The 72,089-nt window shown below is 36.2% G+C and overlaps 1 protein-coding gene and 1 pseudogene across 1 annotated transcript; both read right to left on the bottom strand.

Annotated features, from left to right (window-relative positions):
- Positions 1–44,097: 44,097 nt before the first annotated feature.
- LOC124983617 (DNA polymerase iota-like) lies at positions 44,098–46,106 on the bottom strand (annotated as a pseudogene).
- Positions 46,107–66,337: 20,231 nt separating this feature from the next.
- Positions 66,338–71,787, bottom strand: Zfp42 (ZFP42 zinc finger protein). The gene is given in 5 exon segments (XM_047550976.1): positions 66,338–66,972; positions 66,975–67,741; positions 68,659–68,758; positions 69,612–69,673; positions 71,658–71,787. Coding segments are annotated over 2 exon segments (894 nt in total). The 5' UTR covers positions 67,645–67,741; positions 68,659–68,758; positions 69,612–69,673; positions 71,658–71,787; the 3' UTR covers positions 66,338–66,748.
- Positions 71,788–72,089: the final 302 nt, after the last annotated feature.

The raw sequence follows: 72,089 nt of genomic DNA, 5'->3' as shown, positions 1-72,089 counted from the left end.
CAATGTGAAAACCAGAAGCCACAGGTGCCATGAAAACTTCTCTGTCAGCAGGCCCCTTTGTGTCTTTTCACTTCCAGGAGTATATGGCTCATTAAGTGCTTCCCAAAGGGAAGGGCACAATCCACTGCTGGGAAATGTAAGGAGCTCGCAGTTCCCGCAGGCTAATGGAAGGTGTCATTTACAAGAATATACAAGCAGCAAAGAGCATTCTCCTGAAATTAAGCAGCTGTCAGTATACGTCTGATCTTAAATTAGGAAGTCACCAAAATAGAAAAAGCTTACAGGGAAAAAAAAAAAAAAAGTGTATGCATCAGAAGTTCTTTCCAGATAATGTTTTTTGAGAAGCAATAATCTTTAGTCAGTGGTGTGCTACTAATATAATAATTAGTTTTGGGTTAACGATGGTGATTATTCAACAAAAACCATTTCTCCAAGAAAGTACAGATCTTTCATTGTTATTGTCCTCCTTTTGTTTTTCTATTTATTTCTGTACTTATTGCGATAATTTTTGTCTCTGTGATATTCAAGTTTTCTTATCTATGAGGTTTTCTGATTTCTGTACTTCAATATTTCTATAACAACAAGATTAGTTATCTTTGGTCAATTTTCAGTTTTGCAGTCATATTTATGATCAGAGAGATTGGCCAGAGAATTCTTTAAAGTTGGCCTGTTCAGATGTATACCTAGGAAACCTTGTTTGCTTTTATAAGTAAATAAATAATACTGAACTCTGCAAAAATCGGTCACTTACTCTAAAAAATTTGAAGAGTGCCAGTCATGGAAACATCATTTGATACCAGTATGTACTTGAAAAGGAGTTTAACCAAATGCAAATTAAGAAGTAGGCCTTAACCTAAATAATCTTTATTCAGAATGGATGCTTTAAAAAAAAAAAAAAAAAACCTGTATAATTTTGTTAAAGTGATTCTCTAACATTTCTTTTTTTTTTTTTGTCTTTGTCACACTTTATTTTTTTTTTTATTGTAAACAAATGGGATACATGTTGTTTCTCTGTTTGTACATGGCGTAAAGGCATACCATTTGTGTAATCATAAATTTACATAGGGTAATGTTGTTTGATTCATTCTGCTATTTTTTCCCTTCCTCCCACCCCTCCCACCCCTCTTTTCCCTCTATACAGTCCTTCCTTCCTCCATTCTTGCCCCCCTCCCTAACCCTAACTCTAACCCTAACACTAACCCCTCCCACTCCCCATTATGTGTCATCATCCACTTATTAGCGATATCATTCGTCTACATTTTCTTACAAAAGTTTCTTGTAAAACTTGTGGAATGGAGCACACCTATAATCCCATTAATCTGGGAGGCTGAGGCAGGAGGATTGTCAGTTCAAGGCTGGCTTCAGCAACTTAGTGAGGCCCTAAGCAACTTAGTGAGATCCTGTCTCAAAATTAAAAACTAAAAAGGATGTGACTCAGTGGTTAAGCACCCCTAGGTTCAATCTTCAGTGCCAAAAAAAAAGTTTTTTGTATAGGTTTTTAAATATTCTCTAATCATTCAGTTAGTTTATTTTAAAACATAAATAGAATAGCATTATATACTGGATTCTGAAATTTGCTTTCCTCCCTATATAAATGTTGCCCAGTATTCTGTAACCTTACACTCGTATCCACTTATTTTTAATGACTACAATATAGTTACATGATAAACATTTTACCTTAGGTTTATCAAGTCCCCTCCTGACGAACTCTTAGTTGCTCTTATGTTATGACAACAGTCTCAGTATCTATCTGTATGTCTCAAGGGGTAGGATGGAATTGTTCCCGTTCCCTCTGCAGGTATGAAAATCCAAAGATGATCATGTCCCGTATAATAAATGGAGAAGTATTTTCATATAATCTGCATGCATCCTTCCAAGGACTTTAAATCATCTCTAGATTACTGATAATACCTAATATAATGTAAAAGTTACATGAATAGTTAGGAAATAATGACAAGAAAAAAGTCTATACACGTTCAGTACAGAGGTAGTCATCATGGGATTAACGACATGGTCCATGTCAATGCAACATTTAAAAAAGAATATTTTCCATCCCCAGCTGAATCCACGGATGAGGAAACTGGCCTATAGAGGGCCAAGTGTATAACTATTGCTGTCTTGAATATTCATCTTATAATTATCATATAATTATCAACTTGACAAGTGTCTGTAGAGTATATCCAGATGTGGAATTAGTGGAGCAAAAGACAAATGCCAATATTTTAGAATCTAATTTCAAAAATGTGTTGACACTTCATTTTTTCTTGCATGTTTAGATACTTCAGATTGTGTTTTCAAGAAGTCATTGAACATGTTTACTGAAATCAGTAAAATCTCATTTAAAGTCATCAGGTGACAATGAAGAATTTGAATAAAAAATAAACAGGAGTTTTGTGAATAGAGTAAAATCATTTTATTGATTATACACATATAATGAAATTACATCTCATATTAATAGTTAGGGGAACTATTAAATTTAGTAGTAGGACAACTAAATATTTAAATCCCAATGAGATATAATATAAAGTATACTACAACTTATGCACTGTTCTAGCCCCAAATACTCTCTAATAAAACATTTGGATCAACTTTTATATTATAGGAAATATAAATGTTAAGAAAGTTCATTGGTATCATTAGGACACAAATGGAAAATTCTAGAAGGTGGAGTATTATAGAAACTGAACCAGTTTCTTCAATGTGACAAGGTGATTTTAAAAGAAGGAAAAACTGCTCTCTGGATTAAAATATACCTAAGAGACACAGAACAATGAAAAGCTTGCTGTTTATTTTATACTGATTTGAACAAACACCTTCTCCAGAAAACAAGAACATGCTTAAAAACCTATAGGTACATGTCACAAGGACATGAGAGTCCACTTAAAAGCATGCCTGGTTGAGAAATTTGGGACAATTTGAACATCTACATGACAGGACATATTAGAAAAGTTTAATAAAATAAATTCATGAGTCCACACTACCAGAGAAAAAAATTAAAAGGAGAGGGAGGGTAGGGAAAGATTTTTTTTTTTTTTTTAATAAAAATTTGGTCAGGTGTGGTGGCACATGCCTGTAATCCCAACAGCTCGGGAGTCTGAGGCAGAAGGATTGTGAGTTCAAAGTCAGCCTCAACAAAAGTGAGGCACTAAGCAACTCAGTGAGACCCTGTCTCTAAATAAAATACAAAGTAGGACTGGGGATGTGGCTCGGTTAATAAGTGCCTGAGTTCAATTCCTGGTGCCCCACTCACCCACCACGTCCCCATCAAAAAAAAAAAAAAAAAAAAATTCCAATTAGTAATTTTTAAACAAAATTACCATATTGTACCTATCATCACAATAGTTGATTCTGGGAAGAGTATCATTGAACTAAAACCACAGAGCGATGTTCCTGGAGAACACAATATTCTCACAGCATCAAGCTCTCAATCAAATTTATTAAATGCAGATAGCTTTTGAATTGCAAAGATAAAAGAGCACATTTTAATGGTGGACTCTGGAGGACACCATTTTAACAAAACACAATATGCTCCAAAGTGAAACAAACAGACATTGTAAGTTTCCTGAGGTGACTCAATGAGAAGGACACATGTCACCCATGTGGCATTGCTACCAAAAATGTACCTGAATCTAATTATGAAGCAACTATCAGACAAATTCAGATTGAAGGACATTCAGCATAATAAATAAATGCAATGTATGTGCCTTGATTAAATTTGAGATTGGAGAAAAATAACAAGAACCTAGCTGCATTAGGACAAAAAAGAATGTAAATTTAATTGTATATTCAATAATCAAACTCTATCATTGTTTTGTAGTTCCTGAACATGAAACTTGTAATGTGATTGAATTAAAAAAGATGTACTGGTTATTGGGAGGTACCCACTGTAGTATTTGGGGGGAAATGCCATGATACTTAAAAATAACATTCAGATGATTCACCCACTTCCCTTGCCCTTCCCTAAAGTGTGGTATACACAAGCATAGACCTGTCTGCACATATGTATATGAAGTTTGGGGTATGGGAGTCTGTGTGCATATAATTTGTGTATTAGTATATGTGTGTATGCATGCAAGTGTGGATAAAGAGGGAGAGAAAGACCGTGCCAATGTGGCAAAATGCTAACAATTGGTGGATCTAAATTAAAGGTCTATGGGTGTATTAGTTTACTCAGGTTATCAAAATAAAATACCACAATCTGAGTGGATTAACCAAGAGAGGTATTTTCTCACAATTCTGGAGTTGGAAGTCTAATATCAAAGCATAGACCGAGTTGGTTTCCTTTGAAGTCTCCTTTTGATTCTTGCTGTCTCTTCACATGGCCATTTCTCTGCACTTGAAGACTCCATGCGTACAAATCTCCTTATGAGGACAATGTTCAATTGGGATAGGGTCAATTGGTTTCATTTTTAAACCCCAATCACCTCTTTAAAGACCCTGTCTCCAAATGCAGTTCATTCTGAGGTACTATTGTTCAGGATTGCAACAAAAGAATTTTGGAGGGACAAGATTTGGCCCATAAAAGTGAGTATTCATTGGACTATTTGCAATGTTTCTTTCTTTCTTTCTTTCTTTTTGGTACTGGGGATTGAACTCAGAGGCACTCACTGAGTCACATCCCCAGCCTTATTTTGTGTTTTATTTAGAAACAGGATCTCACTGAATTGCTTAGCATCTGACTTTTGCTGAGGCTGATTTTGAACTCATGATCCTCTTGCCTCAGCCTCCCGAGCCTCTAGGATTACAGGCATGTGACACCGTGCCCGGCTTATTTGCAACATTTCTGTAGGTTGAACACTCTCAAAATAAAAATTTCAGAGGAAAAAATTAAGGGTATGCTTGGTCTCCATATACTTCTCTAAAACCAAATTATTTTGAGAATCGGAACTATTTCAATGTGTGCTTGTGGATAAATGACTTGAGCAAGTTTTGTGTAGGAAGAATTTTCTTTTTCTTTTCTCTCTTTTTTCCTTTTATGTGAACGAAAAAGAATCGCCAGAAGCTGGACTGTTTTGGTCAATTGGTCAATTTCCATCTGTCAACCCTGTCTGGGAAGTGAAAGGAAAATAACTCAATACTAACAATCACCTTACACACACACACACACACACACACACACACACACACACACACACACCATACACAAATAAAACATCCTGGTAACTGAAGCAGTTTTGAAATTCAAAATGAAAAACTCTCCCATTATTTTCCCGAAAGTCATAACTTCACTGACTTATTAAATTTAATGTCTCATTGGCCAAAAATATTACTAATACTTTGCAGTAATATATTGCTATGACACTACTAATTGTTATAAGGACAGTCTTCAGATGTTTAAAGTGTTTCTATATGGAGTTTCTTCCCATTACAATTTAGCAATAAATTAAATGAAATAATTGCATTCGCCATTCATTTCCAATTCCTCTTGATAGTTCTCAGTCCTAAAGCCTTTTCACCTCCAGCTGTGGTTTGTCAGGTTTTATAACCTCTGAGTATTGTTGGTGTCGTCTGTGTGAGGATGGAAAACCTCCAGAGAAAACGCAGGCTCTGTAGGAAGCAGTGTTGGTGATTCAGGAAGGGACGTTCAGTCCTCAGAGTATCGAACCAATGCCCCAGTACAAGAGGTGCCTCCTTTTGGAAAATGACATTAAACAGAGGTCTTAACTTCAGTGAGACACTCTTTGGTTAAAAACCCCCAGGATCCACCCTGGATTCCTATTTCCTGAGCTGTTTCAAAAGCATTTTTTTATCATGTGTCCAAAAGTTTTAACACTTAAGAAGGTCAGAGGAATTTGACTGAGTTGCAAATACGTCGTTGTCACCTGATCGCTTTTTCGAAAGATTTTTTTTCTGGTTACAAAATTAGAATACGTTTGTTAAAAAAGTTTCAGAAATAAAAGCATAAAGGAAGTGAAAACTAACACATAACATTTTATCTGGAGACAGAATCGTTAGATTTAACCAAGGTGTCATTCAAAAGTCTACTAAATAAAGGAAAAGAAAAAAGGAAAAACCATGTGTCCTGTCTTTGTTGTATGAATTATAAATCCAGGATACCTAAATTCATTAATTAGATTAACTAAAATTAATTCTGAATCGAATTCTTCTTTGTTTTCAATCTTATTTTTAAATATAATTAAAATCATTCCCCTCAAGATAGTGCTTTGATTATTTTCCATAAATGTTGACAGGGAATTTTTATTGTTTAATTCTATATTCTTTAAAATAGCAACTCTTTTGCTCAGAAGTTTCTTCATAGCATGTTGTTAATTTTTCAAATATATCATGTTAATCAATCATCTGTTAATGATTTTAAATTTTTATATTATAACAGGCCATAATCTATACAATATTGATCTTCAGAATATATTTAGTGCTTTTTTTGTGTTCTAGTACACAGGTATATTTTATTTTGTTTTATTTTATTCATTTATTTCTGAGAGAGGATGTCTCCCCATGTCAACCAGGCTGACCTTGAATTCCTAGGCCCAAGAGATCCTCCTGCCTAAGCCACCTGAGAGATGGCAATACTGGAACAGCACCACACCTGGCTCCATATTTTATTTTAATATTCCATTTGTGTTTTAAAAATTAATGTGTTTTCTCTAATTGGTGAGCATGAAATTCTTTCTATAGTGAATATCCCAAATGTTATTTCTGAGGTTTCATTTTTAAATATTAGGCTCTTTGTAAAAATCATAATCTAAGAAGTATTTTGAACTTATATTTAAATTAAAATAGATTCACATAAGCTCAGATAAATTAAAACATAATATTAGCCTGGAGTATATCATTTATTGATATAGTTAAAGGGAGGGTAGAATAGGCTTCCTATCTATTCTTAGTCTGTACCTCTTGTATTTCTTCCTTTTCTAGCTTATTAGTTTTCAGAACTGGTTAGATCCCTAGTTCATCACTTTTCTCAATTTCTAAAAGGCACATAATGAATTTTAACCAGTTTAAACTAACTATTGTTGGAGGAAGGAAGACCCCTCTTCCTTTTATTTCAAAAAAAAATTTGTTTCTAGCTAATAAACTCAGGTAAAAATGTAGACACACAACAGAATGGAAATAATAGAGCATCTAGGTTTCTGAAGCAAAGTGGTATTTAAATTTTATGACCCTGTTGACTCATTTGGTCTAACTTATTGTCTAAAAACTTTAAAATGGCTTCTTGTAATTAGTTGTTGAGTGTTTATATATCTCTGATAGCGGGGACAGAGGCGAGGGAGAATATACATAAACCATGCTTTGTAGAGATGTCAATGTCTGCTTTAAGTTTTGTTTAGTCAACATAAAATGGGACACACTTCAACTGTATACCACTGGATAGTGTCGTTTCCAGAAAGCCTAGAGTCACTGGAGTGGAAATAATAATGTCCTCCTCTTTTAGGAAAAATGAAAAATGGAATGCCTCCTTCTTTCCTCTGCCATTGGTTTTTATAGGGCTGACCTTCTCTTTGCATCTTGGGGTACATCCCACAAGGAGGTCTGCCTGTGGTGAGAAGCTGTCTTCTCACGGAAAGTCCCATAAAGAGATCTAACAATATTCTGAGCACAGGCAGCCACGCTAGAACAAGCAGGTAGCAGATTGGGGAGCAATAGAAACCTCATTTGATATATGGATTCTCAACTATCCTATTCATAGATTGATCATACACCATGCCACAACTGCCAATTTTACATGGGGTTTGGACCCTAAGCTTTCAATTTAATTCCAGAGGATTCAGAATATGGCTGTTTGTAGGTGGTGTAACCCCAATGGAGACCCAGTGATGTTTGCAGATACAATGAATGATGTACTTACATGGGTCCTGGATCCATGTTATTCTTAGGGCCAGGAATTACGTACCATGCTCTTTCTTTTTATTGACAAGACCTTGATATTAGTCATCCCTATTGTGGCAGAGGAAAATCACAGAATTTTTTTCTTCTAATTACTGTGACTGCCTACGATATTTTCAAGGTCAGAATTGTTTGTCCTCGAGATGAGGATCAGTAAAAACATATCTCATCTATAGAGGAAAACAACCAGATAAATTTCATCACAGAAAATGGGTTTTAAAAATACGAAAAATCCCTATCCAGAACATGCACATATACAATTGTTTGATGATAGAAAAATAGGTAACATGAGTAATTGTCAGACTTTGAAAATCAGTAGCATTCTGCAAGAGAACCGATGGCCAAGAAGGAGACTTTGGAGGCAGGCTAGTGGCTATTGGGAGTACCCTTCTCATTTTAAACAAGTAATGGTGAATACAGCATTCTGACCTCTCAAAGGGAAAGAAAAGCATTATCTCTGAAACATGGAAAATTTACATCATCATTCTAGATGTTTATATGACTAAATTGGTTATCTATTGGTGCATAATAAACCATTTGAAAATTTCAGGCCCTAACACAGCAATCATTACTGAGCTTAGGATTCTTTAGATTATCTGTGTGGGCTGATCAGGACAGTTTTTCTCCTGTTTTTGGTGAGGCCGGCTCATCAGTCACTGTCTGTTGCCAATTCTGTGGTCAACTATAGAGCAGTGGCTGCAGATTTGCCAGGGTGGCTCTGTTCTCTTCCCCTGTCTCATTCTCAAGCAAGATAACCCAAACTGGTTCACATGCCAGCAGGGTTCCAGAGCAATAAGAATTAAAAAACCCAACACAATATTTTTTTTGCATGTTTTAAAGTCTCTGCATTATGTTTGCTAATATTCCATTAGCAAAAGGCAGGTCACAAGTTGACAAGTCCAGATTCCAGTTAGAAAAACAAATTCTTACCTTTTGATGGGGCAGGATTCAAAAATTGCATTGAACAGGAGCATGCATGAGGAACAGGAAACTTATAAAGCCATTACTGAGTACTCCCCCAAATCCTTAGAAAATAAAAAAAAGACAAAGTCTGAGGAATTAAAGTTATTCACCTAAAACCAGACAGCACCAATGTTCACTTGAGACTTTGTTGGTCTCCAAAGACTATCCTTTTTTTATTTTAAATAATGTCACCAAACCACCAAGTTATAATGCTAGGAAGGATCTATTTTCTTCCCATTCACTACGATTTTCAAAATGTATACTTACATAAACAGGTAACCTTTATAAACTATCAGGTAAAGAGTTATACAAACATAATTTAAATTGTGTGTTATTGCCTTCCTTCTGAGAGGTTTGCTGATCTTAAGTTTCTCCTATGTAGAGGTCCTGCAGGTTCTCTTAATAAGCACACATTGATTCTGTCACACACTGATACCATCACACTGTATTGTGATTGTGATTGTGAGTTAGACTATAAACTTCATTGACAACAATTTTTAGATTGTGTTTATCAACAGGAACTTATATAAGAATAAAAATATTAGTGAAGGTCTAGTGATATTTGTAGCTCAGTGATTAAGTATCTACCTCTAATGTGCAAAGCCCTGGGTTCAACCCCCAGGGCTACAAACAAACAAACAAACAACAGATCTGACACATATTGGTCAAATGAATGTTCTCATTTCATTTCTTCATTTAAAAGTATTGAAATTCTCAGATAAGTGTTTAGATGGAGCCAGGTGTGGTAGCATACACTATAATCCTAGTAACTAGACTAAGTCAAAGGGGATCACAAGTTCAAGGCCAGCCTCAGCAACTTAGGTCCTATACAACTTAGCAAAACCCTGCCTCAAAATAAAATAAAAAACAAAAAGGGATGGAGGTGTGACTCAGTGTTAAAACACCTCTGGGTTCCATCCCCAGTAAACCGCTCCCCAAAATGTTTAGAAGAAGGTAATTTTTTTTCTACTAAACATAAAAGGAGCAAATTAGAGTGTATTTGTGGAAGAGAAAAAGTAATCTCCCATGGAGAATTTCAAATAATTTATGTAAATAATCCCTTTCCTCAAGAGGTTAGAGTTTAATTTCTCTTTTCCTTGAGTGTGGGCTCTGCTCAGCAGCCTGTTCTCAAAGAATAGAGTATGGAAAGGTGTGTGGTGGGTAATTGGCAAATACCTCCTTGGACAAGTGAGCGTCAAGGTTAATGTCACCAGTACTGAGTTGTGTCCATAGCACCTTCTCTTGTTGGAATGTAAGAATGGTATTGCATGTTTATGATATTTCTCCCTCAAAACAAAGAACCCTAGCCTCCTCATGTGAAAAATATCAAATAAAAATTGAAGTAATTTCTACAAAGTCCCTAGCTAGTACTCCTAAAAACTGTCAAGGTCATCAAAATGAAAGGAGTGTCTTGTGACAAGTTATCACAAACAAGAATAAAACAGGAGACATGATAACTAAACAAAATGTAGTATCTTGATAGGAACCAAGACAGAAAAGAAACTAGTGAAATACAATAAAGTGGGAAGTTTGGTTAAAAGGAAGATGTCAATCTTAGCCTTTAGCTTTAACAAGTGTTCCATCATAACATAAGATGTTAACAATAGGACAAATTGGGTGGCATGCATGGGGTCTTTGTACTATCTTTCCAATTTTTCTGTAAATCTAAAACTAATTAAAATAAAAAGTTTACATGTCTAACTTAACAGTAGATTTCAGGATGAGAAATGTGTCCTTAGGCAATTTTCACTTGTGAACATTAAATTAAGACTGCTTCAATGTCATTTGGCAGCAGAATTTTATAGGATCATGATTCTATATGAGGTCAGTTGTTGACCAAAACATCATTATATACGTGACTGTATTTAAGTATTAAAAACTAACTCAGTTTCCAAACAAAGGAAAAATAACATATTCAACTTCAGTTCTGAAACAGTTCATTTCATGAACAAGTGGACAGGAAATAATAAAAGATAAACAGCACCTTGACCTTTGCTTATAAAGTGAAATATAAGTCCCTCTTAAATCAAGAGAAGTCACAGAAACTTAGGAGAATGTGACTTATTTGGAAAAACAGATCAGGCTTGAAAATGAAGACACAGTTTCCAACAATGATAACTTCAAGGTGATAGAAAACAATAGAGAATTATAAACTGGTCTCAGTTTACCAAAGGTATATAAATTGGTGGGGGATTGGGTAGCTGGGGGAATGGTATGAAAAGGAGATTCGTTTTTCATTATAAATCATTATGTGTCTTTCAGATTTTGTATTGTGTGAATGCATGTGTTACCTGCTCTTTAAAAATTAATTAGCAGTTGGCCAAGTTTGGAAGCAGCAAATATTGCTAAAACCATGTATGTGGATGAAAAATCTGCCTCTTTCAGCCAAAAACGACAAGATTGAGCCTGGTAAGCTGTACGATCAGTGACCAGGTAAATCAAGCCAGCAAGTGGAATGCCTTTTTATGCCTGGCAGATTTTCAAAATTGACACTGCCTCAACGTCTGACTCATGCCAAATAATACATCCAGGATTAAAAAACTAATAATAACAACTGTTACAGTCTAGAAACTTTCCATCATGAAAATTAAATATTAGCAGAATAAAAAGGCAATTTGATGGTATTCATTAGCATGGTCCTTTCACAATTAAGTAAAACCTTAAGAATGTATTTTTATATTCTTAGGACAGAACCTGTCCAAAAATATCACTGAAATGATGGTGGTCTCTGAATAGCAGATTACCATACTCTCAGCCTTCTTGGGTTTTATAATCACAGGCTTTGGCAATTTTCATTAGCTTTGAGACGAATAAGGAATATTATGAACTGGAAGATTTTCCAAATTGCTCAGTGATTTTTACCAAAATTTTCCCAAGATTTTTCAGAAAATGTACTAATGTGTAAGACTTCAGTTCTGTTTCTGAGCAGTTGCTAACCTTGTGAAAGAGAGAGCACTAGAGTTGATCAAATTCTTATGAGGATGCTATAATGGAAACCTCTGATCTCTCAAGAGGAAAATGAGGAAACCTTGAAGAAATCTGATTCCCCCAAAAGTTAAAAATTCTAAGGATTGGTGGAATTTTAAGAAAAGAAAAGGATTTTATGGTTAGTTTAATCAAATTCCTTTATTTCATAGATGAAAAAAGATCTCAGAATCATAGAAATTAGATAACTTGTACACGATCATTCAGCAAATACTTGGCAAACAGAATTGGATTCCAAATTTTTTCCAAGTTGTCTTGCACTAAATGTAGATATAACTTTAATTAAGTACATATTTATCTTTCACTGGTAGTCCTGGAATAAACCTTGACGTAAAAATACCAGGGTAGAGAAACATGAAGGAAGTATACCAATTCAATATAAATGAAGTCATGGGAAAAATCTGGAATCCCAAAAGGGGTGGAAAAAGAATTTTAAAAAGTAGAATGTATCTACCATCTCACTAAAAAGTCTCTACTCTTTGATTTTATGAGAAATTTTTCTTTCAGCAGTACTTTCTAAATATGAGTTTTCATGTTTGATCAGGTGTATTGTATTAGCTTTTTGTTGCTGTGATCAAAATCCCTGATGAGAGCAACTTTAGAGGGAGAAAAGTTCATTTTGGGCTCAAGGTTTCAGAGGTCTCAGTTCACAACTGGATGACACCATTTCCTTGCTTAAGGTGAGGAAAATGTCATGGTGAGGAAATGTCAAGGGCAGGGTGGAGGAAAGCTGCTCAGATCCTGGCCAATGGGAAGCTGAGAGAGACAGAGTGAGGAAGGGGCTAGGGACAGATGTAGTCTAAGGCCACATCCCCCAGTGACCTACTCCTTCAGTCATGCCCCATCTGACTACATAGTCCTTTCAAATTATTGTTCCATCAAAAGGACTGACCCACTGATGAAGTTTCAGACCTAATCTCTGCCTGAAAGCCCCACCTTGGAACCTTGTTACAGTAGGGATCACACTTTCAAAACATGAGCTTTTCATGGAATATTTGTAGATCCAAACCACAAAATATGCCTATCCAGACATTGGCCAAAGACAATTATTGTTTTTGGGATATTTTCTGACTCAAGGCATTATGTGTGGTGGCGCATGCCTATAATCCCAGAGACTTGGGAGGCTGAGGCAGGAGGATCACAAGTTCAAAGCCAGCCTCAGCCACTTAGTAAGGCCCTGAACAATGCAGTGAGACCCTGTCTCAAAATAAAGGAATAAATACAGCTATGAATGGGACTCGGTGGCTAAGCACCCCTGGGTTCAATCCCTGGTACCAAAGGAAGAAAAAAGAAAAAAATGAAATAAAGAAAAAGGGAATGAAGTTAGAGCTAAGAGCATCAATAGCCAGTTCTAGGGATGATGGCGATAAGGAAAGCTCTAATAAGAAGCTGTGGGGAGTCATCCATGTTTAGCAGAATCAGGCTTGGCTAAGCCATGGGATACAGACTCCCAGAAACTGGCAGTCATGGGAGACTGTTTCATATAGCCGGGGAGTAAGTGACCCTGTACAGAGTTGGCTACCTGCCTGAGGATGTGCTAATTCTCTAAGCAAGTGACTTGGCTTCCCTAACTCCACCCAATCCTGTTCCTCACAGAAGAAACCCCGCCCAGTCTTGGTCCCTTTACCTATGTGACTATCAATAAAGGTCTCACATCTTGTTGGAAGCCATATCTGGCATGACCAGCCTGATTTCTCACACCCCCTTACATTTGAAAAGATTATTGGCTCTTGTGTTTATTGACTAAATAAGTTTATTAGTAATTAGTTTATAGCCAGTACCATCCTGCGACAGAAATCCCTTCCCTCATCCATGCTGGAAGTGGCTGAAACTTTCCACAAGAAGCCACCCAATACCAAATAGTGCACCCTGTATTTAAATACATAGCTCTTAAGAGGTGGTGTCTTAGTCCACTCTGAGTGCCATAGCAAAATACCTTAGATTGAGTGATTTATAAGCAATAGAAATGTGCTTCTGACTGTTCTATAGGCTGGGAAGTCCAAGATCAAGCAAGGCTCTGTATCTGTGAGAGCTTTCTCTCTGATGCAAGAATAGCTCTTCTTGCTGTATCTTCATATAGCAAAGGAGCAAGGTATTTCCCTTCAACCTCAGTTATAAGGGCATTGGTCCCATTCAGGGGGCAGAGTCCTCATGACAACCACTTTGCCCCAGGCCTCATCTCTTAATACTTCTTAAATAGGTTCCAACATATGAATTTGGTATAGGGGGTGCATTAATGTTCAAACAGAGAAGATGGTTTAGCAACTCTAATACATCATATTCTAATTTCCCTGGCCCATTACTATACCTGGAATCATATTTTTATTTCTTAACTTTGGCTTAAACAATTGTTTCCTACCTGAAGTTATTAAAAATATTTGTAAACCTTTTCTCTCCAGTGTAGTCTTGCCATAATCACCCTTCACTAGATGGTCTCTAATATGATCTATTATGAAAAATTATCCTTTGGACTTTGAATTAAAATTTGTATTATAAATTCAAATCATGCATTCTGCTATTAATTATATATATAATATATTTATGAATAGTGATTTCTGAATGGAAGGTGTTTACTAAGGATCACTGTCATATTTATTTGGGATATTTTTCTTTTAAAATAAAAGATCTTTCCTGATTTTCTTTTTGCCCTTGCTGTTTACTTGAACAAGAATAAGAGAAATGCAACCAACACTCTCTCAGTAATTTCCTACTCTAGTATCCTGCAGTGGGTACTTGACATTTTGATGTAGGTGTTTTGATGTTGTCATTTTTATATGTCCATTTTCACTCCAGCTAAAAAGCAAACATTAAACTTTCCCTTCAAAAGAAAAAAGGCTTTATGCTTTTTCTCTGTTGATAAAAATAAACAGAAATCTCCCAGTTAAAAATGGATACTTGATTTCACTCTTCCATCGTATACATATCCTAAACAATTAGGAATGAAAGAGATAAGATATTTGAGCAATTTTTAGAAAGAGGATAAAAATTATTGAGAGCTTGAGTCTAGCTCTGTATAATGCAAAACTTTATATATAGTCATTATCTTCAAGGAGTCTGCTGTAGTTTGGGAAACAAATCTAACATAAATTATATATAAAAGTTAACTTACAATTTGTATCCCTGGGACTGAGAAAGCCGAGAGATCACAGCATTGAAGATTGGAGTAGGAAACAAGGCTCTACAGTGTCTTTCAAGCCTCCCTTAGCCATCTTGCCTGTTTCCTAGGTATATATCTCCAGGAAAAGTAGTAAAAACTTGTTTTCTTGACACTAGCACATGAAGATAATGCAAATATTTTAATGATAAAAGTGTTTATATAAAATATCATTTGGAGTAAATTACTATACTGTTTTCAGATGGGATGATGGTATTGTGACTGTTTTTTAAATCTTCTGTGTCTGCTAAAGATACATATTAAATACATTGACAGATGATAAAAGTCTGAAATCTTAAAAATACTCCAAGAAAAAACAAAAAGGGTTTTGGTGTAAGTGGTGAAATAAAAAGAGCAGAATATTGACCATCAATGAAGCTGGATGATAGGAAGAGAGAGATTCATGTTCTCTTTCTCTGCTCTTCGTTTTGTTAAAGGAACTTGTTATGAGGAATTGACTCATGGGATTGTGGAGGCTGAGAACTCCCACAATATGAAGTCTGCAAATTGGAGACCCACAAAAGACAGTAGTGTCATTGGAGTCTGAGTCCAGCTGCCTGAGAACCTGGGATCCATGTGAATCCCAGTTCAAGGGCCGGAGAGGATGAGATGAGAGGGCGCAGCTCCATCAGGCAGTCAGAGCACAGTTCTTATCTCCTTTGTTTTTTTCCTGTGCTGGGGAATTGAACTCAGGGCCTTACACATACTCAACTCACACTTTACCGCCAAGCTACAATCCCCCAGCCCTTCCCTGTTTTTCTTTGTTTTCATTTCTCCATAGCAAAACACACAAGAGCATACACTCCTATACACACATAAAACTCCCAGAGCAAGTGTTGCATTTGTATGCAAGATTAAATTCAGGGGAAAAAAGAGAGGCCATTCTATCACTGTTAGTCCTTTGGCATCTGTAGCACCTAGCTGTGGCAGGAAACCAGGGATTGGTGCCAATTCTTTTGTTACATAATTGTTCATGTATATATGTTTATAGAGTAATAAAGAGCAGAAGACAAAAGAAATCTGCAAGGAGATGACCAAATCCATTTTCTCTTTCTTCTACATGGAAGCTCGGTCTTGCTATTAGATATGGCCAGGCTACTAAGTACTTCTCCAGGTAACAGGAGAGAAAGTAACTACTGACACTCATTTTACTTTCCCACTTACTGAAGCAAGTGCAACCTGGGATGTGATAGTCACTGTTATGTGTCAACTTGACTGGGTTAAGGAATGCCCGGGTAGCTGGTGAAACATTATTTCTGAATGTGTCTGTGAAGGTATCTCCAGAAGAGACTAGCATTAGAATCAGCAGTCTGCATAAAGAAGATCTGCCTTCAAATGTGGGTGGGCATCATTCAATCTGTTGAGGATCAAGATAGAACAAAAAAGCAGTGGAAGGTCAAATTTTCTCTTGAATCAAGCAGGGTGTTTTAGTCAGCTTTAAGGAAAAGTTTATTTTGACTCATGGGTTCAGAGGTTTGGTCCATGGTTGATCAACTTTATGTCTCTGGGCCTGAGTTGAGGCAGAACGTCATGGTAGAAGGGTGTGGCAGAAGAAAGCTGCTCACGACCTGGCAAGCAGGAAGAACAGAGAGAGCTCTGTTCACTAGCGACAAAATAAAACCCCAAAGTCAAGCTCACAACAACAGTGGATTAAACTGCTGATTAGGCCACACCTTCCATAACTAATCATTTCACTCTGAAAATTCTTGAATTGCCTCACTCACGAGCTTCTGGGGAACACCTCATATCTCAACCATAACACTGGGCATCCATCTTCTGCACTGTGATAAAGGTACCCCTCATTCTCTGGCCTTTGGTACCCCGGGACTTACATCCCCTCACCCTTCCTCAGTTCTCAGGCCTTCAGCCTTAGAGTGAGAATTAAACCTACCTCGGGCCTTTGAACTTAGACAGAATAATGCCACAGACCTCCCTGTCTCTGCAGTTGGCCAAAAGCACCACATGGGGTTTCTCAGCCTCCTATATTTCAGGAGCCAATTTCTAAAAATCTCCTTTTACATTTGTCTTTATATATCCTAAATGGAACTGTTCCTCTGGAGACCCTGACTAATAAACCAGCCTTAATCATGTAGATGCTGAGAATGAAAGAATGGAAGAATTTTGCATTCCTGAAGACCACATGAAGCAGATCTACCAGAGTAATCTGGAGAGCTTACACTGAATTGCAGGAAAGGGAAATGAAGGTTTATGTTTTACTTAAGTCAGTGGGGGAGGGATGTTTTTAATAACATCTCATATACCATCTCTATATAAGAACATTCATATACATAAACATATTTCTACAAAAAACACTATTATCTTTAATATAAAGGCAATTGATACTGTTTTATGTATATATGTACATATTTGAATGCTCACATTGAGAAATGAATATTCATATTTACAGTCCACAATTACATGGTATATGTATGTATTCATATTCACATCTGCTTTCAAAATATGTTAAATACACAGAAGTTTTTTAAAAAGTGTCATTGTAATACTATTTTGGTGGCATTATTCTGATGCTCATTTGAATACAGTACATTCTCAATCTTTGAACCCTGTAACTGGGCTTTAAAAATTCAGTTGCATGTAATTTATATTTTAATAATTTAATTTGAAATTATGAAAAAGATTATTTTTAGTAAATCCTTTTAACTTTGCAAAAGTAGAGAAATACATACAAGTTTATTCTAATCATATAATCAAACTTAATTGACAAATATTTGATTATGTTTTCTGCTATGATGTATGGTCAAAGAAAAAGAATGGTTTAGAAAAAGAAAAAAAAAACTTCAATTAAAAAATGATTTCAATTGGTAATTCTAATTAGCCTCACCAAAAATATTTTGAAAATCCTCTTAAATTTGTGCTTGTAGGAAAGCATTATTGGTTTGATTCTACCTTGATCCTATTATGAAAAAGTTAAATTTATAGTATACTGGATTTTATTGATAAGTTTATCTTGAATAAATGATAAAGTTTCAATAGGACTGTTTTACTGAACAAAAATATTCAGTATATTTATCTGAGAATATTTTACTTCTAAGAAGGTCTTAAGCTTGAATTTAGTTTCTTTGTGATTGTTGAAAAATGTAATTTGAGAAGTCAGAAGTAAATATTTTGTTATCATAGGGAGAAATAATATCTAAGTGCCAATGTCCATTGATAGGGGTCTGTTGAGCAATTATGGTATGTCCACAAAAGATGCAGGAAGCAACTGCATAAAGATGAGGATGTTCCCAAGGGTCTAATAGTGAAGAACTCCAGAACATTTATTAGGTGAAAATGCAAAATGTAGAACAGAGAATATGTAAAATATTGAATTTGCATAAATAAAAGAATCAGAAGGATAATTATTATGATTTTGAAATAAATTAATGAATTACTATATAGCTTTATTAGCTAACTTTTTAACATAAAAAAATATTGGCGGGGGAAGGGAAAAAATGAATCAAACATCATTACCCTATGTAAATTTATGATTACACAAATGATATGCCTTTACACCATGTACAAACAGAGAAACAACATGTATCCCATTTGTTTACAATAAAAAAAAAAAAGAAAGAAAGAAAATATTGGCTAAGGCCTATCTTCTAGGCAAACTTTAAAAACAGGACTCATTTCAGCAATAATTATTCAATTCGGTTTATCTACAGATAATCATTTGAATAAAATGAAAGTAATTGGCAGACAAAGGGGCCCATGTCCGTAATCCCACTGCCTCTGGAGGCTAAGGCAGGAGGATTGCAAGTTTGAAGCCAGTCTCAGCAATTCAGCAAGACCCTGTCTCAAAGTAAAGATTAAAAAGGGCTGGAGATGTAGCTGTAACTCAATGATTGAGTACTCAAAAAAAAAAAAAAAAAAAAAAGGAAAGGAAATAATTAGAGTATTACAGGAATGAGCCCGGTAACATGGTATACATCTGTAATCCAGCGACTTGGGAGCCTGAGGCAGGAAGATCCCAAATTCATAAGCCAGCCTCCACAACTCAGCTCAACCCTGGTTCAAAATAAAAAAATAAAAAGGGCTGGGATGGACCACTACATTCAATCCCTGGTACCAATTAAAAAAAAAAAAAAAGAGAGAGAGAGAGATAAAGGGAGACCAAAAGTAACCAAAATTATAGTATGCTCATAACATTTTCTTAAAGGAATTCTTTAGAAACTCCTGTTCTTTATAACACTGACTTCACTATTATCATCAATGCCACCTCTGCCCACTCACAGGTTTGTGTATTATCATTTATCACAGAGGAATATGGCTTTCTGTACTTATTAGCCTCCTTAAAGTGTTTGTTCTTACCATTTCTCTTATCTGCTTATTTTCCAATAGGACTTGGAAAGGAAAGTACTTCAGATTCACCTACGAGAATAATTTTTAAGTCAAAGTAATTTTTCTTTATTGGAGAAGATTAAGGAGGAAGCTGGGTCAAGTGAATCCCACAATCTTTGAACTATTTTGTCACATCTTCTTAGAATTTCCCCTTTTCTTTAGCGTATCCTCCTGAGAGCTCAGATTATTCGACATCGTATTCATTTTAAAATTTTTAAAAAGTCACTTTGCCTCTTTATCAATATATCCCACACACTTTCATTCAGCAGGAGAAATATAGCAAGGTTGTTAGAGCATGTATTTTGAGACTGTTTTAACACTTTCTGTAGTTATAGATTTCCTGGGGAGTGTTCGTTTTAAATTATTTTTACAAAGGAATTTAATTACTCAGTGTCTCACTTAGTATTTATTAAATATTTTTACTGAGGCTTTGCTTCTAGATATTAACACTTTTTTCTAAAAATACTTAAATGAAGATTACAATTTCTAAACAGTCACAGTAAATAAATTGAATTTTTCTTTGGTAATCTGCCCTTGATACAGTTAAAAATGATGATTTGTACTGAAATTTTCAGCAAACATAAAGAATGAAAACTCTACTAACCGTTCAACATTCAGATTTAAAAATCAAATTTTAGTGCCTGGTATGGTGGGCACAAGCCTGTCATCCCAGCTCCTGGGGATGCTGAGGCAGGAAGACCACAAACAGGAGGTCAGTCTCAGTAATTCAGCAAGACCGTGTCACAAAATTAAAAATAAAAAGAACTGGGGATGTCTCTCCGTGATACAGTGCCCCCAGAGGTTCAATCCCTAATACCAAATTAAGAAAAGAAATACAATTCAATTTAAAAATTGTGGTTTTTAATAATCACTGTCTTTACTGGGGATTGAACCCAGTGGTCTTCTACCACTGACCCACATCTGTGACCCTTTCTAATTTCCATTTTGAGACAGGGTCTCAATAAATTGTCCAGACTGTCCTCCAACTTGCGATCCTCCTGCCTCAGCCTCAGGAGTGGCTGAGAGAACAGGCATCTATCACCACTCTTAGTCATGTTAATTTTGAATCTCTGAACTATTCTAAGAGCCTTGAAACAGACTACTTCACCTCCAGTCTCTCCCCAGTCCAATGCATTCTTACCAAATCCATCCTTTTAAAATTCTACCTTTGGTGCTGAGGGTGTGAGTCAGTGATAGCTCTCACACAGCATGCAGGAGGCCCTGGGTTCAATCCTCAACACTGCAGTAAATAAGTAAATAAATAAATGTCATTGTTTGACTTTAAATCTTTCATTCAATCTTCAGGGGCCTGGGGTGTGACTCAGTGATGTGCCTAGCATATGCAGGGCCCTGTGTTGTAGCCCTAGCACCACAAAATAAATAAATAAATAAACAAATAAATAAATACATAAACTTTCAAGTAATTTTAGTGGCAGTTAGCTTAAAAGATTTAAAACATCAATTTTTTAAAAATTTATTTTATTGTAAACAAACAGGATACGTGTTGTTTCTGTTTGTACATGAAGTAAAGGCATACCATTTGTGTAATCATACATTTAAATAGGGTAATGGTGTTTGATTCATTCTGTTTTTTTCCCTCCCCCCCACACCTCCCACCCCTCCTTTCCCTCTATACAGTCCCTCCTTCCTCCATTCTTGCTCCCCTCCTGCCCCGCTTTACGTGTCATCATCCACTTACCAGCGAGATCATTCGTCCTTTGGTTTTTTTGTGATTGGTTTATCTCACTTAGCATGATATTCTCCAATTTCATCCATTTGCCTGCAAATGCCAAAATTTTATTCTTCTTTATGGCTGAGTAATATTCCATTGTGTGTATGTGTATGTATATATATATATACACACCACAGTTTCTTTATCCATTCATCAATTGAAGGGCATCTAGGTTGGATCCACAATCTGGCTATTGTGAATTGAGCAGCTATGAACATTGATGTGGCTGTATCTCTGTAGTATGGTGATTTTAAGTCCTTTGGGTATAGGCCAAGGAGTGGGTCAAATGGTGGTTCCATTCCAAGCTTTCTGAGGAATCTCCACACTGCTTTCCAGAGTGGCCGCACTCTCCACATCCTTACCAACACCTATTGTTGCTTGTATTCTTGATAATCGCCATTCTAATTGGGGTGAGATGGAATCTTAGGGTAGTTTTGATTTGCATTTCTCTTATCACTAGAGATGTTGAACATTTTTTCATATATCTGTTGATTGCTTGTAGATCTTCTGTGAAGTGTCTGTTTATTTCCTTAGCTCATTTGTTGATTGGATTATTTGTATTCTTGGTGTAGAGTTTTTTGAGTTCTTCATATATTCTGGAAATTAGTGCTCTATCTGAAGTATGAATGGCAAAGATTTTCTCCCGCACTGTAGGTTCTCTCTTCACATTGCTGATAGTTTCCTTTGCTGAGAGAAAGCTTTTTAGTTTGAACTATCCCAGTTATTGATTCTTGCTTTTATTTTTTGTGCTACGGGAGTCCTGTAAAGGAAGTGTGATCCTAAGCTGACATGTTGAAGACTTGGACCTATTTTTTCTTCTATAAGATGAAGGGTCTCTGGTCTGATTCTGAGGTCCTTGATCCATTTTGAGATGATAAAACATCAATATGTTGACAAGCAGTAGTTGGTTAAATAAATTGCACAGTTAATGACTTTTATGGAACTGAAATCTAGCATCTTTTCCTTTCCCACCCTACCATCTGAGTTTAGTTTGCTGGTAGATTTAACTATTTGCTCAGTTTTCCTATAATGGTTTTAAAACAGGTCTTCGATTTCTTTGATCCCGCTACCTTCAAAAAGGGAGTTCAATTCTCCTCTGCTGGATGTAGCTGGACTGAGTGATTCTAATGAGCAGAAAATAGTGGAAGTGAGGGTAGGTCATAGAAAAGATAGCTTCCTCTTGATTCTCTTTCTCTCTTGGATGACTCTGGGGGAGGTCAGCCACCTTGTCGTGAGCACAATCTACCAGTCTTACAAGAAAGGTCCCTATATAACCAGGAAACGGCTCAATACCAGTGTAGGAACCATGTGAGTGAGCCAACTTGGAAGCAGATCCTCAGCCTAACATTTTGACAATTTCATTATCCCAGTCCTCTGGTCTTTCACTGAGACCCCAGATGTGCTAAAAAGACAAGCCACCTCCACCGTGCTGTCTGAGTTCCTGACCAACAGAAACTGTGGGATAATAAATGTTGATTGTTCCTGTGTTTTAAGCCAATAATTTTAGTGTAATTCATTATGCAGCACTAGAAAACTAATACTACTTATAACATAAGTCACTGTTCTAGGTAGTAAGGACTCCAAAGTAATTTAGGCAGTTTTTACCTTCAGTGGTGTTTGCTCCTTTGTATGATCTACTTTTCAATGTTTTCTGCTTAAGGACTCTGGCTTTGGGCTTTGTGATAGCAGTTCTACTTAGGTAATTTAAAGTTCCTGGTTTTATTATAATATTTTATGTATATTTTATCTTATATATTTTCTAGCTTTGTTTAATATCTTAACCATATATGTTTGTATATTTGTTTACATATTTGGGAGTGAAAACTTATTTTAGCACAAAAGAAGGAAAACAGCATATTTCAAATATTTCAAATTTTTGTGCAATAGTCTATTCTGTTTCAAAATAATATTATTAAAACATAAGTTATTAGTCATAAAACTGTACATGCTCATATTTTTAAAATGTGTCAAAAGATTAGTCTTGAAAGAGATTGCATGCAATAGCACACACCTGTAATTCTGGGGACTCTGGAGGCTGAAACAGGAGTTCTGCAAGTTCAAAGCTAGCCTTAGCAATTTAGTGAGACCCTGTCTCACACTCTAAAATAAAAAGGACTAGGAATGTGGTTCAGGGGTTAAGCATCCCTGAGTTTAATCCCTGGTGCCAAAATAAATAATTAAATAATGTTTACAATAAAAAAAAATTAAATAAAATACAGTCTTGATTCTAATGCAAATACAAAATTAGCATGGGAGATTTTATTTAACAACTTACGAAAGGAGCATAAATTATGTTATGAGCAATTCAAAGGAGTATTCAAAGCACCACATCTACACCAAATAAAGAATGTTGTAATGAATTTACAAATAGATGTAAAAATAGGCAGAATTGGTTGATATCTATACACTAATAATCAATTGCATTCTGAGGGATAAATTTGCATTTCTATGGACAGAATAATTTACATTACCATCAGTCTTTTCTATTTTGTGACATTGCTATATTTAAAGAAATGAGGCCGTTGCCTCATAGAATAACTATAAAACTATATTTGGCTATTTCCTCATGATTACATTTATGGTAAACATGTTAATAAGAATATTTTCTAATCAGATGCAGTGGTGTAACCTGTAATCCCAGTGACTCAGAAAGCTGAGGCAGGAGAATTACAAATTCCAGACTAGCCTGAGCAATTTAGCAAGAACCTATTCAAAATAAGTAAATAAATAACTGACCTGGGGTGTAGGTCAATGGCAGAACCCACCTCTGAGTTCCATTTCCACCTCTGAGTTCCATTTACAGTAACACACACACACAGAATATTTTCTAGATGGTGTTAAAACTAATGTGATTTTATTAGGCAGGTAGATGGTTATCAAAATTCGTGTTATAAACAATACTCCAGTGACTTTTCACACTTGTGTGATCATCTTTTTAGAACAGTAGTTCTGATCTTGAAGGTCTCTAATTATTAAGCAGGGAACTTTTTGAAATTGCAAGTTACCATTAGTTACGGAAAACCCTAGATATTCTAATGTAATATATTCTGGTAAAGCCTAGGACTCCACATTTTTTATTACTACTCAAGATTTTTTCTTAATACTAGACATAGAAACACACAGGGGAAAACACCAGAGAAAACTCCTGAAACTAGACTTGAAAAGTCTATTGGTTCTTTTGTTTTAGCATATTTTTCCAACCTCCTGTTCACAAGTCTCCCACTTCACAAAACCAAGATTTACATAGGGTTTTGCCAATCTTTACGTTTATTTTTAATTGACTACCTATTTTACTTTTGGATTAATAATAAAATATTGATTTTTAAATGAAAAACTAAGGAATGCACATTGAAGACCTATAATACATTTCTACTTTTATTTTAACTTTGTAAAAAAAAAAAAAAAGAGGATAAATTGGAATGGACCCACTGGAAGATTAAAATCTAATTCTACTTTTTCATATCCTACCTCTCAAATATTTTTCAAACAGTGGAATGAATTATTTACAGAGCACTTAGCACTTAATCTTTCTAAAAACCCTAAAAGGTGCATACTTTTATCATCCTTAATTTCTAGATAAGAAAACCATGGTATAGAATAACTAAATAATTCTCAAAGACTTGAAAGTAGTAGGAAGTAGAATCAATATTTAAGTTTATTGGGGGACAAGAAGGCAGAGAGCCTTGGCTATTTAAAAAAGGTTTTTAATGTGTCCGTGCTTGTCTTATAAAAATAAGTTGGTGTCACTCTTTTCTGCACAATAGTGGTTGTTTATTAACATGACTTTTCCTTATCCTTTTATGATGGTAGGGGGTGTTATAAGCACCTGGAGAGGAACAGAAATGGCTTTGATCAGAGATTTCCAGAGGAGGAGTACATTCTCCCTATTCTATAAGACACCCAGTGTGGTTCCTATACTTTGAGGACCATGGGGAGCCAAGAATAGTTTGGATATCATAAGGGTTTTACAGGGTAGGGAGCTGAGGTCTGGGTGGGAAAATATTCTCTTAGAGAAGCAGCAACTTAAGTGGTAGAAGCCAGAAAAACAGAGAAGCCTGTCAATGTCAGGAGCGGATGCATTTGTAGGCTACTCTTAAACACAAAGGTAATATTCCACAGGGATTTTTGTATAGTTATAAAAAATAAGCATATACACTTTTTCTCATTAAATTAAGTAGTCCTCAATCATGTCATGATGGTGTATTAAAAACACTGTTCAATTTACTATGTGATACAGCAATTTTCAATAAGTATTTCATAGCATGTCTAATTTTGTTTGTTGCTATTCAATTATGTCAGAAAATTTTTTAGACCATCTGATTATTTGACTGGTAACTTTCAAGAACACTTGGAAATGAATCTGTCTTAAGTCCCAGTGGGCAGATTGAAGAAACCGGGCAAAATGTGCTGATATATTGTAACTATAAATGCTAATGATACCCAGTGGAGTGCAGGATGGCCACCCCAAAATAGGACCCTTGCATCTGAGTAAAGCACATTAATGGGAAGGTCTCTCTAACCTTACCCCACACCCTTCTTCCCTGAAGTGGGTCATGTGAGAGGTGCCTTCCCCATGCCTGGAGGAAGGTAATGTCCTTATCTCTGAAGCCACTGGGACAGAGAGAAGAATCTGAACCAACAGCCTCGGTAAGTCTCCCCGAGTTTATTGCCATTCGGGGTCATACTCCTTTGTCCAACGATATTTCTCCCTCACTACCCACTTCTTCAACAAACCTAGCATTAAAAAATTCACAGGTTTCCCAGTTTGAGTCTTTATATCTGAAGTCTTCTGTATCACATAAAACTTACATTAAATAAATGTGCATAATTCCCTCTTGTTAACCTGCTTTTGTTACACAGGTCTTAGCCATGAGCCTAAAATGGGAGAAAAATATTCCTTTTCTACTACACACCTCATTTACCCACAGGCTGATAGGTTCTAGGGACAGTGCTACTGTCTACCTTCCACCATAAAATGAGTCCTGGAGATGAGTGGTGCTGTCCAACAGTACATCCATCACAAAGATTAGGACAGTGGTGACTGGTGAAAATTCTAAAGACTGTGTAGGACTAGGTAGTAAAGTCACTTTCAAGCAGATGACATCATGATGATCCATTCTCAAATTCAGTATGGCAGTACCAGGATTTTTCTTGATCAACTGGGGAATTGGTATTTTATTACTACCATTGAAGTGACCAACATTGAAATCATATTTTGTATAAATGAGAGTGGTTACCCTTGCAATACTTTTTTTTTCTCTTGAATTTCTAGAGTGGGAAATTAAATGAATGTGAATAATCTTCTGGTTCATGTGATATGACTTAAAGGACTTAGGGAATCCCTTTCAGACCTCAGTTTTATACTCCCTCAACCCAGCCCAACTTCTCTAAATATCTTCTTGATATTTTTTTCTTGGGTTTAAAATTAGAGGCTTCGAAGTGTTGATATACCAGGTCAGGTAAGAACTACAGCATTTCCACAAGGTGAATTGAAGGTGAATGCTTTATGAACTAAACTAAAATCTAAGTGAAAAGCAAAATACTACTAGGAGAGGGTAAGCCCTGACAGGCATGACATTAGGTAATCAGAGAGCAGCAGAATTATTTTGGGGACTGTGGGGGTGACAGGAGTTGGAGGACTGCTGATAAGTGAGAGATATTGAAGATCATCATCCCATTTGGCATCCAGAGTCACGGCATGGAACACAGCACTGGCATGAATTCCAGTCTTGGCTTTGAAAAGCATTTGTGTGTGTGTGTGGTGTGTGTGTGTATGTGTGTGTGTAAGTGTGTGTGTTACTGGAGATTGAACCCAAGGGGCTCAGACATTCTAGGCAGGCATCCTACCACTGAGCCAAGTCCCCAGAACAACTTAAATTTTCTACTTTTTCAAATAACTTAAGTTCATCCTTGGGGCTTGTTGGCAATGAAAAAGAAAATACTAAAGACTCATTTTGAAACTTTAGTAAGGTTTTAACTGTGGGAAGTTCTAGGTGACAGGCGCAGGACATGCAACCCAACACATGACTGCTTGGCGTACTATGTATTTTAAGCTGAAAGAAATGAAGCCAGCAGCAGCCGCAGGAAGATCATTCTCTGACCTTCTGCTTTTGACCCCTGAAATAGGCCATAAAAAAATTCCCTGGGTTGGGAGCAGAGCTCAGTAGGAGTGCTTTCCTAGCATGCTTGAGGCCCTGGGTTTGATTCCCAGCTCCACACAAAAAATGATAATAAGGATGATAATGATAATTACCTGACCTACCTCTTGTGATAATAGGTCACGAGACCCTCATTCCGGAGGGATTCTGGCCTAAACCCAGAGGACAAGAGGAATCTGAACAAGGAGGCTTACTTACTAAGTTTCCCTCAGTTTCTTTTATTAGTTCACACCCTTTTGTTCGCCAGGTATTCTCTGCATGACTGTCCATAAAAAAATAGTTTTCCTGGGTCTTTGAGTCTTCAGAAGCAAAGACTCCTGTGTTATGTAAATAGTTACATTAAATAAATGTGTTTTGTTTTCTTTCATTAATCTATTTTCTTTTTTTGAACTAGGGATTGAACTCAGGGATGCTCTACAACTATGCTACATTTCCAGTCATTTATATTTTATTTTGAGACAGGCTATCAGATTTGGAATCCTCCTGCCTCAGTCTACCAAGTAGCTGGGATTACAGGTGTGTGGCACACCAGATTTGTTAATCTGCCTTTGTCATAGGGCTGTCAATCATGAACATTGTAGTGGATGGGCAGGAGATGCTGCTTTTTCTCCTGTACGTAGGCTAAGGTGAGCGTGTACATTTGCATCGTTTGCTCTTCTTCAAAATCAAAATCAAGCCAGGTAAGGTGGTGCACACCTGTAATCCCAACAACCTGGGAGGTTAAGGCAAGAGGATCTGAGTTCAAAGCCAGCCTCAGCAATTTAGTGAGGCCCTAAGCAACTCAGTGTTACCCTGTCTCTAAATAAAAATATTTTTAAAAGGGTTGGGGATGTGGCTCAATGGTTAAATGCCCCTGGGTTCAATCCCCAGTACCAAAATAAATAAATGAATACATAAATTTCAATATTATCATATTTATAGCAATGTGTAACAAATGATGCATTTCTCTGCATACATATGTAAGTCTTCATAAATACAGGAAGACAAATCTAGAATTTCCAAACTACATTGTTAGGAAGTGAATAGAAGTATTCAAGTGTATTTTTTGTTTTCTTAACACAGTATTTCTATTAAAAGTGCTTTACCTCTGAACAATAGACATTCTTATTATATAAACATGTATTTATCTTTCCTTACATCATGAAATAGTACTTGGATTTGCCCTTGACTCTATTTTGGAGAAAAGCTTTGTTAAAGCAAAATAAAACCTCATACTTACAGTGAGCATTGTAACTTGCATTGTAAATATGAAGCAATGTGAATGACATTTTGTTTTTGTTTTATGATAAAATAAAAATTGACCTCCTGCATTCAATGTTGGTGTGCACAAATGAGTTTGACCTAAAGTACATGTGTCACTTGAACAAACAAATGCATAATGAAAATCTAAACAACCGTCCCGTTTCCCCTAACTTTTAAAAGTTTAAGAAAGAAAGAAAGAGAAAGAGAGAGAGAAAGAGAGAAGAGAAGAGAAGAGAAGGAAGGGAAGGAGGAAGGAAGGAAAGAAAGAAAAGGCACAGTAAAGAAAAGAGATTATTTGTAGAAGTCAATTTATATAACAAAAAGATTATTTTACTTTTCAAAAATATTACCTACTTTAACATAAGATTAACCAAAGAATTTCTTTATAGCACAAACTATTTAAAATTAAATCATTGGAATATTAAGCATCTTAAGATAAATATATCAAAAATCAAACTATTATTATACATAAATAAATAAAATAAAGATGGCTGTAGAAATTAGCAGGAAGTGCCTAATATTAGATGGATATAAATTTTAGAACACATCTGGTTTAGTCCATAAATGAGATACAAAAGATAAGAGGGAAAATATCTTTGAGACCCAAAATACTAATTTACCATTAATGGATATCAAATCAAAAGTTCAACAGAATCCCTGCATTCAAAAATACATTGACCTCACAATAATCTCCTTATGCATTTAAAAGAAAACTGAAATGAGACTCCTATACACATATATAAAGATGATACGTTGACCAGAGTAGAATTAAATACCTGAATTTTTATCCAGTCTTAAATTTGGACATAGATTTTATATTGTGAAATGTATTTCATTATTAAAAATGAGGGACTTGTTACCTCATTTGTATCATGATTTTGTAATCACACACAAAAGAAACTTTCATATGAAAAGTATCTTCTGTTCTTCAACATTATTATTATTAAACTGATTCTGCCATTACTAAATTTTCAACTAAAACATGAAACATCAGAACAACTGGCATACAGATAAAAGAAAAATGTAGAGAAAAGCATATTTGAAATCATGTCAGGAGGTTTTGGTTGTAGTTCTATGCAGGTGTTATTAAAAATTAATTGGGAGGCCATTAGACTGAGCTTTCTCCCATAAATTGGGTACCTGTGCAAACAAACTAAAACCCAACTCGGCAAACAGTAAAACAAAACTTAACCAGAAACAGCCAATTCACATCTGACTAACTAGGAATTTTCTATTTCAACCAATAAAATATTTTTATTCAGCAAAAATGCAAATGCAAAATCTAAATGCTCCAAAATCCAAAAATTTTGATTGCTGACATAACAAGTGGAAAATTCCACACCCGACCTCATGTGACTGAGGCTGACGCACCAAAAATATTGTCTAAAATTACCTTCAGTCTATGTGTATAAAGTGCAAGACAAGATATAACACAAATAAAATGTTTGTTAACAGCTGGGTCCCATCTCCAAGATATCTGCGTAAGTATATGCAGATATTCCAAAATTCGAAAAGTCTAAAATCAGAAATACTTCTAGTCCCAAGCAACTCTATTGAGAGATACTCAACCCCTAAATGTTTTCACATCACTGTCCTCTCCCTTGATGAAGTCCAGTTACTCCATCACTTGTACTTCATCCTTTAAAATGGAGAATAATTAAAAGGAAGAAGAAGGAGGAGGAAGAGGAGGAGGAGGAAGAGGAGGAGGAGATGACAACATATATAGCACTGTTCCACATGCTGTTGGTGATCACTCGCAAATAACCTTCAATGTAAATACTGTTCTTATCTTCACTGCTCATAGAAAACTGAATGGTTGAGAAACTTGCCCATGATCACCAGTCATAAGTAACAGTGCCAGGATTTAAAACCATAGTTTGGGACCAAAGACTTCACAACTTCTCAAATGCAGCAGTAATTGTCTCCATTTTGAAAAGGCTAATGTTAAATTTTCGAAAATGTCATATTGTTTACAGACCTTTTAATGCTGAAGTAGTTATTTTAAGCACCTAAATATAATTTAATAGGAATACCACCCTAGGATCTCTAAATTCATATGTGAAGTTTTATATACGGTACCTCCTAATCTATTTCTTTATCTACTGGAAAATGAGAGGCATATTATTTCTTCAACCTGTTCCCTGAACCTAGGTGTGGGCATACAATCATGGTGATATTGAAAACTAAAGGTTAAGATATTTGATGCCATAATTATGTTTGGAAAGATATTGTTTATTTTATAAAGAAACCTTCACATCTGTGTGAGATTTTAATTCTCAAATTTTCACATGCTGTCTTATTTTATCCTAACTGCTCCCCCAAAATTATAATAAGCCAAGTGTTATAGTTCATATTTTACAGATGAGCAATTAAATTGCAAAAGTTACGTCTATTTCCCAAGGTCACAGAGCTAGTCAGAAGGACAGGCCAGTTAAGAACCCAATTCTGTGAGTTTCCCTTATTTTACTTTGAAAGAAACTACTGTCCTTCTTGTACACATCTGCTGTTCGTTTCTTTTTTCAGGCACATTCTTAGGAGCGTCTTTGACAATGATCTGGATTTGGCTACTTCTAGAAGTTGTAATAAGCAAGTGTCTCCTTAACAGCTTTCAAAATTATTTGTACTTATTTGGGACTTATTTTGGTCGAGTGGAGCAAGGAAACACAAAGCTGTGTGCTACATTTGAATTTCCTCAATGGCAATGAACAAATTATGTGGTTGCCAAGTGGGTTCGACTAGTTTGAATGTTAAGCAGGCAGACAAGGGCAGAGCAGAGTTCCCCCCACTCTGACAGGAAGCTAATGACAAAAACCTATCATCAAGGGAAAAATAGCTCCTGAGTCAGTAAAGAGGTTTCAATTCGGAGTAATCATCATTAGCAAGTGATTAAAGAGAGCTTTTAAAGGTAGGTGGTGGACTATTTGTATCTAAATCACTTAGGGGCATGTGTTAAATTCCTGGGCTTCACCTTCAACCTATTGAATCAGAAGCACTGGACTGGGATGAGGAATTTATAGCATCATCCAACTTCAAGAAGAGCCAATAAACTAAAATTAGGTAAGAAAACAGAATTTTTTTGACTGCTTCTAAATGCCTGAAGTGTTCAATTTTTCAATTACTATGGATAGAGAAGGAGCAGAACTCTCCTCCTTAAGTAGGCATTGCACAGAATAACCTCTTTTCAAAGAAGATGGTAAGGGAAAAGAACCTTTAGTGAGTGACAAAATCTGACAAGTAGTGCTTTGGTCATGGAGGCCAGTGATGGAGGCCAACATTAAATGTGGGTCATTATGCACTCATCATACAAACTACTCTTCACCCCAAAACATAATTCCCTAGTCTAATCATGAAAAAAGTAGCAGATGAATCCCATTGGGAAGCGTTTTACAAAATACATGACCAATACTCTGAAAAATAAAGCCATCAAAACCAAGGGAAAGCAGGGCCTGGTGACACATGCCTGTAATCTTGGCAACTCAGGAGGCTGAGGCAGGAGGATTGCAAGTTCAAAACCAGCCTCAGCAATTTAGTGAGACTCTGTCTCAAAATAAAAAAAAATAGAAAGGGCTGGGGATGTGGCTCAGTGGTAAGGTGCTCCTAGGTTCAATCACCAATACTTAATAATCATAATAAACAAGGGAAGTCTGAGAAACTTCTCACAACCAAGCATAACCTCAGGCAACAGGAGGACCACATGTAATGTAGTATCCTGGGTGGATTTCTAGAATGGAAAAAAAGCACAATAGGTAAAAACTAAGGAAATCTGAATAATTTTATTTATTACTATTGGTTCATTCCTTGTAACAAATGTACTACTACAAATGTAAGATGCTTATAATAAGGGAAATTGGAAAAAGGTAAATAAGAACTCTGCCCTATTTCTCAATTTTTCTGTGAGTCTAAAACTATTTCAAAAGTATCTGTTTTTAAAAAAATATCCTGGTCTGCTTATGATACTTAGGGTCAATTATAATTAATGATAGAGAAAGAACATGATTTATCTGGCACCTGTTTGTGCAGTGCTCAGCCAGTCAGCCAGGCTGGACGGTGGTTGAAGGTGGGATGGATCTAAGTACAATAATGATCAGAATGTTCATTCATGTTCAAGACGGGAAGGCTCAGTAATCGGTCAAACACAGAGAATTCTCTTCCTCAGAGATAAAGATCTTTAAAGCAGACTAAGTACTCCTTGTTGCAGGGGCAGGGTAGAGAATTCTTTTGAGAGCTCCTTTAACTCAGTGTTTCTTGAACCTGATTTTAAGAAAGAAGAGTTGACATTGATTAAGTGATTTGTAGGACTCTCTACAAACCAGAGCACAGTCTGGCTGTAAGTCTGACCTCTTGACTCCTGGACTATTGAGAGGTCAAATGGATTTTCCCAGTGAGAGGATCATGTCTAACCCAGATTGAGAAAGGTGCCCTCCTCCTCCTTCCATTACCACTCTGGTCTAAGTCTCCATCCATGTAATTATTGATTCAGTGAGTTCAACAAATGTAAGCAGTGATTTAGAATAAAAATCACACTGTAAGACAGTCCCATCCCTTCTCAAACTGTCCCCACCCTCCTTCTCGCAAGACCCTCCCACCACTATTGTCACTATCACGGTCATATGCTAAATCCTGATCTGCTTTTCATCAGCATGGATTTGCCTTTTCTAGAATCTATTTTATTTAAAAGGAATTGTGTAGCATGGGCCCTTTTATGCATGACTTGCTTCACTTATTATACCGCCCTGGGGAGGCACTAGGGTTGGATATGTACTAGTAACTCATCCCTTGTGTGTGGATAGCAGTATTCCATTGTGTGAACAGGCTGCAATGGGTTTATCCATTCACCAATTGAAAGCCTTTTGAGCTGTTTCCCCTTTGGGACTAGAATTTTAATGAATCTGCTATGAACATCCCAGTGCGAGTCTTTGTGTGAACATGATTTCATTTCAGTTGGTTTAGTACCCACAGGTGGGTTTGCTGGGTCTTACCTGAGGGCATGGTCAATTTTTTAAGAAACTGCCCAGTTTTCAATTTGTCTTCCCTTTAGCAATTTATGAAAGTTCTGGTTTCTTCATACCCATGTCAAAAGTTGGTATTGTCAGCTTTGTAAAAATGACCATGGTATTGGCAGTGTAATGATAGTTTATTATGATTTTAATTTGCATTTTCCCAACAACTAATGATGTTAATCATATTTTTATGTACTTATTTGTCTTTCATATGTATTTGCTTGTGAATTGTGCTATTGTTGCTTTTTGGTACCAGGGATTAAACCCAGGGGTGCTTCACCACTGAACCACATCCCAGCACTTCTTATTTTTTTTAATTTTTAAATAGGGTCTTGCTAAGTTGCTGAAGGCCTCACTAACTTGCTAAGACTGGCCCCAAACTTGTGATCTTCCTGCCTTGCCTCCCAAGTCCCTGGAATCACAGGCATGTATTACAATGTCCAGGTTTTGAATTGCATATTCATATTCTTTGCCCTGTTTGTAATCAGGTTGATTCTCATTTTATTACTGAATTGTAAAAAGTGCTTTATGAATTCTGGACACAAGTCCTTCATTAGATATATGTTTTACATGTCCTTTCCCAGATGAGGGCCTGTTTTAAATTTTGTGCATTTTGAATTTTGGTGGAGTGCCATTTGTCAATTTCTTCATCTTTTAACGTTTGTACTTTTGCGATCCTATTAAGAAATCCTTGTTTAAGAGTAAATACCCCCAAGTTGATTCATAGATGCAATAAAATATGGATCAATATCCCAAAAGTCTTGTCAAAATTAACAAATTGGTCCTAAAATATACATGAAAATACAAAGGATATAGAATAGCCACAATAAAGTTAAAGGACTTCAATTACTTTATATTAAGACTTGTATCTAGCCATAGTAATCAAAACTGTGTTACTTGTATAAGAATAGACAGATAAATCAGTGGAACAGATAGTCTAAAATACACTCACACACACACATTCACACAATCCATTGATTTTTTAAAATATTTTTTAGTTGTTGATGGACTTTAATTTTATTTATATGCAGTGGTGAGCATAAACCCAATGCCTCACACATGCTAGGCAAGAGCTCTACCACTGAGCTATAATCCAAGCCTCCATTGTATTATTTTTTTTTACAAAAGTTCTAAGGTAAAAAAATGGATAATAATTTCAACAAAATAGTGCTGAACGCTTAGGTTGGCAAAAGGTTTAAACACATATATTCAATTCTTAACTAACAATATAAAAAAATCCAAAGTGAGTCATTGACCCAAATGTAAAAATAAAACTATAAAAACTTCCAGAAGAAAACACAGGAGGAAAAAAATTTTGCTTATAAGTTAAACCAAAGCAGGTGTTAGCAAACTGACCAGCAGTAAAATGTGACTCATTGCCTGTTCTTATAAAGTTTTATTGGAACTCAGAAGTGTTCCTTCATTTACACACAGCCTGTGGTTTTCATAGCACAGGGACTGAGTTGAGTAACTTCAATAGAGAACATGCAAACCATATAGTTTAAAGGATTCCACTATCTGATTCTTTATAGACACTTTGCTGACTCTTGGGACACAATATAGCTATCCCTTGGTATCCAGAAAGAATTGATTCAAGATAACCCAAGGATGTGAAAGTCCATTTTATTTGCATTATAACCTATGTATATCTTCTGTACACTTTGAATCATCTCTAGATTTTTCTATAATAACTAATACGATGTAAACCATTGTTTACCATATTGTTTAGTGAATACTGAGAAGAAAATACTTTTCACATTCCGTAATTATTTTTTTCTAATATTTTGGATTCACATTTGACTGATCTGTGGATGGAACCCACGGATACATAAGACCAAAAGTATTTAAAATGGAAGCACAGCTACCTAGCATTCAGAGAAACTATTTGAAGTTCTTAAAGTATCTCACATGGTCCTCTGCAACCCTGCACCACTTTCCCCTCTGAATCCATGGCCTATCCTACCCTCTCAGGCTCCAGGCAGCTCTTGCCTAAGGGCTGCTGCTCTGGATTTTCCTTGCCTGACATATGCTACAGCTATCCCCTAGACCCTTGCTTTAAGTCTCAGATCAAATGTCACTTTCTTAATGAGGTCTGTATTTTCCACCCTTTTATCTTTAGAACTCATGCCTGCCCACTCCCTTAACACCTATTTCAAGCCAGTTCTACTTCTTTCCTCTCCATAGCCCTTATCATTTTTTAACATTGATTATAATTTACTTTTTAAAAAGTGTTTTGTATAGTTAATATAAGGAGATGATCAAAGTTTGATTTTACAAATCAGACAATTTATTGTGAAAGATTGTTTTTTGACAATGCTTAAAGAAGCGGAGAACAATGAGAATAAAACTCACAGGGAATACACTCCACAGAGGAGGTGCATTAACCACATGGTGAGTTCCAATTTTATATAGTGTGCAATTATTAAAGTCTAGCTGTTCAATTAGGACAGAAGCAGGCCTCCGTGGAGGTAAAGTATAATTAAAGTTTGAAGTTTATCTTTTTATGAGAGGTTCTTGGAAGAGACAGTTTGACCAACCTGGCACACAGTTGTGATAACACACAAGGTTCCTAGCAGTCAGCAGGTGGACTGGTGTTGGCCAGAGAGGGTGTGTAGGGTTGTGGGAACCTGGCCACAGAGTAGCCCTGCACAGCCTGAGCTCTCAATGAGTCTGCAAATCATAAATGCTTTGGAGACCTGCATTTGGGGCCAATAATTCAAATATGGGGTCTGATAAGGTGTGCTGTAACATTCTGGAGGAAAGGGGGATTACACTCCATGCTCTTATCACAGCAAAACATATGTCACATAGCAAATAATGTGTTTAGAGTCATTTCAAAGCTGCATAATAAAAAGTTCTTCTCCAATACCCACCCTTTCAGAAGGTAAGCTCACCAGTGCAGGGGCTGTTATCTCATGAAGCATTAAGGATATTTTTCATGTCATTTATACATCTTGTATATATTTTAGCATATTTAGTTTTTATGAGGCATTTATCAGATCTATATTATTTGCTTTGATAGAAAAGAGTATCCCTATGTATAATTATATGGTTTAGTAATAGCTACACTTACTTTATGCTTACCAAGGGGCCAGGTGTAAAGACCCACATTATCTTATTATTCAATCCTCACAATAACCCAGAGGTATAAACTATTATCACAGTATTTCAGAGTCGCTTGGTAATTTGCTCAGGGTCACATAATTCATTAAATTGCAGGCAAAAGATTCAAACAGGACCCCTTGTCATATTCTTGCTTAGTTCAGTATTTTACATTCCAGGTACACTAAACTCTAGGAGATAAGTCATAGACATAGATGACCCCAGAGGGTGACCACCTGGATTTGAGGTGGAATTGGATAGGACCAACATAATTCTCTCTAAAGCATATGCTGAGTCATATTTGATAGTCTCTAATTTCTTTTTATTTATGCAAGATTTATATTTACTTTAAAGGGGTATACTAAATTAATTATTAAGGTTATCATATTAATTACTAGTTGATAGGTGAATCACACAGGTGCAAAATTCCTTTTCCAAAACCCTTTAGGCCAGATTTGATGCAGAGGTCAGAGAGGTTTTTAGAAACGTAAAGCAATAAATGCACCATCTATCAGGAGCAAAGGGGGTTGGGGATAACCTTTAATAATTATAAGCATTTCCATAGGAAAATGTGTAAGTGTACACATTAAATGGGATTGTAAAAAGCATCACATGTTTTGCCACCAAATGAGGGTCAAATTAGTTGTAGTTTTCTAGTCTGCTTGCTGAGTTTTTTTGGGCAAATTATTACCTTCCTGGCCCTCATTTCTCTGTACAAGGGATACTTACATTTTACATTTTTGAGTTAGTAATATATGGAAATGGACATTTTTAAATTTAGAAATTGCACAAGCGAGTGTTCATTAAGGGATGGCTAATAGTATCTGTGTTCTGTGGAAGGAACAAGAACCATTTCCTTAAATAAGAAGTATACTTCTCACTTCTTATCAGAATTAGGAAATAAATTCACTCTTTAGAATACAGAGTCTTTATAGTATTTATCTGAATTTATAATTTATGGAATAATAAGATTTCAAAGAACAATTTTAGGATCAGTTTCTCTTTTAAAATAATTTCCTTGCTTCATTTTGATTCACGAATAAACCCCTAAAAACACTGCTGTATTAAGAAGCCTGATTCTCATTATCTTATCCCCATCTGTATTAACATAATCTATTATTTATTTTCAAACCAAATTACCATCGTATTTGAGGTTTCAGCTGGGTTAGTGAACTTCTGGTCAGGACCTGACTAAACTGATAAGAGTAATTTCAGCATTTTAATGATTCATACCATCCTGGATGCAGCGGCAACTACCAGCATTTGATCTCAAAATGAACAAACTAAAATCAATGTAAACTGTGCACATCAAAACCTCGAGGTGATAAGCACAGTCTTTGAGTAACATTAAATCAAGCTGTGGGCTGCGGGTGTAGTCAGCAAGACATTCTTACTTTACTGACCCCAAGGACCTCTGTTAGCCCTGTCACTAGCCACCTTGCCTGGTTCTCCACGTTCTGGTTTGGAAGAACATGCCTGAATAGCCTTAGGACTTCTGAAGATGTTCCCTCTTTCTGGAATGTTGGAGATCTCCTTCCTCCAATGCCATCCACTCCTCCGTATTGAGCTCCAACTCACCTTGCATTTCTCACCCTCATCAGGAGTTCCATCGACAAAGTCTCCCTCAAGATCTCAGGTCTGGTGTATGTGCCTCTCCTAGCATACTGCGAAGACGGCATTCCTGCAGCTTCGTAAACACCCTGTTATAATTGGTTGCTTGCCTATCTGCCTTGATGAGATTGTAAGAGGGACCATATTTATGTCCCCAACTCTATTCCCAGTACGTTAGTACAGTACCTGGGACATAGAAATAATGATTTGTTAAGTAAATAAGCCTCCTTATTTACTCCTAGGAGAAAGAAGAAAAAAAGTGAAGATAAAAAGTTTTAATAACAACTGCCATATAGGATTGTGATAGTAAAGTAGAATGCTGCATATAAATATGCTTTTTGTATCAAAATGCTTAGTAGGTAATAGGCATTCCATGAATACTAATTGAACATGTGCCCTTTCCCAGAGTCAAAATATCACTGCTTTTTAATTTTGTTTTAGATTCAGTTCAGACTACAATTCTGTATCCACAAGCATCACACACTAACATTCCTTTACCCTTCACTCTTTCCATGGTTGCTTTTTCTTCTTTTTCTGGGTTGTTAAATGGATTAGAAAATATGTTGAAAGTTAACTGTCTTTTTAGAACGGTTGGGTGACTCTGACTGCTCTTTTAATTTTTGAATATCTTAAATTGCTTTTTTTTTTTCAAGTACATTTTGTTCAGTAAAACCCCTAAACTCATTTTGTGAAACACATTTTCTACTATTTTCTAAGTAACCATTTACAGACAATTGAAGACATGTATTTCTGATTTATTTATACTTAGGATACAGTTAACATTCTGCTTCAACAAATGTCTTAATCCCTAATCATTATTACATGGATACACAATACATCCCTTTCAGCATTGAATGCTAAAACAACTAGGTGGAAATTTGATGAAGAAAAAGATATTGTATAGTATCCAAGTGTTTCCCAATAAATTACTTATCAGTGACTACAGAAAAATGGTAACTTGCCCATTGAGAAAAGTAGCAGATATAACTTTAACTTGAGTGCCAAAGATAACATCACATTGGAACAAACTAACATCATGTGCCTTTTATATGATACACGGTGAAGGTCACAATGTCACAATAGTTGCATTTCTGTCCCAAATGCACAACTTGATCTAATCATAAGGAAACATCAGACAAACCCAAATGAGGAGACATTCTACAATATAATTGGCCTACACTCTTCAAAAATGTCAAGGTCAAGAAACACAAACAAAGTCTATGAAAATTTTCTGTATAAAAAGAGAATTTTAAAAATGAGAATTGTTGTATAACATAATACATGATCTTTGACTGGATCCTCAACACAAAGAGGAGGAGAGGTGTTAGCTATAAAGTACATATAAAGTACATTTCTCAGAAGGGGACAGAATTTGAAGTGTGAGTTATAGATCAAATAATGTTTTTTGTTGTTGTTTTTGTCGGTTTGTTTTTTTTTTTTTTTTTTTTTTTTGCATTGAAATAAAATTTGAAATCCTGAAAGCCATGCTGTGTTTATGTAAGTAGGAAATGTTCCCTGAAATATTCAGGGGTAAAGAGCATGGTCATTCTTATTCTAAAATGTCCAGGAAAAAATTAAAGAGAAGTAGCATGAAGAAAAAATGTGAAGGGTAGAAGCAAGTGTGGTGGTGCACACCTGTAATCCCAGCAGTTTAGGAGGATGAGGAAGGAGGATTAAGAGTTCAAAGCCAACCTCAGCAAAAAGCAAGGTACTAAACAACTCAGTGAGATCCTGTCTCTAAATAAAAAACAAAAGAGGACTGGGGAGGTGGCTCAGTGGTCGAGTGCCCCTGAGTTCAATCCCTGGTAAATGCCCCCTCCCCCCCCAAAAAAAAAGATTACATAGAGTTCCTTGTTCTATTCTTGCAGATTTTCTATTGAGTTTAACCTTTTATCCAAATAAAACATTACCCTCAAAAGGCTCACACTCAAATATACTAGTTCAGGGATCAATTATTCATTAGCTACCTCGATAAAGAGCTTCTATCAGTTGCTGAGGAAAAAAAAAAAATTCCAAAGTAGTGACCTTAAACAACAAAAACTTGATTTTTTTTTCCTCAGTGAGCCCGAGGGTGGGCTGAATTCAGCTGGGCTGGTCTGTTGCTCCACAAGGTTTAGGCTGTGGGTTTTCATTCTGCTGCATTTGTCTGGGAGCTCAGCTGTGGACACACATGATGGGCACTCATTCCCCAGGGTTTCTCTTCGCTAGTTTAGTCTGAACTTATTAGAAATAAAAACTGGGGGAAAAGTAAAATGCCTTTACTTCTTTTACAGCCTGGGCTCCGAAGCTCTAGAACTTTTCCTGCATGGCATTCTATTCTTAGAAGGAAATCAGAGCACAGCTCAAATTCACTCAGACAGGAAATGGACTCTGCTCTTGTTTAAAAGAGTTACTTCCCAGGGACAAGAAGAATTCTCAGCAGCCATATTTTAAGGCCACAAAGCCAAAATAAAACAATTTAGATAGTTTTGAATGATCTTCTCTATGAGTATAATTTGGATATATTAGCATATGAAATAAATGTCAAAGGAGTTTTAATTTGCATGAAAGTTAACTTAATTTGTTGTGTACATGGATTCAGAACCGTCTTTTGTAATTGCAGATTAGATACTGTTTACTATAAACTATTTTTTCATTATAAAAAGTGGGTGTTCTGGCTTGAGCCATTTCTTAGGATTTTAACTTGTCTGGTTCTTGTCAGCTACTGGGAGACCATTTGCATAATGAACTTCTGAATGTAAAAAGGAAAAAGAGTGTTTGTACAGGTTCCTGAGGGCGAGGAGGATGGTGTGGACCGTAGAAGTTCTCCCCCTTGGATACTGTTCCCTGTCCCTGGCCCATAGACTTGTACCAAAGAAGACATTCAATTTTCCCTCAGAACCAAGCTATTGGAACTGTTCATGTAATGCGTGCCTGTCATTGTACCCATCCTAATCATGATTACAACTGATAAGTCTTAATCATCCTGTCACAAGACCTGATGAACCTGTAATTTTTTTCTACCGTTCAACCTCCTGAAATCAGAAGCATTGCACATGAACTGACTGAGAGCGTGAGGCAAAGATCTTGAAGTCCCAGACAACGAAAGCATTACAATTTCATGTTATTTAGGTTTTCTGTCATCCATACGCACTACAGAATACTCATAAATGCCAAAATATGAATGGCATTTCTTTTCTGATTCTAGGAGTCCAAATTTTTTTGTTTTAATATCTTTCATTATTAAAAAATTTTTTCAACACATAAAAAGTAGAAAAAAGAGGACTCCTTATGTACCCATGACCCAGCTATAACAGTTGTTAGCCCATGACAAGTAAAGTTTAATATCCACCCCTTTGCTGTACCCTCATGCAGGTACCTGGTGGACTTTGAAAAAAAAAATTCCAGACATTGTAATTTTACCTATAAAACCTTAGCATGTATTATTAAAAGATAAGGCTGTGGAACTGGGGTTGTGACTCAGTGGTAGAGCGCTTGCCTCGCATGTGTGAGGCACTGGTTTCGATTCTCAGCACCGCATACAAATAAATAAAAATAAATAAATAAATGTCTATTGACAACTAAAAAAAATCAAAAAAAGAGATGAGATTGATTTTTTTTTTTTTTTTTGAGGATTACATCAAATATTTTTAAACAATTGTCTTTGGCTTCAATAATTAGCAACAGGAGTGGTGGTGATCTGAGGTTGAACAGTTGCTGGGCAGATGTCCTTGTGGAAGTACATTTTGTATGAGATCAGAATGGGCTCTAGGCAAGTCTGTGGTTCTGGCAGCCTTTTATGGTAGGATCAGGCAGCCATGTACAAGGCTTCCTTCACAACCTTCTGACTTCTTCTACTCTGTTGTTGTTCAGGTTGATGCAGTGACTCCATTTGATAAGGACTTTTGAAACATCATTACTATTTGTGTATGTTGAATAATTAATAATTTATTTGTTTAGCTAAGTCTTAGCACAGTTTGAAGCTCTGATAATCTCCGAATTTATCTTTCTGGAGTTATTTCAGTCTAAATACAGAAAAGTTTCACATGCCCTCTTTAATTGATAACACCTATTAAGTCTTTGCAGTCTTGTCTTTTTTTTTTTTTTTTTTTTTTTGGTTTTCTTTTTAGTTTTCAAAGAAACCAGGTTATTTATAATTCCTGCTCCTCATCCCATGGTTACTGATTCAGCTGACTACCTCCTGTAGCATCCTTTATACATTTCTCTGAATGAAAGTTTTTTAAAGGAAGAGACTTAGGGGCAATTAGACTAGAAAGGTTGGAGTTATTATTAAGACACATAAGTAGGAACTTGACTGTCATGGTAAGAGTGCCTGAGAAGTAAAAGAAAATGAAATATGTAATAGGTTTTGTAACAGTAAATGAGATGATAACCTAAAATTGTTTAGTCAGTCAACAAGTTTTATATTAGCCTCTACTCTATTACTATGGGGACCTCTTACTCCAAAAAGTTTAACAGCTAAAGTGAGACCTTAGAGAAAATCTTGTGATATGTGTATTATTGACTCTGGCATCTGTAGATTTCTACCTCTCCCGATATCCACCTGCTCTATTCTACTTTCAACTTGACCACAATCGTTCAGCTATAGCCTGATTCTTAGCAGACAACTCTCAAGATTTGTGACAAATCACTCAAGAAACTGTGATGTCACTTCTGAATTAAATAATTGACAATACTTTTAAATTTTTGATGTATTTCTTATACCATATTTGATCTGAATGAAATCATTTCTGATTAAGCTAATCAAAGAACTCCTTGTGTATGTGTGTGTGTGTGTGTGTGTGTTACTGGAATTCGAGTCCAGGGCCTTGAACATACTAGGCAAGCACTCTGCTATGTACTACATTCTGAGCCCTAAAAAACTCTTAAAAATGTGTTAAACATATTTAAATGTAGATTTTCCTATGGGGGTTTTTGGGAAGATTATTGTGTGTGTTCTTTATTCTCTCTCCCTTTTTTTTTTTTTTTCTTTTTAAGAATAGCAGTGTTATAGGATTTATAGAAGACAACTGTATTCTCATCTGCTTCTGTATGCTGTTCATTTTGGTGCATTTGAGTCAAGTAAATGAAGGAAATTCAGCTTCACAGAGATAAATAGTTTTAAAAGGGAGGAATATTTAATACAATTGTGGATATTCTCTGAATCTATACCAATCTAGATTTTTTTAATGCTATCTATATTAGATATCCCAAAATTGTGTGGATAAACATTTTGTGCTTTGTTATAGTAAATCCATCTGCATATTTTGCACATTGAATGGACTTTTTCTCATAAATAATTTTGCAATATGATGCATTGAAAATATTGGTTCATTGATTTATATAGATCTTCCAAATATGGACACAATTTTGTTAGACAATCTTAAAAAAAAAATCCCATTCATGAATGGCATCATTAATCTCATCAAAACATCTCAATGCATGGGCAAGCTATCAAGATCATAGTGGTGGATTCAAGTTTTCCAAAATTCTAATTTTTTTATGAAAACGAATCTTTCCTCATTGACCACAAAGAGTCAGCAGATTAGTTGGAGGTGACAGACTCACTTCACTTGTTTTTAAGAGCATGTCCATGTGTTTTTGAGATACACCAACATCTGAATAACCATGTCTTACATCTTAGAACTCTTTCTTTTTTCCTCCATTTTTGACCATGATATTCCTTTTATTGAAAAGCAACATAAAATAGACGTAGACATAAGAGAAAGATAATATTTTTACATTATTGCTTTCCTTATGAGGATTTTTATGCTTTGTGCTGGAATTTACTTGCTATATATACTCTCACTTTACCTGAAAATTTTACATTGGATTTCTACATTATTACTAGTGTTTAATTTAGAAGAGCTTAATAAACTGCTAATCTGAAGTCAGTGATACTCTCTTTGCTTTTAGCCGTTTCTCTGAACGTGCTTACTTCATGTACAATGTGGAAATCTGATTCAGGTCTCTCCTCCACTCAGTTCACAGTTGTTTTTGTACCTCTTCTGCAAGTTCATAGAAAACTTGAAGATGGATGACAGATGAAAAGTAACCTTCTCATCAGAAGAATCTTGCTCTCTGTTTTCTGTGAGTCCTTGACAAGAGGCTGTTGCTGCTGTTTGCTTATGACTATCTGTAGCACAACTTTTGAAAAAAGTTGATCACAGCAAATTTGGAAATAAATGGAAAACAGGAACAGCAGGATTTGGAGAGGGAGAGGAGGAATCCTTCAGATTCTTTAGGTCCTTGACTCACTTGTTCATCTTTTAATGGATTATCTATATAACATGAATAATCTTTTGAGCTAGACAGATAAGAGGAACTACTGCTACTTAAGCCTGGTGTTCCTGGTTCACAAGGAGACACAGAGTGTATCTGCTTGTTATTTGTTAAATTATCTTTAAGATTGAAGGGACTAACTTGCATTTGCTTTGTAGAAAAGAAAGATAATACTCCTCTGGAAGCATGTAATGGACAAATTAAACTTCCTTTCCCTTGAAAATTTTCTCTAAATTTTCCAGAAAGGATTTATTCCTGAATGTCTACTGAAAGCTGCTTGAAGACTTCTTGGTCCACACCCTCAGGAAGTAAACAGAGTGGGAACTCATTCATGTTTTTTCTTTAGAAAAACCTGTAGTAACTATTGGAGACTCTCCAGTTCTTGTACTTTTAATTCTTCCACTTGGTAGAAAAATCCCAGTTTGTTTCTTTGTCTTTGGAAAAATCTTCCATATGACTGTCTTTTATTTTAAAACTGTGCTTGGCAGAGCATAATGTTGTTGATAATGATGATGTGAAATAGTAATCCATGGGCCCTTTCATAGTGGAATTTAGCGCTTTAAGGTTGCAGAAGCACACACTTAAAAGGGTAGTAAGGTGAAAGGCCATTTTCACATTCATCATATTTTGAAAAAGTTTCATAAGTATAGCAACCATTGGGGTCATCACATCATAATTTCCTGTCCCTAACTTCTGAATTATAGGGCACTGACGACTACCACAACAGTCTCGGATGAATACCGACAGATTACTAATCATATTGTATGGGATTTCCTTCCATCTTGGGATACTTTCTTCGAAAGGCTAGCAAGTACTTCTTCAATCTTGTTTTTTTTTTCAACTTTAACTTCTGATGAACAGTTTTTAAGTGAATCTTCTTCACTAAAGGACTGAGGAAGTCCTGAAAGTGTCACAGGAGAGTTATCCTCTCCATAACTGAGCTTCCAGATATGCTGAGCAACTGAAATTCCTAATTCCTTTTCTAGTATTTTAGATGGAAAGGTCTGGAGATCATGCACACTATTGATTCCCAGTGCTTCAAGACGTTTGGCAGTTTTATAACCAATACGAGCCATGTCCTTTATTTTGTTCAAAGTATAAATGAGATCTTGACAATTTTCAGGTAACAAGACTGTTTGTTGATTTGGTTTAAAAAGCACTAGAAACTAATTTTGCCAATAGTTTATTACATGCCACTCCAGCGCAGCCAGTGATTATACACAATTACACTTGTCTTCCCGAATCTCCGCTGCAAACAGATCCAACTAGTAGTTTGATAACATGATGTCATGCAGGCTTATAGACTGATTATTGTATACATGACCTGACATAGTCACTGCAGAAAGTGCATCGTTTCGAAGTTGCTGGAATTTCTTCTCGACCATTTCTGTTACTACCACAAAATTTTCATCAAATCCAAGTCTTTCAACAACTGGACTAAATTCTTCCAACAATTCTGTTACATTATAAGACATCTCTTCTTCGTAATTGACCAAGTCTTCTCCATTAACCAATCCCAGTTGTGGACATTTTTCTTTTGCATCTCTGACACTGATAAGTTTCCTAACTCCAAGTTTCCTGGCTTTCTAGTTGCAAGTAACCACCAAATATTTCTGCTGAACACCTAAAGTTTTGCCCTTTAATTCTGGGTTTGAGATAATTTCTATTGGTGCATAAAAGCAATCCAGATTCACATGTATTATGACTCTGGATGAAGAATTTCATGTTGGCACCACCTGATCATGAACTGCTTCTTATTTATACCTGGCAGAGTTCCCCGTTAAGGATTGCTTTCCAGGCCATGGCATGACTGGGAGGTGGTAGAAATTTTATGTGGTAGGGACAAAGTGGGAGGTCTTCTGGTTATTGGGAGCATGTCCTTAAGGGGAAATTAGGACACTGACCTCTTCCTCTTTTTTGATTCTCAACAAGAATGAATAGAGCACTCTGTTCTACCATGTACTTCCCACCATAATGTGTGCCTCACCTCAGGTCCAAAAGCAATAGGCTCAACTGACTATAGACTGAAACCTCCAAAATGGAGCCAATATTTTTTTTTAAGCTGATTGTCTCAAGTATTTTGTTACAGTAATAGAATATTCACTAACAGAGAAGTTGAGGCAGTTTGATCACTCATGTATATATCATTCCATCTATTTGCACTATTATTTTGACCTATTTTGAGATGGAAAAACACTACTTGTTATTTCTCCCTTTAGGGCATGGATGGTGCATTCTGTATCTGGTACTAGCTAGAGTTTATTAAAATACATAGGGTAAAATATGGAATGAATTTTGATTTGATCATCATAGCGAGGGTACAGTTTTTCATTATCAGTTTTGATTCAAGAACACATTGACAAAGGTCACAATATTTAAATAACCAAAGGATAATGAAAGTCAACTAATGAAACAAATGTTCTTTTTTGTATCATCTACAGGAAAGCATATTAATAAATAAATGGGAAAATATAATTTTTTTCCTATGGGCTATTAGTAAGACTGTACTTATATCTTAATTTCAGACTACTCATTAACAGAATTCATTTATTCACCTGGGGTGTACTTGTTGTATTCCTACTGCGTACCAGGCTCTCTCTCTTGCTGCTTGAGAACCAAACAAGGTTACTGAACTCATGAAGCATATAGAAGTGAATAAAAATTTGTGCCCTTGTGGAACTTCTCGTGGAACTCATATTCTAGAGAAAATAGATAAGAACCAAATAAATAAGTAAATATACTGTGATTTAGATGGTTATGACAGCTTTGGAGAAAAGTAAAGCAGAAAAGGGGATTACAGAGTGATGACTGAGGAAGGGGGTTAAGTCAATTTTTTCAGATAAGACCTTGCTTAAAAGGTTTCAGTTGAGCAAAGACTTGATGAAGGTTTTTAGTGAGGCAGCCACTTGGTGAATATCTGGAGAAGTCCTTGCAAGCAGAAATAACAGGGAACAGAGAGTGCAAAGGCCATGAGGTGGGAGCACACCCTGTGAGAGAGGACAAATTAGTCTGGAGGGGAATAAAAATGCAAACTGTGGAGAGTGGATTTGGGATGGGAAGATATGTCTAGGCAGAGCTTGGGAAGATAGATCTAGGTTGAGCATGAGAAGCATGTAAGACATTTAAATAGAGTTAATGAGTAGGCAGTTAAAAATGAGGTATTACATCATCATATTCAGAAAACATTTTAAAAATGAAACTAGATGAGATCAACAAAGAGTGAGAGTAGATCAAGAAGAGAATGCCTAAAGATGGCAACCTGGGGCAGAGAAACAAGTGAAGGAGACAGAAGAATTGGCTTGTACGTAGGAGCTAACCCACAGAATTATTCTAGAAGTTGTCAAGGGAACAAAGGTTTTCAAAGAGAAGAATAAACTGTTTCAGAATTTAGAGGATAATATAAACTTGAAATATAATATAACTGTTTCAGAGTTTAGAAAATAATGCAAACTTTTTGGATCAGCTTATGAAGAGTGGCACAATTACTAAGAACATTCTGGAAGTATTGAATTTTAAAGGATTTAGGACAACGTATTAGACAGAATGTTGGAAATGTTAAGCTCGGTATCATAATGTGACAGTGTACATCCAAACTTATGCATAGTGTGAGAGAAAGGCTTGAGATCGAAGAAAATAATTCTCACTGTATTTTGCTAATTAATGACCATTTTCTGTTGATACAAAGGAGTTATAGGTTTTGTGTTTTCTTGTGTTCAATTTGGGCAGTTTCTTATCAAAACTTTTAAATTGTCATCAATCAATAACAATAGAAGCAATAAAAATCCAGAGTGGCTGGGCTTTCCATTGCTCTCATTTCTGTGAATATGAACTAATTATCTCATGCTGGCTTGTGATTAGGGAGTACTTTGGTCTGTCTCATTTATTCAGCAGTACGTACTGAGAGCTGCTCTGTGCTAAGCACTTTTTGGTAATGTGAAATACTGTAAAAAAGACAACAGGAAAAAATAAAAACATACCTTCTAATAAAGAAGATTTCAATAAAAGGTAGAAAATAAACAAAGACGTGAATAGATAAGGAATGACAGATAGTGACCAGAAAGGAACGAGAATGATGTCAGCAGGGGCAAAGTCACAGCTTATGATCTAGTGAGTGGGAAAGAGGGAAACGAGGGGGTCACACTTGGGGAGCGAATGAACGGTGAGCAACGCAAAGCGTGGTGGAGGAGCCATTAGGAAGAGGACGGCCAGGGTGAGAGGGCTGGTGAGTGGGGAGAGCAGGGATAGGTTATAATACCGGAGCCTGGACCATCACCAAGTCTGCAGGACCTGGTTCCCCATGCAAAGAAAGTTACATTTTACTTCAGATATGTTGAGATTTCCAAAGAAAGTGTGAGGCCAAAGTGAGACATAATTAATGTCTTTAACATTCAAACTACTCTTGAGGAGGAGACTATGAGAGATCACAGTAGAAGAGAAAAAAACAATCAACATTTTGAATTGACATGGTAGCCATTGATGTGTGATGACAGATCAGAGTCTAGTTTTACTTTTCTTTTCTTTTCTTTCTTTCTTTCTTCCTTCCTTCCTTTCTTTCTTTCTTTCTTCCTTCCTTCCTTTCTTTCTTTCTTTCTTGTACTGGGGATTGAACCCAGGGGCACTTACCTACTGAGCCACATCCCCAATCCTTTTTATTTTTCATTTTGAGACAGGGTCTTACTAAGTTTCTCAGGTCCTTGCGAAGTTGCTGAGGCTGGCTTTAACCTTGTAATTCTCCTGCCTCAGCCTCTCGAGTCTCTGGGATTACAGGCATGGTCCACCTTGTCTGGCAGAGTCTGGTTTTTCAAAAGCAGATTGGATGTGGATTGTAAAAGGAAAAGAAATTAAGGATGCCTTCAAGGGTTTTGACCTGCATAACAGGTGCCATTTATTTAACGAGGAACACAAGGACGGGGAGTGAGTTTGAGGATAAAGATTAAGGATTTATATTTTGGACACATTAATTGCACTGTAGGACAGAACAGCGCTTGCTCTCCATTGCTGACAGAATTCACAACTGTTGCTTCCATTTTTATAACTTTCTTATCACAATTGCTCTGCATGCTGTAGCTTTTGAAAAAATATAAGTGTACAAAAGTCTTATGTTCTGTTACAAACCCAAAATTTGTATATTAATTATTTCTTTAGGTTGACTTTCATGTTTATCTCAAAAACCATATGCTTGTAGGAAAAACATTTCTCTTGCTATTCGTTTTTATTATTCTCAATATCCAATACAATTGCTACTACTACTAAACATCCGCAAATTTTCATAGGCAAGCATTGAAGTACATTGGGAACTTCTGTTTATCAAAATGACATTAAGAAAGTGACATCAAAGTCATCAAGTAGGAGAAAATATTCATATATTTGCTATAAACACACACAAACACACACACACACACACACACACACACACACACACACACAATCTGATAAAGAACTCTTACCTATCACTTAAGAACATTCTGCACAGAAGTTTTCTCTCTCACTTTGGAAAACTATTTGAAAACATCTTTTAAAGCTGATTATATTCATATACAAAGAATGAGCAATTCTATTTCTAGTTATATACAGAAGAAATGGACACATTTGTTCTTTCAAAGACATAATAAGACTATTCCTTGTAGCACTATTCATAACTACCCAAATCCTAGAAAGTTCACAGATGCCATCAATAGTTAAAGAGTAAAAGGTAAAAGATTTATACGATCTGAAGAGAAGTGGGCTGGGGTTGTAGCTCAGTGGTGGAGTGATTGCCTAGCATGTGAGGCGCTGGGTTTGATCCTTAGCACCACATATAAATAAATGAATAAAATAAAGGTCTATTAACATCTTAAAAAATTTTTTTTAAAAATAGTAAAATAGTGTTGTTAGAGGTCAGAAAAATAGTTACCTTTTGAGGGAGGGTGGGTAAAGTCTGAAAGGAGGTTTAGTGCATTTAGTACATTCATAATGTATACATTTCTATACACAGTATAAAGTACATTTACAATGTATACATTCTTCTGTATCTAATAGTCCAATAAAGAATTTGCATTAAAATTTTGGTGAATGAATGAGTTCATACTCTATTTTAAGAATATGTTCCTTCTTGTTTATACCTGTTTTGTTTATATCTTCTTGTATATACTTTGTCTACTATTGTGTGTTAGACACTGCACTAGGTATTGGTTAATACAGAGGTAAACAAAAAGATATAATTAATCTCTTTGTGTAGTTATAATGTAGTCTATTTGCTTCAATAAAAAAAAATCATTTTCGTCATTTCTGTACAAGTCTGGACCATGATTCATTGATGGAATGTTCTCTGACCCATTTCTTTTAAATTTCTTTCCACTATTTCCTTGATCCAGGAGTCTCTCTATCTAGCTAATGCTTTATACATAAAAATTCCCCCTTAATCTCTGGAGGTTAAGGATGTCAAATTAATCAGTTTCTAAGATATTTAAATTTGACCATATTTAAACCCTGTGAAAGGATCACATTTTATGGAGACCACATTTCTTCTGAGCTTGTTTGTTAATGAGTGATTTGTAAAAGTGCACGGTCTACATTTTCTCCCTTTAAGACTTATGTGAGACATTATCAGTTCCCCATATTTCTTTTGGAAGGACACAAAAGGGACGTCATTATCTACTCCCCTATCTTTAAATGTGAGAAGCATGTGTCCAATTAAATCTGGGGCTTCTACTTCATTGTTCTATATGAATAATTAACCTTTCTAAGTGCTGACTTCAGGAAGGTTTTGAAGCCCCTCTTTCTTCCAAGGGAAAAATAAAATAAAGAGCAGCATGGGCGTTTTTTCAGAGTTTTCTTTATAATCATTTTGAAAGATATTTAATAGTGGAATATGAGTTTCAAAATCGCAAATGTTGACCCTAAAAATTGTTATTTTGTTTATTCTTTGGTGATAATGACTTTATTATTAATGCAAGCTTCTTGAAAGTAATAATGTTCTCTAATGCAATCGTTTAGAACAATATGGTCACCAATCTACCTTCATTAGTCACAGGGGAACACTATAAATCAATTTATATGATCTTTGCAGTTGAAACTTGCTGGATGCCAGCTGTGTTAATTTCTGTTAATTATCATCCTTTCAAATCTCATTCTTTCTGTAAGTAAGATGCGCACTTTAGGACTTTTTTATAGTTTGAATTGTCTGCTCATCCTCCTACAGATCTCCTCCAAGGTTTTTGCCCCTCTTAGTTGATTTATAATGTAACCTTGAAACAAGGAGAAGCATTAGTAGGCTGCTGTTTTAATAAATGGCTTGTCAGCTACTCTATAGCTACAGTTATTTTTTGGTTGCAGAAATTTCCAGATTGCAGGCCTCTGAAACCCTAATTATTCCCAAGATTTGGATTCTTCTATTCTTTTTTTTTTTTTTTAATTTTTTTTTCCCCCCTCTCCGGTGCTGGGGATTGAACCCAGGGTCTTGTGCTTGCAAGGCAAACACTCTACCAACTAAGCTATATCCCCAACCCTTGGATTTGGCTTCTTGCAAATGAATACTTGACTGCTAGGGAGAAAATAACCTTTATTTGTGTATATATTTTGATTTTGTCAAAATCAAATCATCTGTTGAGAAGCTGAAAATGTAATGAAAACCCTTTATGTTTAACTTTTTAAAACACCTTTCCCTCTCTGTGCTTACTCATTTTATATGATGGAGTTAAATTTTCTCAAGGAATAAGTGACATTTTGGATTTTGAGTTCTGTACAACTCTTCACTTTCCTGGTCAAATTTGATTAAACCTTGTTTTCACGGTGATTTTTTCCCCCAACAAGTACAATTGCCTTACAAAATAATTCTCATTATAAAATAAATTACCATGTTTCCTCTCCCTTTGGTTTCTGTTCTGCATTCTTGGTTTCCATCTCAATGGAATCACAGTGCATTGACCATACCCAGCGAGAACCTCAGATCCTGGCCATGGCCTGATCATGGTGCCTGAGTACTTTCTTACTCTCTTCTTTCCTCCTCATCTTCTTTATCAGTGGCTGCCATTTTTAGGCTTTCAAACCTTCTGACTTCCAAACTAATCTTTCTTCAAGTTTTTTTTTTTTTTCTGAATAGATATTTCTCCTATTTCTCATACAGTATCACACACACACTAATATTTGATATAAAATGCAAATATAAATGCATTCATCCTCTGGTGAAACTCACTGATTTTGTTTATAGACCACATTCACCAAAATGGCTTTATTGTCTAGACTAAAGGTAAAATAACCATCTATAATCCTCTTGAAAGCAAAGGTCATTGTTTTAGCAATAGTGTCCTAAAGCTATTGGAAAAAGTAATAGCAATAAAAAATAAAAATAATAACTTATTTTTTCTATCATTTACTATAACTTAAAAAGATTCATTTATTATGACCATACTAACAAAAGCAATATACACATTCAATGCAATCCCCATAAAAATGCCAATGGCATTCTTCACAAAACTAGAAAAAAAACAGTACTAAAAACTCATTTGGAAGAATAAAACATGCAGAATAACCAAAGCAATTCTAAGCAAAAACAAAAAAACAAAACAAAAAAACAAAAACCAAGAAAACAAAACAAAAAACAACAACAATGCTGGAGTCATCAAAATACAAAATTATACTACAGGACTAAAGTGACAAAACTGCATGGTACTGGCATAAAAATAGACACATAGACCAATGGTGCAGAACAGAGGACACAGAAACAAACCCACAATTAGTTATCCCATCCTTGACAAAGACTCCAAAAACACTGAAGAAAAGACAGCCTTTTAATTAAGAGCTGCTGGAAAACTGATTATCCTCATGTGAATGAATGGACTAGACCTGTATCGCTCACCCTGCACAAAAGTCAACATAAAATGAATCAAAGACCTGGGAATTAGACCAGAAATTATGCAACTCCTAGAGGAAAACACAGGTGAACACTCTGACATGGAGGCACAGATGGTGACTTTCCCAATAGACCACTAAAGCTCAGGAAATAATGCCAAGAGTTAATAAATTAGACGACGTCAAATTAAAAAGTTTCTGCACAACAAAGGCAACAATTAAGAATGTGAAGAAAGAACTTGCAGAATGGGAGGAAATCTTTGCTAGTTATTCTTCTGACAAAGGATTCATATCCAAAAATATATAAAGAACTAATAAAATCTTATCACCAAAACAGAAAATAATCCAATCAATAAATGGGTGCAAAAAAACCCACTAAACAGACATTTCTCAAAAGAAGAAATACAAATGGCCAACAAATATATGAAAAAAAAATGTTCAGCATCCCTAGTAATCAGGGGAATGCAAATCAAAATTGCTTTGAGATTTCATCTCATTTCAGCTGTAATGAGGGCCATTAAGAATATGAACAATACTAAGTGCTGGAGAGGATGTGGATTAACAGGAACACTTTTACACTGTTGGTAGGATTAAAAATTAGTACAACCACTATGGAAATCAGTATGGTGTTTCTTCAAAAGTTCAGTCATGGAAACATCGTAAGATCCATTTATACCATTCCCTAGTATTTATCCTAAAGAATTAATGTCACCATACTCTAGTGATACATGCATACCCAAGTTTATTAGCAGCACAATTCTCGATGGCTAAACTATGGAACCAGACTAGGTGTCTACCAGTGGATGAATGGACAAAGAAAAAATATATATATATATTCATTCCCCAGAGGGGTTTCATTCAGCCATAAATAAGGGGTTTCATTCAGCCATTTTTTCATTTGCAGGTGAATGAATGAAACTTGAGAATGTTATGTTAAGTGAAATAAGCCAAACTTGGAAGGTCAAGGATCATATGTTTTTCTCACATGCAGGTGCTAGAAAGGAAAAGGAAAGAAAAGAAATGTGTGTGTAGGAATCTTGTGAAAATTGAATGGAGTAGAGGAAGGGGCCAGGGGGAACAGGAGAGGAGGAAAGGAGGAAATACTGGAGAATGTAATTGGTCAAGTCATATTGTTATATTGTGAGCATGCACAAATATGTAACAAATTCCACAATTAGGTATGGCTATAATGCCATCAATTAAAATATGGAAACAAGATCCCTTTATCATCTGTCAACATTATTAAATTGAAATGCACTTGGAATTTTAAAGAGTCTTCTACTTGTATTCTAACAATGATATCCTTTAAATCTGCATCATGCTCTCTTGTCACTGGAGATCTTATCGGTAGTCTGCTTGTTTACCATATTGCAAACTATACATCTGATAAGGGGTTAATATCCAAAATATAGAAGAAACTCAATTCGACAGTAAGAAACAAACAAAAAAATCAATTAAAAATGGGCAAGGTATCTGAACAGGTATCTTTCAAAAGAAGAATTAGAAATGACTGACAGGTTTGAAAATTAAAACCACAATGAGATATCATCTCACACCTGTTAGCATAGTTATTATGAAAAAGATAAAAAAGGAATATCACTGAGAATATGTAGAAAAGAAAATCCCTGTGCACTGTTGCTGTGAGGGTAAATGAATACAGCTATTATATAAGATAGTAAAGTTTCCTCCAAAAATAAAAAATAGGGGTTGGGATTTAACTCAGTGGCAGAGCACTTGCCTAGCATGTGCAAGGCCCTGAGTTCAGTCCTCAGTCTTGAAAGAAATAAAATAAAATATAATAAAATAAAATAAAAATAGAACTATTATAGTATCCAACAATCCCACTTCCAGTGATTATCTAAAAAAAAATGAAATCAGCACGTGGAAAAACATCTGCACTCCCAATGACATTGCAACATAATTCACAATAGGCAAGATATAGAATCAACCTAAGCATTCGCCACAGAGTAAATGAATAAAGAAAACATGGTTCATATACACAGAGGAATAGGAGCCAGCCTTGAAAAAGAAGAAAATCATGTTGTTTGTGTCTACATGGAAGAACCTGGAGAACATTATAAGTAGACACAACAAGACGAACATGATCTCACTTGCATGTGAATCTAAAAAGGTTGAATTCATAGTTGAAATAGAGCAGAGAATGGAAAGTCCAAGGGGATGGGTAGAGGAGGGTTGCATTAGAGAGATGTTGGTCAAAAGGTCATAAAATTTTAGGTAGAAGGAGTAAGTTCAAGAGAGCTAACATGCAACATGGTGACTACAGTTCATCAAAATATATTGTATTTGTGAAAATTCCTGAGAGATTTTCAAAGTTCTCAACGCACACACACACACACACACAAACACACACAAGCCAAGCAAGTTAATGTGTATGTTGATTAGCTCGAGTTAGCCTTTCCACGTGTTTCAAAATAATATATACATGCTATTTCAAAATAACATGTGCATGATAACTACATACAATTTTTTTTTTCCTACTGAGGATTTGACCCAGGGCACTTATTCACTGAGCCACATTTCCAGCCCTTTTTATTTTCTATCTTGACACAGTCTTCCTAAATGGCTCAGGGCTTCGCCAAACTGCTGAGGATGACCTCAAATCTGTGATCTTCCTCCTTCAGCCTCTCAATCTGGGATCACAGGTTTGGGCCACCACACTCATCCCTATATACAATTTGTATGTGTCAATTAAATTAATTTATAAGACTTGCATCTTGTTATCTTGACATTTAAGATGCTTCTGGTTATAGTACTAAGCATATCTATGCTGTATTTCTGGTCCCTCTTATAAAGGATGCAACTGGTGACCTGAAGTATCCCCTAGTCCAGAGGTCTTCAAAGAGAAAAAGCATTTTTCTAAATCTAGAAGATATCTATCAATGGACCTGAATGACAGGAACAAAGACCATCTTTTTAAAAAAATTTTATTTTTACTTTTACACACTACATTTTGATTCATTGTACACAAATTGGGTACAACTTTTCATTTCTATGGTTGTACACAATGTAGATTCATGCCATTCATGTAATCATACATATATATATAGGATAATACTGTGTGTTTCATTCTACTGTTTTTCCATCACCACCCCTTTCACCCCTTTTCCTCTACACCATCCAAATTTCCTCCATTCTTGCCTCCTCCCCACCCCCGTTATTTATCATCATCCACTTGTCAAAGAAATCATCAGGCCTTTGGTTTTGGGGGATTGGCTTATTTCACTAAGCATGATATTCTCCGACTCTATTCATTTACCAACAAATGCCATAATTTTATTCTTCTTTATGACTGAGTAATATTCCATTGTGTATATATACTACAGTTTCTTTATCCATTCATCAATTGAAGGGCATCTCAGTTGGTTCCACAATCTAGCTATTGTGAATTGAGCTGCTATGAACATTGATGTGGCTGCATCACTGTAGTATGCTGATTTTAAGTCCTTTGGGTATAAACCCAGGAGTGGGATAACTGGGTCAAATGGTGGGTCCATTCCAAGTTTTCTGAGGAATCTCCATAGTGCTTTTCAGAGTGGCTGCACTAATTTGCAACTCCACCAGCAACGTATGAGTGTGCCTTTTTCCCCACATCCACACCAACACTTACTATTGCTTGTGTTCTTGATAATAGCCATTCTAATTGGAGTTATATGAAATCTTAGGGTGGTTTTGATTTGCATTTCTCTAATTACTAGAGACGATGAGCACTTTTTCATTTATTTGTTGATCACCTGTATATCTTCTTCTGTGTTTGTCCAGTTCCTTAGCCTATTTATTGATTGGGTTCTTTCTATTTTTGGTGTAAAGATTCTTTTAAGTTCCTTATAGATTTTGGAGATTAGTGCTCTGTAACAATGACCATCTTGAAAGTCTCCACAATACAGACTAGGACAAGAGAGCATTCGAGTCCCACCTTCACTGACTCTCAGAAGTGAACCAAAATTATTTTTGAACTAGACAAAATTCTTAAAATCATGAATATTTTTTGCATGTTATTTTTATTTTATCTAAATATATCTGGCAATAAAAGAGGGCTAACCTTTGTAAGAAAGTCTTTATGTGTGGAAAATACAGACCTATAGGGATGTCATAGCTTCTTTTCACTGACACAATCCTAGGACACGCCTAGGCTCTCACCAGCAATGGATGGGGGTTAGAATTTCTTCACATTCTGACCAACAACATTTTGCTTACAGCCATCCTGGTGAGTGTGAAGTGGTCTTTGATTGTGGCTTTGATTTTCACTTCCCTAATGACTCATAATGTTGAACATCTTTTTATGTGCCTATTGGCCATTTATACATCTTCTTTAGAGAAATGTCCATTCAAGCCCCATGAAAGTCTGTTTTTAAGTTGGAGTATTTGTCCTTTGATTGTTGTGCATCACTGACTTTAAGTTTAGTGCATCTGTCATTTTTCTGTTTTTACTGCTACTTGGAAATCCTTTTAGCTATGTCTAGTCGAGCATTTATTTAAACATCCATTAATCATTTATTGTGCTCTATGTCGGTGTTGGAAATAGGAAGTCCAGTAAGACTTGCCATCTCTCCTCCGGATTATTGCAGCAGCTGCCTGTTTGCACTCTCACCAATCCATCTTCAACCCTGCCTCCCAGATGACTCTTCTCAAAAGTGAATTTGATCGTGTCACTTACTTGCTTAATCCCTTTTATGCGCACTTTATTGACTATGAGACAAAGTTCTAACCCTTTAAGATGGCTCATAAAGCTTTCAAAATCTGCCCCTTGCCAATCTCTATAAAGTTCTCTCTCTTTTTTCCATCCTACACCCCAGATTGTGATAGCTTTTTTTTTTTTTAAGAAAGGGTGTGGCATTTAAAAAACTTTTTTATTTATTTATCTTTTTAATGTGGGACCAAGGATTGAACCCAGTGCCCCACACATGCCAGACAAGTGCTCTACCACTGAGCCACACCCCCAGCCCTTGTGATAGCTTTTGGGGTTTTCAGGTTAAATACCCTAGCAGATTCTTTTAACCCATCCAGGGAAATCCAGAAGAGAGTCCATAAAGATTGTTCTTGTACATTTCTTACATATATTTTGGAGATGTTGTTTTTACTAAAGCTCAAATGAAATGCGTCCCATAATATGTGTACATAAACTTTCATGATGGGATAGACATACTGCGTAACCTAGGGGAACCCATGAAACCCATGTCAGTCTCAGGAGCACATGAATCACAGCTGTTTTTTCTCTCTAAACCCTGGATCCTGAAATAGGTGGATCTTCCTTGAGTCTAAGATCTGAGAAAACAAACTGTATGGTGTGATTTTCTTACCTTTTATAGGGTCTTGAAATGTTCCAACCTCCTTTTGGTTTGATCCCTAAGTATGAAGGACAAGCTATGTTCTCTGGCTTGGGTCAGAGTGTTAAAGTGGAGCATGGCCTTTAAAGGACAGTGGAGGTGGCATCCAAAGTTAACGGGTGCCCTCCAAAGATACAGTCAGGATAACTGAACCAGTTCTGTGAAGAGAAGTTATTCTTCCCAAGTGGAGATTCTCCCTCCGCTAACTTTTAGAGATAGGTTTAATTTTCTTAAAGACAACTGCTGTTTCCTTAGATATTCCACCAAATGAATCAGTCTTGCGGGTCTTTGAACAGGTAATGTGCTACCCTAACGTATATGATCCTGAAAATAACTCTATCATACAAATTTGAAGTTACTGTTAGCCCTGCGTATCAATAGCTGTGAATATTCACCGTCAACTAACTCTGGATTGAAAATAATTTTTAGATAGGCACAGTGGCACGTGTCTATAATCCCAGCTACTCAGGAGGCTGAGGAAGGAGGATTGCAAATTTGAGGCCAGCCTCAGCCACTTAGGAAGAATCTCAGCAATAGTGTGAGACACTGTCTAAAAATAAAAAAATAAAAAGGACGAGGGATGCAGCAGTGGTAAAGCACTCCTAGTTTCAATTGCGAGCATTAAAAAAAATTGTTTTTAAATTGTACCTGCATTGACTTTTTTTCTTGTCACTTATCTGTTAGCAATATAGTATAACAACTATTTACAAAGCACTTACGTTGTAAAGTTTGTGCATAGTGCAAATGCTACTATTTTAGGCCTAATTATATTTCTGATCCACAGTTGGTTGGTGCAGAACCTGTTGATATAGAGGGCTAAACATAATGGAAAATTTCTTTTGACAATGGCCAAATTATGGAATCAGCCCAAATGCCCATCAACAGTTGAATGAAGGAGCAAGACTGCTAGGGAAGGAGAGAGATACGTTGGATTAGACAGAGGGGAGTGAAGGGAGAGGAGGGGACACAGGAATAGGAAGCATAACAGAATGAATCAGACATTACCACCCTATGTACATACATGATTACACGACTGGTGTGATTCTACATCATGTACAACCAGAAGAATGAGAAGTTATACTCCATTTATGTATGATGTGTCAAAATGCATTCTAAGAACAAATAAAAAATTATATAAAAAAGAAAATGTGGTATATATATATATATATATATATATATATATATATATACACACACACACACACAATGGAGTTTTACTCAGTGACAAAAAAGAATGAAATTTTGGGATTGGCTTATTTCACTTAGCATGATATTCTCCAATTCCATCCATTTATCTGCAAATGCCATAATATTATTCTTCTCTATGGTTGAATAATATTCCATTGTGTCTATATACCACAGCTTCTTTATCCATTCATCTGATGAAGGGCATCTAGGTTGGTTCCACAATCTTTCCCTGATAAGTGGATAATGATATATAATGGAGGAGGAGAATGGGGGGTGAGAGAAGAATGAAGGAACTTTAGATTACATAGAGGGGAATGAGAGGGAGGGGGTATGAAAAATGGTGGAATAAGACAGACATCATTACCCTATGTACATGTATGATTACATGAATGGCATGAATCTACATCGTGCACAACCATAGAAATGAAGTGATGTACCCCATTTGTGTACAATGAATCAAAATTCAGTCTGTAAAAAATTAAAAAGAAAATTTTAAAAAATGAATTTTTTTTTTTTTTTTTTTTTTTTTTTTTGTGGTGCTGAGGATTAAACCCAGGGCCTTGTGCTTGTAAGGCAAGCACTCTACCAACTGAGCTATCTCCTCAGCCCTAAAATAAATGAATTAAAAAAAAAAATGAAATTATGGCCTTTACTGGTAAATGGATGGAAGTGGCAAACTCCATGCTAAGAGGCATAAGTCAGTCTTAGAAAAATCAAGGGTCAAATGTTTTCTCTCCTATGTGGAAGCTAGACCAAATAAGGAAAGAGAGGGAAGATTGAATATCATAAAGATATGGGGAAAATCAGTGCAGTAGAAGAAAGAGATCAAAAGGGAGTGAGAGGGGATGAGAAAGGGGAGGAACTATGGAGTGAATTTAACAAAATCACATTAAGGGCATATGTAAGAATACCACGAGAATTTCACCTCTATGTCTAGGTAGGAAGAACCAATCAAAAACAAACAAATAAATGAGTGAAAAGATCAGTAGAGGAAGAATAGGGGGAGGAAGACAACAAAGAACAGGAACTGAAATCAAATTCCCTGCGCATATGTATAAATATAATGCTCTGATAAAAATAAATTTTAAAAAGTTCCTTTTGAATTTAGATGTAGTTTTATGGTAATATGTATGCGCATCTATTTACCCATATACTCATACAAATATAAAGTTAAGGACTATAAAACTCGCATAAAACTGAAGTGGGGTGTGTGTTTATGTTGCCTATTACCACGTTAACAAACTAACCCCATAATTTAAGTGACTTGAAACAACCGTCTTATTTTGTCCATTATTGTGAGGGTCAGTCATTTCAGAAGGCACCATTCAGGAAGCCAAGCATGTGGTGTCGTCTGGGGTGACTGGGGAATGGATGACCTTTCCAAAATGGCTCCCACACTCATGTCTGGCATCTCGCTACCTGTGGTGATCCCTCCCTCTCTCCCCACAACTCCCCGCCTGGCCCGCCTGATGTCTTATCCTACAGTGCCTCCCGCTATGGTTCGGATTTTGTTTAGGACGGTAGTCTTGGGTAGCCTTGCTTCTTAAACAGCAGTGGCCACCATGTCTCTTAAACGCTAGGCCTGACTAGCCAGGTGTGGAGGCACACACACCTGTAATTCCAACTTCTTGGGAGGCAGAGATAGGATTGCAAGGTCAAGGCCAGTCTAGGCAACTTAGCCAGACCCTGTCACAAACTAAAAAAAATAAAAATAAAAAGGGCCGAGGATGTAGTTCAGTGATAGAGCACCCCTGGTTCAATGCCTTGTATTGAAAAAAGAAAGCGAAGACCTAGAATTTAGAATTGACATAACTATTATAGCATTATTTACATCATTCTGCTCTGATCAAAGCAGTTACATACCAGACCATACTGCAAGGAAAGGAAAATAGACTCCAACATAGTTTTTTTTTTTTTTTCTTTTAATTGTAAATTGATAATTTATAACTGTAAAAATTTATGGGGTATGAAGTGATGTTGTGATTTATAAATACACTGTGGAATAATTAAATTCAGTGACTGGCATATCCTGAGACTTCAACTTGTAACAAGAGGAATATCAAAGAATTTGGAGTCACCTTTAATATGCCATAAATGTAATATCTATTAAGCATATACACTTGATAAACTCAAAGCTTTCCCACATATAAAAATACGACCATGCTGAGTCCTCAACAGTTTGAAACATACTGGTTTTCTTAGATCATAGGTTGCTGTTACACATATTGTGTGCAGTTTTTTATTTAGTGGTGACGGTAATCAAAATTTTCTCAATTTTTTATTTCCTTGATTTGTATATGTTTTATGACCAGCATTCTGAGTTGTAGGAGCATGTACTACATTTTTTATAACATAACAACTAAGATCTTAGAAGCATTAAGAATAGTTTATTAATGCCCAGGGTATCGTTGTAGCCTACTAATACCTTTGATTTACTAAAGTCGCAAAAGTTCCATTGGCTTGTTTTATGGCTATAACTTTTGCCATATGGTAAATCACAGCTTTCTACAGGTGTTCTACATGTCTGGTCCACTGACATCTAAGGAATTCAACTCGGGTCAGAGAGAATAAAAGCAAAAGACCTAATAAAAACCACATGTTAACCATTAATGTTCATTTACCAAATCTTGCTTAAACTCTTGTATTCTTAAAGCTAATTTCATCCAATTGCCTTTTAATTATAGTCTCTTGTTCAGAGTTGCAAATATAATGGCTTTTTAATATAACTTGCACTGTTCTGTGTCCAATGTAGGATGTAATCATGCAATTTATTCAGTCAAAGCCAGTGCATTAGGTAATTAAAACACAAGCACACACAGATTTCTGCACATGCTTATACCCAGAAGGAAAATAATAGAAAAATCTGACAAATCTGCTACCAGATAGAATGCTGAAAATCCTATGTGCACCTATCTACATTGGTGAAAAGCAGATGTCAGACATGATCGGAGGACCTGAGCACATAGGAGAAATAAGAGAAATTGATTTGAAGTAAGATATGCATGGTATGACATTTTAAACTAATTATAGTCTTTACTATTTCTCTTAGAGGAAGATTAAAAAAATGGTAACAAAATTTAAGATTATTTTCACTACTGATAAAAATGATCAAACAACATGTAACAAGAATTCTCTTTAAGAATGGTGACAACTGCTGTGGAAGAGATAGGTGCCTGTGTCACACACATATTCACAAACACACTTCTGTAGCGCTTTTCTTTTATTAAGCATGTATTGCTCTAATAAAGTTGTTCGATTTTCAGACATCAGATTTATATAGACTGTAATTCTTTTATTAGTCATTTTGAATTATGCATGATTTAATTTTGACAATATTACTGTTTTAAAAAAACAAATTAAACCAGACTTTTACACATTTAGTCAATCTATAAGTTATTAAGTGCCTACTAACTGTGGTCTATCTACTAATGATAATAAGAAATTGATGATCTGTACCTTATGGTTTTCAGTTCTTTTATCAATTGCATTTATTTACACTAATAATAATCTATTTGATTAAAAGAAATCAAGAACATGATCCTATTTATGAGTATTAAAATAAAATACTTAGGAATAAATTTGAGCAAAGTGATAGATCTATACACTGAAAACTGTAAACATTGCTGAAATTGAGAAAGATCATTGGAAAGGTATCCATGTTCATCAGATGAAAGAATTAATATTGCTGAAATGTCTGTCTGTATTACAAAAAGCAGTGGACAACTTCAATGCAATCACTATCAAAATTCCAGTTCACTTTTCACAGGAATAAAAAAAGCTCTAAAGTTTATATGAAACCTCCAAAGTCCCTGAATAGCCAAAGCAATTTTGAGGTGGGGGTGGGGAGGAGGCATCACACTTTCTGATTTCAAATTATATGAAAACTCTATGGTAATCAAAACAGCAGGGAACCGACTGGAAGCAGACAGATAGACCAATGCAAGAGAATTGAAAGACCAAAAGTAACCCAAGCATATTTGCCAATTTTGCCAATTTTTGACAAGGCCACTAGGAAGACACAGTGGGCAAAGGGTAATGGTGTTAGAAAAACTGGACATCCACATGCAAAAGGATGAAAATGGACCATTACCTTACATCATATACAACAATTAACTCAAAAATGTGTTAAAGTCCTCACTAAGTTGCTGAGGCTGGCTTTGAATTCGTGATCCTCCTGTTTCAGTTACTGGGATTACAGGCGTTTGCCACAGCACCTGGCCCATGTACCTTTTTCCTCTTATATTCTTAGCAGTTTGGTGTTTTTTTTCAAAGAAAGTTAAGGATAGGAGAGAGAGAGAGAAAGCAGAAAGAGAAAGAGAAAGAAAGGAAGGAAAGAAAGGAAGAAAGAAAGAAAGAAAAAAGAAAAAGAGGGGGGAGGTAGGGAGGGTGGGAAGGAGGGAGGAAGGAAGGAAGGAAGGAAGGAAGGAAGGAAGGAAAGAAGTAGAGAAAGAAGGACAGAAGAAAGATGGTTAGGCTATTCAAGTATCATCCTATTCCCAAATCAGGATTTAACTAAGCCCTGAAATCCAGATACACAAGTATTTTATTTTATTTTATTTTTTTGCGGTGCTGGGGATTGGACCCAGGGCCTTGTGCTTGCGAGGCAGGCACTCTACCAACTGAGCTATATCCCCAGCCCTACACAAGTATTTTAGACACTCCAGAAAGAGAAGTCTAAAAGTAAACCAGCCTCCACAGGGGGAGCTTGTCTTGATCCCTCCTGATGCCCTGGGTCTTAGTTCTCAAGAGCTTGCAGCGTGAAACATGCTTTTTGTTTAGCCTTCAGAAATGCATTGTACCAATGCAACTATGAAGTGGAAATCCAGAGGGCCCAGCCAAACACTGCTGCCAAGGCGAAAACGAGACAAACATATGCTTTGTCATCTTGATCAAACACCAAATCCCAATCCTAAATTCTATACTTGTTTTAGGGAACACTAAACTTGCAAGAGGATTATGTGCCCAATGTTCTTTTAATTTAGACTTAGGCTCCACATTCCTACAGAAGCGATAATAGAAATACCACACCAAATACATTATAAATAAAAAAATAAGATTCTATAGTACTCCACAGTAATGACTAGCTCATACTGAAGTCAAAATGTAAACCAATTTTTTTTTTTTTTTTTTTGATACTGGGGACTGAACCCAGGGCCATTTAACCACTGATTCACATTTCCCAGTTTTTTTTTTTTTTTTTTTTTTTTTTTTATTTGAGGACAGGGTCTCACTAAAATATTTAGGGCCTTGCTAAATTGCTGAGGTTAGTATCAAACTTGTGATCCTCCTACCTCAATCTCTGAAGTTGCTGAGATTACAGGTGTTCACCACTGAACCTGGCTTAATTTTCATTTTTACTTTTAAAAACTTGTTTTGGAATTTCTAAATAAGATTAGTTCTTTAAGTTGATTCATTTATTTACTGTGTTTTCTTTTTCCTGAAAGCTGTTAAATTTATGTACCTATTAGTATAATTTCCAGGTGTCTTAAATAATAAAAAGGGCATTTTAACTATGCCTGATTATATTATTAATGTGGGGAATTCCTTTAAAGTTTCATGGCCAGACTAGGGATGTAGCACAAAGTTTTAGGAGTGCCTTCCTAGTGTCACTGAATGTTTGTGTTCAAATCTCATGATTGGGGGAAAAAAAGAAAAAAATCTAGCATGATCTATGCAACTTGTTTCTTCTTAATGGACATTAAAGTTATGAATTCAGTTCTATTACAAACGATTGTTAATATCCTTGAACAAATACTTTCTTACATTAGTACAAATATTCCTATGGGTTTCTAGAAATAAAAATATTGGATCTTAAATATCGCACACATTCTGTGTTCCCCTCAGAATTAATGCTTTCAAATCCTAACCATCAATACCTTAGAATGTGAACTTATTTGGAGAAGGGGTCTTTACAAAGGTAAATCATGTTAAAATGAGATCATTAGACTGGATTCTAATCCAAGGTGACTGGTATCCTTGTAAGAGGAATTCTGAACACAGGCAGAGAGAAGAGGTGTGAGAAGACACAGGGAGGACACCAGGCTCACAGGCCGGCAGTCATCTATCTACACGCCAAGGAGAGACTGGAACAGACCCTTCCAGATCCAGTCCGCAAAAACAATCAGCTCTGCCAATCCCTTGATTTTGGACTGATAGCCTCCAAAACTGAGATAATGTAGTTCCATTGTTAAAGATACCCAGTTTGTGTCATTTTTATGACAACCCTAGGAAATCAACAGAGCACTCCGTCAAAAAAAACTTCCAAAATGGTTGTAACCATTTTATACCTTAGCTTACCATGTATGATGGTAACAATACCCCGTACTTCACCAATAGCGAATATCAGTCTTTGTAATGTTTTGCTTATTTTTAAGGACAAGTGCATCGTATCTCTTCGTAATGAAACTTCCTCTGACTTTTTGAATCCAGGTTTAGCATACTTGTGGGGTTTTACATTCTTTTATTTTGAAATAAATAAAATGGATTCAATTGGATTAACATTATCAAATAACCACTCACAACTAAAAATTTTCAATATAATTTGATACAATGACAACAAAAATCATAAACTATATTTAGCTTTCAAGAATTATTTACTCATTTGTTGACTACTGTACAATATTCATTATCCAGGATTATCACATGAATCATGAAGTACATGTTTTAAGATTAAAAACTATATGATTGGTAACTACAAAATTAATAAAATATGCAAAAACAAGATGCACATCCAGTAATCCAATAGATATTGAGGAAGATATTCTGAAGTGAATTTATCTGATATTTCTGTTGGAAATACACTAGAATACACAATGTTCTTAAAATGGTATTGCAAAGTATAAGAGCAACAACAAAACAATGCCTTTTAGGGTTGTAATATTAACTTACAAGTTCCTACCCAGAAATAATTGTCCATGAGGCATATTTATTTGTCCCTACTCACTCTTCCATTAATGCTCATCCTATCTGAGGCCTATTTTCCAACTTCTTTCTCATTCATTCTTTGAATGAGTTAAGAAGTGAACTTTCAGGTTATTTGATTGAACAAATCTCTTGTTACAGCCTGGGAAAGTACAGGCAAAGCGTTTTTCCCCAGTGTGGATGCACACATGTGTACGCAAATTGAAGTCCAGAGAAAAGCGCTTTCCACACCCTTCAAAGGTGCACTGATATGGCTTCTCTCCAGTATGAACCAGAAAATGCCTTTTTAATTTGAGCTCTCTGCAAATGCTCTCCCACATTCTGCACACACATGGTCTTTGGGACCATGTACAAGGAGGTGTTTTCTCAGGGCAGATCTATTTTTCAGCTTTTTGGTGCATCCACTCTGGGGACAAACAAGAGTTGCAGCAGTGCCACGAACTGTATCTTTTCCTGGCTTCTTTCTAGCAAATCCTGTGGACTGCTTTGGATCTGCTATGTCACCGCAGGGTATCTCCCTGGGAGGAAGCCTTTTGCCTGTCCTGTACTCAGAACACCCACGAAGTGAATTCCTCTGTTGAGGAAGCTCTTGTTTTGCCCCCTTTTTCACGTATTCCAAAGAAGATTCAAGAAGGGAGTTTGCTTCAAAAATCTGCTGAGAAAGATCTTGTTCTGATCCTTCCTCCAGGCACTCAAAGGACTTAAAAAGTGATTCTTCTCCCAGGATAGAATCAGAAAACTCTCCTCTGACTATGCATTCTATGTAACAGTCAGGGAAATCATCCTCTCCAATAGCCTGAGGGCTGGTGTCTTCATCATAGGCTGCCCAAGTCCTGCTGGGAACTTCCATTTCTGCCTGCGGGCCTTGGCTTGGCTTGCCTAGCTTGGGTTCAACTTCTTTCTGGGCTCTTCCACCCAGGCCTTTCCGTCCACAAGTCTTTGTCTTTTTCTTCATTTGCTGATTCATGTTGTTCCAAATGTTTTCTTCTTGAAGGTTTGCACCAGGATAGTACCAATCACTTCCAGGTAGTAGTGATCTGGATATGCTCTTCACCAAACACCTGCTTTATGATAATAACCTTGAATTAGAACATATTCCAATACTAGAAACACTATCAGAAAATGACCTAAAACACTGGCTTAGAGCTCACCTTCCAATTATGAAATGCTACATTTACATGTTCTCTGATAACCCCCTCCCCGACTCCCAGGAGAAAAAGAAAACAGGTCCTGGAATAAGACATGGGTTATCTGAGTACCCCACAAGTTTTTTGACCTAATGACTCACCTAATAGTTCTTGGGCATTCACTAAGGTGCTAGCACTACTCTGGGCTACATATTGTTTGTGATACATTCAGTAAAAGTTTGAAATTTTATATAGAGCAAGTAGGCAGACCTTTACTGAGGTTGTTAAGAGGCAGTTGATTAAAAATTCAAAGGGGGTGAAGGAGTAGATGTTCCTGTTTTCTTACGTAATTGTTGTGAAACTGAAATTAAATAATGCAGGTAAAGCGTTTGGCATAATTTACGGTGCAGAGCATATGCTGAACACTTAATGTGAGCTAGTATTATTTTATAACCTTTTTATCCATTCAATTAAGTATATATTGGACCCTGCAACCTTACTAGGCTGGGGATGACAATCTTTTTCTGTAAAAAGCCAGAATTAAGCTTTGTGGGCTCTATGATCTCTGTTGAAACTATTCAGCCCTGTTGGAGTAGGAAGTAGTCACAGATAATCCATAGAGGAATGAGATTGGCTGAGTTACAGTAAAGCAAAGAGAGGCTGGATTTCTCTCATGCGTTGCAGTTGGCCTGCCCATTGTTCTAGAAGCTAGGGATCCAGAAAATAAGGCACAAGAAATCCAAGGCACTCCATCTCTTCTGATTACAAGTCATAGTAAAAGCACAGGGTAATTTAGGTCCGAAGTTTTACAGCATTTCCTTAAAATTAAAAAAGCAAGAGCCTTTAAAACTTACAGTACGAATATGTTACTGCTGTTCTTTGAAGAGTGGTTTGCTTAATGATACCATTGTGTACCTGATAAAAGATCTCTTTATTTATTGTTCTGATGTTTTGCTGTAGGAACAAAAATTAAATGCTTTTAAAATAAGGGCAAGTGTGAACACAGTGGGGTGAAAATTAACAGTTTGAAAATACTTTTAAATAGCCACATTAAAAAATGTCATCAACAGAATCATGAAATTCACTTTAAGAAAGAAAGAAAGAAAGAAAGAAAGAAAGAAAGAAAGTAAGAAGAAAGAAAGAAGGAGGGAGGGAAGGGAAGAAAGACCAAAACAGGATAAATACAAACATGATTCAACTACTAAGGCAAGAGTCAACAAAATTCTTAAAATGTTATATATAAAGAAGTTGCATTAATTTTTTAAGTCAACATTTTTGTTTTCTTAAAATGTTATGTAAAGAAAAAAGAGGTTGTGTTGTTGTTTATTGCATTCCTTAAAAGGTTAAATAAACCAGGAAGACCGTCCAGGAATAAGACAAGCAAACCTTAGCACCCATGAAGCAGAATCATTAGGATTATAATCACTAGGCTCAACACAAAAGTCTCTCTTTCCAATCAGTCCATTTTGAATACCTGAAATTTTGATTTGATGTTTTCCTTTCTTTCCAAGCTTACCTCTTGCCATCTCTATTGCTCCAGTTTTATTATTCAGCCATTATAAACTCTCTCCAATGAAGCACTGGATCAGTCCATTCTACATTTTCTTTCCCACTAAAATGCTGCTTATTTTTACTATATGTTTGTGCACACAAACATATGCTGAGCTTGTTTCCCACCCAAACTTCAGCTTTCTCAGGGCTGCCCTTGATTCTTAGGCTCTTTTAGATCCCTAAGCTCAGGGTTCCCTAGCTCCCTATCTCACAGGGATCAGAATTCTGGGTGGTGTTTATTTAAGGTCTGTTTTACCTGGTAGACTGTAAGCTCTGTGAGAGCAAAGGCCTCTTCTGTCTTGTTCAGGAGTCTCAATCCTGTATTTTAAAAATGAGTTTATGATTATTCATTAGATATTGCACTGGTGTATTAAATTTAAATCTAATAAAATTAATTTACCAGAAATTTATCAGCTTTAGACACTTAATGCATTAGTTTTAAAAAGTTGGCTATCCATGAAGCAAGTGTGAACTAGAAAGACATCTACTAAGAGATCAGAGAGGTATTTTAAATTTACCAACATACAAGTATGGCTCTTACTCTTCTAGGCTAGATTATTATTTGTCAGGTCTCTGAGCATTACACTCGCTTCACAAAAATATGCACGCTTGTGAGAATGACATAAAATTGAAATGGTAACATACTAATGTATTATTTAAAATGGTTAATATGGCAAGCATCCACTGCTAGGGGAATAACTACCGAAAAACTTACTGGGTAAACATGAGATGAGGACAAAATTTGAATATCAAATATGAATACGTAATGGCATGGGATTAGCCTAATTATTTATTCTCCAACTTGGATAGAAGTACTTCATAAATGCATCATTTAATTAATCAATTCACAAATATTTAGATCCTGATATTGTTCTAGGTGCTGAACACAGAACCGTGAAAAAGATATTAAGTCCGTGGTCCTCACAGCGCTTTGCTTTTATCCATGGAAAAGAGGCGGTAAATGGTAAATAAAACAAGCAAAAGACATCTCCCCACCAAAGTCAATCAGTATGAGAAGAAAAGTAACTTTGTCTGGAAAAAATTCCAAAAATGAAACATTAGATTGAGACCTGAAAAAGAAAGAAGCTGCCAGTTTGGTGGGACAGAATGGAAGCGTATTCAACCCAGGCCGCAGGGGGTAGTACAAAGGGAAAAGCATGGCGGGGAGGGACCGGGGCCATGTTTGTTGTAGAATGTGGTGGGCGAAGGAGGTGGTGGTCAGAGCCAAGGTTGGGGAGGAGCGTGTGGAATCTTGTGGGGAGCAATTTTCATTGCACATTAAAACCAAAGGAAACCATTAGCGAGTGTTTTCAAACAAAGAAAAGCATGGCTTAGGTTAACCGATTACTTTGGCTGCAATATGGAGAATGGATTTAGGGACAAGAATGAAAGAATAATTCATTAATCTAAGTAACGCTGGGTATTTGGGCCGAAGTGGGGATGAAAGGTAGAGAGGGTGGGAAAATAGAAGGATCTCCCCTGGGCCGCTTTACCCCTGAGCTACATCTCAGTCCTTTTTATTTTTTATTTTGGTAGGAACTCACTAAACTGCAGAGGTTGGTTTCCAACTTGCGATCCTCCTGCCTCAGCCCCCAGAGGCCCTGGGATTGCAGGCGTGAGCCACCACGTGTGCCCGCCTTAGAAAAACCCTTTAAGCTTGTTGGATTGGATAAAGTGGGTAAGGGACACAGGAACGGAAATGAGGTTTTTTTTTTTTTTTTTTTTTTTTTTTCTTGATAGAGTAATCGAGGTGGACGGTAGTGCTATTTCCAGAAATAAGTGGAGAAGGAAAGAAAAAGATAAGCCTACTGTATTACCAATAATTTAAACATTTTAGTATAAAATGAACCTAGTCATAATGAAATAAGATATTTACATAAAGTTTCGAAACGAAATTTTAGAACCTCAACTTCAAGTAAGTTTCGACCAGACGTTCATCCGCTTTCTTTTTTTTTGCGGTGCTGGGGATTTGAACCCAGGGCTTTGTGCTTGCGACGCAAGCACTCTACCAACTGAGCTATATCCCCAGTCCCATCCGCTTTCTTGAAAGTGTATTTACTCCCCTTTGTCTGTTGCAAAAGTGTATAAAGCTGGCGTCCCGGTAGAGCCTGCGGTCAGGTCTACACGCTAGAAGTTGAGTGATCAGAACAGGCTTGGACCTGGATAAAAGCCTTCGTTCTTATTCATGTATTTTAAACCCGATTCATTCATATATTATAAGTAATGAACTCAATGCATCCCCCTTCTCTGCACTCAGCTCAAAAAATAAATAAATAAATAAGTTTCGTGAAACAAGACTTACCCAGGCCACCACGATGCGCTCCGAATAGTTTCTACTCCTTTTCAAAGGTAAGACACCGCAGGAATTGCAGCTCACCCCCGCGACGAGCGCTAGAAACCTACCGCGCCTCGTGCTAGGTTTCTGAGACCCGTCCTCCTTTTGATGGACACATTCGAATGGGCTACACCTACCTTTCAACTCAACAATGATTAGATCGGATTTTCCGAGGCAAAGCACCAACCGGTCACGGAGGGCGGGAAGGTGGGCGGGGAGGTGGGCGTGGCTCCGCACCTGGCCTGCAGGTAGACTCCTGGCTGCTCCCGGCTGCACACGGTCACCTTCAGCTGGGCGGGCGGGGTTGAAGCGCTTCTTCGCGGTGGCTGCGGTCGCGGGGCCTCAGCCAGGCACAAGTCTTTGAATCCCAGTCGCCTGTCTATAGCACGCACTGCGCAC

The sequence above is a fragment of the Sciurus carolinensis genome, chromosome 4 (genome assembly GCF_902686445.1).
Source record: "Sciurus carolinensis chromosome 4, mSciCar1.2, whole genome shotgun sequence".
Lineage (NCBI taxonomy): Eukaryota > Metazoa > Chordata > Mammalia > Rodentia > Sciuridae > Sciurus > Sciurus carolinensis.
Note: the sequence above shows the minus strand (reverse complement) of the source record. Positions and strands in the feature narration are given on the sequence as shown.